General features: G+C 38.9%; 1 protein-coding gene across 2 annotated transcripts; it reads left to right on the plus strand.

Annotated features, from left to right (window-relative positions):
* Nucleotides 1-16,021: 16,021 nt before the first annotated feature.
* On the plus strand, nucleotides 16,022-59,264 carry LOC105036998 (uncharacterized). Of its 2 annotated transcripts, XM_073260708.1 has the most exons (22): nucleotides 16,022-16,260; nucleotides 17,309-17,440; nucleotides 17,544-17,626; nucleotides 21,129-21,206; nucleotides 27,877-28,008; nucleotides 29,351-29,401; nucleotides 29,502-29,645; nucleotides 29,747-29,869; nucleotides 30,009-30,086; nucleotides 30,893-30,985; nucleotides 31,057-31,179; nucleotides 35,201-35,284; nucleotides 38,608-38,706; nucleotides 38,810-38,995; nucleotides 39,585-39,660; nucleotides 41,983-42,086; nucleotides 42,189-42,448; nucleotides 55,650-55,736; nucleotides 55,860-56,087; nucleotides 58,441-58,519; nucleotides 58,613-58,676; nucleotides 58,777-59,264. In XM_073260708.1, the coding sequence occupies exons 2-22, from the start codon at nucleotides 17,350-17,352 to the stop codon at nucleotides 58,884-58,886; spliced, it is 2,373 nt and encodes a 790-aa protein (XP_073116809.1). In that variant the 5' UTR covers nucleotides 16,022-16,260; nucleotides 17,309-17,349; the 3' UTR covers nucleotides 58,887-59,264. The 2 variants fall into 2 exon arrangements, with proteins under 2 accessions (XP_073116809.1, XP_073116808.1); XM_073260707.1 differs by lacking the exon at nucleotides 55,860-56,087 and having other exon boundaries at nucleotides 16,046-16,260; nucleotides 58,777-59,131.
* Nucleotides 59,265-72,089: the final 12,825 nt, after the last annotated feature.

Here is a 72,089-nt window from a genome sequence, read left to right on the forward strand (position 1 = left end):
TATCCCATCGAATGGGTAAATAGGGCTACAAAATCTTGATTTCTCCTATGATCGAACGGCTATGAGGATCTATCCAATTAGATTACTGCACTACTCAAATTTTAAATTAATTATTTAGATCTAATCTAAATAATTAATATCAAATTAATATCAAATTTATACAAAAAATTCATATCATAAGAAACCTAGCTCTGATACCGTTATTGGAAAACAGACAGTTCAAAGCATGTATTTTAAAATTTTTTTATAATGGAAGCAATAGATTAAACTATTTAATCTTCTACATATACTTTAGATTAGATCTAAACTACTTTTCTAAGGATCTATGATATGAAAATATTACACAAAAAAACTGACCTAAAAAAAATACTACATCGATCGTATTGATGCCTTGAATCAGATCTAATGCTTAGATCTAATCCAATGAGTTCAAAACCCATTATCCGATTATGGGTCGATGATCACCACTGTTGATGAATATGATAGAAATTTTTTTTGATATCGAGCAGCCGCACAGTGTGTCCGGCCTGTACAGGTGGTCCACTCGAAGCACCGAATAGATCGTCCTTCTCAGGAGTGGTAGCTTGCGGTGAAGACTCTGGATGGCTGATGGAGACTTCATCTTTAGATCAAATAGATACATCCAGATCAAAAAAAGAAGCTTTTCAAGGAAGAGATGGTGCAGAAGAAGAAGAACAAAACTCCTTTTTTTTCTCTCTCATAAAATAGAAATTAGGAAACCCTAGAACCCCCACCTTAGATCTCATGCCCCAAAGAGGATCTTCTTCCTCTTTTTCTCATGCACGGATGCCCACCCCTCTCTCTCAAATTTCTCACACCCTCTTTAAGATTCTCTCACACCAAATCTGATCTGATATCGTGCATAAAAAATTAGCCCTTCTAAGGTGGCATCCCATGAAAAGTTTGGATAATTTGGTTCGGCTTCAAATAGGCTTTGATCTTATCATGGATTCAAAACAGATTTGAACTCCTCTTTGAACCAAATTTAATCCACACATAAGGAACTCAGAAAGGGTGGGACAACACTAAGATTAGCATAAAAAACATCACACAAAAAATCAATTTGTGCATGAGAAGAGAAATGATTGGCAGCTTGGAAGAGTCTCACAAAACTTAGACTCTTGGTTCCAATTTGATTTCAAACCAATTTGAAGTCAAACTTGAACCAATCAAACTCTAATCCAAAGAGAATCAGAAGAAGGCATCATACACCTTCGAGGCATCAAAAATTCTATGTGAAAACCATTTTTATGCATGAAGAAAGGATGGGCGCAGGTAGAGGTGGTGCAAGGGGTGTTTTGATTCCATTTGAATTTGAACTTGTGTTCTTTTCTAATTAGGTTCCTGATCCAACCAAATTAGGTTAGATCTAAATAAATTATCTAATCTAATCAGATAATAAATGATCTCAATTAAATTTTAATCAGATTAGAAATTAATCGAGTTCGAATCAAGAATCGATCGCCCTTAGTGATTAGATCATCTTATAACCCAATCGGATCAAATCAAATTGAATTTAATTCAATTAGATGTAATCCAAACTTTAATGCTCCATCAAATTGAGTTAATCAATAATCTAATTACTAATTAATTATCTTATAATTTATTAATAATTAATAAATTAATTTATTGTAGCTTTTGCATAAGGTTAATCATCAATCGAATTGATGATTAAATCTTAGAATGATTCTCAATCGTTGATCAGCCACATGATCAGTCAGAAATTTTTTTTGAGTGTGACCCAATAAGTTCGAACCTAAATTGATAGTATAGGAATAAACTTTTTATACCAGTCAAAGTGACCATCTAGCAATGGTACTCAACGTTCGGATAGGTCGAAAGATTGCAAAGCATCATTCATAAACCTATTAGCATATGGTTATCGTATAATTCATCCCTTTGATCTTAATACTCAAACTGATCAGGAGTTTCACTATCAATTCTGGATTATTTAACCATATTGTGTCTCAACCTTTCAAATCTATCATATGAATTATCCTAGCTAAGATTTTACTAAATTGAAAAACACTGATTTATTGACTCTTACTTATTTGGAGGGGTCAATTTCATTTTGATTCACACACCGACTATGCAAGTACTTGACTGTATCCAAAAATCTTCTGTCACTGAATTAAAAATTCAGGTAGTCTGGCATCATAACATAGTGAGTTGCTTGCAAGTCACCTGGTGATCTCAGATCGGAGGGACACTTATACCCATATCCTTTACGAGCTACTCTCGATAGCAAAGTGCCCAGCAGTTGGTCACGTTCAATGAGATATACGCCTACATCTCACTTGTATATTATACCAGTATCTCCACACCACTTGATTATGAAGACAACCAACATATATGGCATATAATGACTTACACTCAATAAATGCTATCATCCTAATAATAGCATATCATTTGGTCATGAATTAAATTTAAGGACTAAATAATATATCCTCCTATATCGACTAGGATAGTCTTAAGGATTTCATCACAACAATTGGAGTTCATTAAGAAGATATACACTACTTTGTGATGAAAAGACTAAATAATAATTTTATTAATTTATCAATTCATATATATTTATATTTTTTAACACAACCATTAACAGGTCGACGATTGACTTTGGGACATAATTCTCAACAATCTCCGCACCAAATAGGGAGATCGCCTCCTTTGTTTTTGCACCACCAAAGGGTCATGCCAAAGCCCTTCCATGCCTCCCTATTCCTCTTCTTTTTGATAAGGATCAAATCTGATTTGATCTGGTTTTGATTGAATCAAAGTTGGAGTCCTAATTTGATTAGGTTTGATCTTGTCAAACCTAGTCTTACCCTAACTACTTGGACACCTATTTAAAGAGGGGCTTTAAGACATGGAGACCTGATACTAGATCAGTTTTGGGTGTGGGTTTTGGGCATGAGACTCCTTTTTGGGCATGGGATCATAGGAAGAAGAGAGAAGGGAAAAAGAGAAAAGATTCTCATATCTTCTTCTTCCTCATCTTCTTCCTTTTGGTCTTTTTCTTCTTTGAGAGAGTCTTAGAGATTGAAGAAGATTCTAATCAACAATCAAGAAAGTGATCTTTGCAAGGGAGCTAGCATTTCAAGGAGATCAAAGAGCCTTCGATCAGATCAGATCTCGTGTGGATATCCGTAGAGGTCGGACGCGTGTGCGACTATGTTAAAATCTAAAGACATCCTTAGATCCAGATCTAAAGAAGGAGTTCAGTGTTTTAGGTATGTGATTCAATCACAAGATTATTTAATCCTCTAAAATCAGATGTTTTTAATCTTTTTTAGTATTATATGAACTAGATCTTTAGATATTTGATTTAGATCTATGTATGCGTACGATTAAATTTGATTTAATCTAGTCTTCCGTCGTCTATTTTTCAAAATTATTTTGAAATCTGCATGCAAAATGCATAACATCCAACAATTTCTCTCTCTATGATGATTTCGTTCTCTATGATTGATCCAATGAATGACTTTCTTTCGATGATTGTGATCAAGTTTAGTGAATGATCTTGATTTATGATCATCGGACAACATGTCGAATCCACTTTGGCTGAACTCAAATTTCATCATATTTGATCATTTGATCTTTTTGGAGCCAACTGTATCTTATTCTTATCTTTATTAGATAAAAGTTTATTTGATCCAACTGATCCCTCATCATCGAACATCGTGTTGGCCTTCATTTTTGACTTTGTCGAATACTACTGATTTGATCTCTCCTGATCTTTGTTGAACTACTTATATCATAGTTTGATTATGATCGAATAAATTATCATGACCAAATAGATTTGGACCATAGGATGTGACCACTGTTCATCGTGTCTTTCTTGAGTATGCATATCCTTTCTGATTGTTAGACTAAATTTTGTATAGGGGTACAGTTATCTCGATAAAAAGATGTCCAGCAGTGGGATATTGTGATGTGATCTATGAATTGAAGATTTAAAAAAAAATTATAGAATAATATAGATTTATTAGAATACGTGTGAACTAAGTAACACTTCACTTTTTTTCTAATTTATTAGCAAATTATAAATATTTTTTTATATTAAATTATGCATGATTTATGAATATGATAGTCGTATTTTGAATTATCAAATATGCTCTTTTCTGAAATACTAAGTGATTTATGATTGAATATAATAAAATTGATATAAATCATGTCGCTTGATTTCAATATCATATGACTTTATGAATTATTTGATTTAGAATATGAAATATGTCTTTTGAGAAAAGAGTATTGATTTTAGATGAGTTTTGACTCACAACCTGACTATACATTGAACCTTGTCAGTGAGGGTTAAACATTGGTACTTTGATACTATATTAGTAGGACAGTTAAATACTGGTACTCTGATCCTTGTCAATGAGATTGTGCATTGGTATTTTGATATCTTGCTAATCAGACGGTTAAATACTGATATTTGATACTTTACCAGTGGAGATTATGTACTGATACTTTGATTTAATTCATGACTATCGAAATGAACAGGATGTTTTGAAAGAAATTGATTTATAAATAAAAATAAATTTTGAAAAGGTTGAATCCGCATAAATCTTATTTTGATTAGTATTCTGCATTTTGAATTGATGCATCTTACATGCTTATTTTCATTATATTATTATTACTAAATTTATCTAGCTAAAGTGGACATTGTTTACTGGACTGTCTAGCTCATTACTCTATATTTTAATATTTTTACACATTCAAAGGAGCAACTTGACTCAGGTTTCAATATGGGAGAGCGAACTAGAAGTAGATTTGATATTTTTATTTTAGACTAGGACTCATTGAAGTTGATGGAAAACAATGAAATCTTATTTTATAAGATATTTAATTTAGTCATTCTAATTAAAGTTAAATATTAATTAGTTGAATTTTGTTCCGCTATTGCTTTATGATGTTGTAATGAAATATCTTGCATGTTTATGGAGAGAGTTGTCATCAGTGTATGGTGGTTGCTATGTCCTACGGCTTGTGATTTTGGATCAAAGGTATGACACAATTTTTCACAAATAGACTCCGTATGAACTGGATTCATCTCTCCCATTAAGCTCTGAGTTCTCTCTCTCAACCCCACAAAAATGCCTCACAAACCAACTGACAGTCATCGAACTTCAGTATTCTACCACTCAATCCAATCTCCATCCCACATCATACCCAACTCCATCTCTTTTCAAGTTTCCTTTTGAAAGCTCAAACCTCTTCTCTTTGCTTTCATGAGAGACTGATTTAAGTATCGAAAGATTTGTCGTCAAAAATTTCCTCTCAATATGAGAATTTTTCTTATTTTTGATGGTTTTGCAAGGCCCAAATCGAAGGATTGATCGAAGACCAAGCTTCGACTCATGCGCTCCTCAAGGGCCTCAACGAACCTTCCGAAGACCACCTTATCCTTCTCTTGACTCCAACTCATTGATCTATGCCAGATCATCTTCCCAACTGCAACAGTTACGTATATTATTAATATATAAAAATAAATTTATTCTTATATAGTTAATATATAAAATTATCTATTTTTAACTAAATATTATATAATTATAAATTTATAAAGATTATATATTTATATATTTTTTTTTTTTATATTTATAAATATTATAAATTGATAATAATAATATTTTCTTATTGAATGATAATTTAGTAAAAATATCATACAAATATTATCTATCCTCTATTTTATTCCTCCTATACCAAATAAGAAAAAAGTTATTTTCATCTATTCTTTCGTGCTTCACTATCTATCCTTTCTTCAATCCACTGGCATATAACCCACACTTCATGGCGGTGATGAGGTTTAGTTAAAATCAAAGATAAAATTCAAAATATTTTATTAATATATAAATTTTTCATATAATATAATATATAGTATTTTTATTAACTAACAAACTAATATTCATATTAATGTTCATCTTCTATAATCTCTTTATTTAAATTGAAAATATGAATACCAAAAATTTTGTTGGAGTATTACTGAATTGAAAAAGTTCTATAACAAAATATGAATCAAAATGATTGAAGAAATAAGCCATAATATTGAAAGTAAATTATCTTCATTGAAATAAAAAAGAAAAGAGAAAAGACTAATAAGTAACATACATTATCGATTGTGCTTAATGATTTTATAGGAGATATTTTTTTGAAAAAAATCGGTATGAATCTATTTTTCAATAGTTAAACTAATAGATTTTTGCTAAATATAAGATGAAAAAGATTTGAAGCTAGAATTTTTTGGCAAATGATCAAGTCCAAATTCATTTATTGAAAATATGTTGGTGACCTTACAATCATACGTGCAATCATTGAAACTTTGTAAACTAAATATAATCCGAAATATATAAGTGTCATAGAGAATATTTTTGATAATAACTTATAGATTAAATCTGTCATATTTTACATCCATTATAAAATTAATTATTTAGACACTAATTAGTGATTGAGATACTTTTCTAAATATTATAATGATCATTGTATAGTTTTATTTTCAATGGAATTTAATATATATCTTGAGATAATAGATATATTAAAGTTTTCTATTAAAAAATTAATTTTTTGTAAATAAAATATCATATTAAAAAATATTATAACTTTACCATTGCATAAGGAGCTAATTATTTTTATTGTACCGATAGTATCAAAAAATATCATCATAAATCTTTATTGTAGTCTTGCAATTGCAATATATTTCATGTCACCATCATAAGAGGTGTCAATTGATTTTAAACTTATCTTATAAGTAAATTTTATCTTTTTAAAAATAATTAAATAATTTAAATTTTTTGCATAGGTAATGTTGGTGCAGAATTTCATCGAAGCTGGAGTTGCTGGAGCTGAGATGACCGCGGTCGCCGTCGGGACCTGCAAGGAAAGTCTAAACCGGAGTTGGGGGTGCTCCGGCAAGACCCTCCAATGCTCAAGTTAGTACTCTGCTTCAACAGAAATGGAGTGCTCGAGTGAAAATTTTAGCAGAGTTTTGGGATAGAGTTTTTGAACTTAAAGAAGAACGTATCTGGGGGTCCCTTTTTATAGACGGAGAGCGTACTGATTGACAGCGACATCTGTAACCGCCTGGTAGTGGGCTGTTCAGAGCCGCCTGGAGTTTGTTACGGAGAGTAGTGGCGTCAGAGGTCGTTCAGGGCCACGTGGAGTTGGTTACAGAGAGTAGAGTGGTGGCCGTTGTCGCGACTTGCCAGAGAGTAGTGAAGCCACGCAGAATCCATTGCAGAGAGTGGAGCAGAGTGGTGGCCATTATCGTGACTTGCCAGAGAGTTCGGATCTGTCGGCTGGAGCTCGATTAGGATGTATGATGGAGAGGAATGGCTCTCTATACTGCCGATCTAGGAGAAGCTCGGATGTTTCTGAGACTGCTGACGAGTCTACCATTGTCGGATGCCTTAGGTGCTGATGCTACAGGCAGAAATCATCTGCTGTAGAAGCTCAGATAGAGACTTTCTGTTGGTGAAGTCCGGTAGGGGTTCGGTTGCTAGAAAAGTCCATCTGAGATTTGCCCAATGTTGAAGCTCGTCAGAAGATTATCCATCAGAGAAGTCCGATTTCATGAGAAATCTGACGGAGGGTCGATCGGTGGTGGACCTCGGTTGGCGTTGGGGAGGTTCGGCAGACACCGGAGGTGATTGGCCGTTGTAGAAATTCAGCTACTGGAGTCCGTCCGTTGTAGAAGTTCATCCGATATCCATCCGTTGTGGAAGTTCAGACGAAGTCTGGTTCTTGTAGAAGGCTGAAAGAAGACCGCTTATTGTAGAAACTCGGTCGAAGATCGATTGTCATGGGAGCTCGGAGTAGCGATCTGGCCAGTGGGTCCTGTCCTGTTGTAGAAGCTCGTCTGGGATCCGACTACGAAGAAGCTCGGCTGAAGTCTACCTGTAATGGAAGTTCGAAAGAAATGTGTTTACAGTAGGGGCTAGAATGGAATTTGCTTACAGTAAAGATCCGGAGTAGACCGCCCGCTGTAGGAGTTCGGAGTAGACCGCTCGCTGTAGGAGTTCGGAGTAGACCGCTTGTAGTAGAAGTTCAGAGCAGACTGCTCGCTGTAGGAGTTTGGAGTAGACCGTTCGTAGTAGAAGTTCGTAGCAGCTCATTCGCTGTAGGAGTTCGGCTCTCACAAGAGCTTGATTGGAATCCTGAAGGCGGCCGACCGTCGTAAAAACTCGGATGGAGTCCGATTACCGTAGAAACCTCATTGTCGAAGAAGCTCAGATATTGACGAAGTTCGAAAGGAGTTCGGAGAATAGTTGATCACTGTAGAAGGTCGGCTGACAGTAAGACCTAGAGAGCCTTTGGAGCGGCACAGTAGATGGATGGAGAAGTTCATTGTCGGAGAAGTCCGGACGGTCGAGGGGGTTCAAAAAGATGCCACACACAAGGTCGGAAGTCGGAAGAGCCCGAAAAGGGTTGGTCATTTACAAACTTCGATCGGGGGGTATTTTATACCCAACACCAGTCTCCCTACTTCCGAGTTCGGATTTCGAATGAAGAAAGTACAGAGAATTTCTCACGATCGAAGTTGCTCCCCTCGATTTTCGCACTCGATGGTTGTCAGATATTTTGACGTTCGGCACACTGGTACTAGAGTCTTTTCGAAAAAGATTTCTTCTTTTTGGGATTTTCGCCAGAGCACTGTCCCAAGTACGACGCAATAATGGTCTTACTAATTGTCGGCCACCTTCAGCCGCTTGCCATGGTGAGTGGGCCACGCGGCGGTCATGGACTGGCCAGAAGAGTCCTGCAGTCATTATTGCTCCGGACCCTGTCTCCTATTTAAACCCATCTCCTCCCTTCGGGGATTTCACTTTGCAAAGGAGTTTCTTCGGTCCTTCCCTCTTGGCCTTAGGCGTCCTTCGAATTGTCCTCATCTCTGCATCCCTCATATCAGCCTAGGTTAGCCCCAGAACTTTCTTCGCTTCTGCGGCTCCGTTCATAGACTGTGCCGATCGTCCTTCGTTGTAGATATGGGCGCGGAAGCGGCTCGGATGTTGGTCCAGAATCTCAAAGCCCACGAGCGGGAAGGCGCTACAACTTTCGAGTCGGCGAAGAAGGCGAGGGTAGAAGAGACAGATCTGACCGTATTTCGCCTTGATCGTCCAGAGCCCGTGCTTAGGCACATCTTCGACCACGAGTGCTTCCCGGTGTGCATCATTGTGCGGAGAAACCTGACCTCTGAAAGAAGATCATGCCCACCGTCACTATGAGGGGGAACCTGACCTCAGAAAGAAGGTCATGCCCGCCGTCATTGTGAGGCAGCGGGAACCATGGCGCGGAAAAGATGGCGTCTATATGTACTTTGAAGATAATGCTGGAGTAATTGTCGAAAAGGGGATTAGAAGAAGAAGTCAGGTACTTAAAGTAATCCTCGACGATGGCCGGAACCGAGAGTTCGAAGTCTGATGAAGCTGAGCTTCCTTAGAACTTTTCTCCTCTCTTTTTTTTTCATGTATTCTTTTTCTTCTCTGGTCGTTTCTCTTTTTGTTTTTAGCCTTCAAAGCTTTGTAATGTGTACTTCACCAATGAAATGAAAATGAAATTGTCTATTACTTTGTCCATTCTGGTATTAAATAGTTGTTTACCGAACTTCCTTTGTCTTCCATCTCGTTTGGCGTCGGCGTAATTTGTAATTCCTCATCTGCTCTTGCTTCGAGTCATCATTTATCGAACTTCTTTTATCTTTCATCCTGTTCGACGTCGATATTGTTTGAAGATTCCTGGTCGTCGCTGTACTGATTCACCTTTAGGGACTGGAGATTTTCGACAAGGGTTTTCTTCCTCGTTGAGACGAGGTCCCTTGAGTCTCGGCCTTCAAAGGCTTCATAACGCACACTTTACTAATGAAATGAAAAAAAAAATTTCTCATTACCTCGCCTATTCTTGCTTCGAGTCGTTGTTTACCGAGCTTCTTTTGTCTTTCGTCTTGTCCGACGTCGACGTTGTTTGAAGATTTCTGATCGTCGCTGTATTGATTCGCCCTTAAAGACTGGAGAGTTTCGATAAGGATTTTCTTCCTTGTTGAGATGAGGTCCCTTATACCTTTGATGTAGTTCATTTTTCACTTATCGCTGGCGTAGTTCGTCGCTTTCTCTTTTTATCTCCCTTTTTCTTCTGTGTTCGAGTGAGGGTCTTCCCTCTGCTCTTGACGGGGTCGTGAGAGTGCAAAGGGGCCATTGAGGAGGCTTTCCTCCTTGTCCGATCTTGATCAATCGAGCCTTTGTTTGTGTCAGAATGAGGTTCTCTTCTTGTTCCCGACAGTCAGTTTCAGCTCATGTTAGGACGAGGTTCTCCTTCTGTTCCTAACAAGGTTGTGGGGGCATGCAAGGGCCGCTGCAAGGGCCTCTCCTCCCATCCGATCTTTAAGTAATCGGGCCTTCGACTTTGCTCATGTTAGGACGAGATTCTCCTCCTGTTCCTAACAAGACTGTGGGGGCACATAAGGGTCGTTGCAAGGGCCTCTCCCTCCATCTGGTCTTTAAGAAATCAGGCCTTCGTCTTTGCTCATGTTAGGATGAGGTTCTCCTCCTGTTTCTAACAAGGCTGTGGGGGCACATAAGGGCCGTTGTAAGGGCCTCTCCCCCCATCCGATCTTTAAGAAATCAGGCCATCGTCTTTGCTCATGTTAGAACGAGATTCTCCTCCTGTTCCTAACAAGGCTGTGGGGGTACATAAGGGCCATTGCAAGGGCCTCTCCCCCCATCCGGTCTTTAAGAAATCGGGCTTTCATCTTTGCTCATGTTAGGACAAGGTTCTCCTCCTGTTCCTAGCAAGGCTGTGGGGGCACATAAGGGCCATTGCAAGGGCCTCTCCCCCCATCCGGTCTTTAAGAAATCGAACCTTCATCTTTGCTCATGTTAGGACGAGGTTCTCCTCCTGTTCCTAACACGCTTAATTTCGTTTGTATGGGGGAGTTACTTCCTGTCGTTATAAGCTTATGCCAAAAGAAAAAATACGCAAATATGAAAGAAATTTTTATTTAGGACAAAGTTGTTGGTAATACATTCGTAGATTTTTTGAATCCTATAGCCGCGGAAGGTCTGCTCTCCGTCGGGGTCCTCCTGAGATGGAGTTGATAATCCCAATCGAAGGCCGATCTTCAGGTTGCTCCTCCCTCCTTGACGGCTCCGGCTGCGGCAGGGCCCTAGGCCGGTCTTTCCTACCTTCAGGTCGGCGTCGAATGAATCTGTCGAGCCGACCTCGCCTGATGAGCTCCTCGATTTCATCTCGAAGCTGAATACATTCTTCCGTGTCATGGCCGTGGTCACGGTGATAGAGGCAGAATTTGTTCGGATTGCGCTTTTCGGGGTTCGAGCGCATCCTTTTTGGTCTTGGCAGCTGCTCCCTAACCTCCATCAGCACTTGAGTTTTCGATGCATTGAGAGGGGCGTAACTATGAAATCTTCTGGGGGGAGAGCTCCGCCGAACTCTATGGTCCGGGCTTCTCTACTTATGAGCTCGGAGAGGAGTCCGAACACGCCTGTGTCCGAGAAGAGTTCGAGAATGCGGTCGAGCTTCATTCGGCCCTTTTTCAACTGCGGGCTTACTGGAGTCCCCCGCCTACCGCTGCTTGGCGGCCTCCTCGTCCTTCATCTTGAAGGATTCTTCTGCTCGGGTATATCCTTCGGCCCGAGCCAGCAAATCAGCAAAGTCCCTGGGATATTTCTTTTCTAGGAAAAATAGAAGGTCGTTCTTTTGAAGACCATCCTTCAGGGCGGCCATCGCGACCGACTGGTCCAAGTTTCGGACCTCCAGCACGGCGATGTTAAAGCGGTTGACGTAGGCTCGGATGGATTCTCCCTCCTTCTGCTTGATGTTGATAAGAGACTTCGAACCTCTCCGGGGACGCCGGCTGCTAACAAAATGAGCCGCAAACTGGTGGCTCATCTGATCAAAGGAGAAGATAGTATCCGACTTTAGCGCCGAGAACCAGTTCCTTACTGCTCCCTTCAAGGTAGATGGGAAAGCTCGGCACAAGATGGCGTCTGGCGTGCCATGGAGCAGCATCATTGTCCGAAAGGCCTTCAGGTGGTCAACCAGATCCGAGGTCCCATCGTAGCTTTCGAATTGGGAGAGCTTGAAGTTTGGCGGGATCGGTTCCTGCATAATCATTTGAGAAAAAAGAGGGTCAGTACAGATATCCTCACCATAAGCAAGGGGAGCATGGTAGAGCTCTTCAATCCGCTAATTCATCTCCTGAAGCTTTCGATCCAGGAGGTCCTCTCGACTGCGAGTCTCGAATGTCTTCTGGTAGAGTGGAGGTAGGGATCCTCCGGGAGTGGAATCGTGATCAGACCAGGGGCTCTCCACCCTCGAATTCTCCTTTCTGGGGAAGACAGGACGACAGGCCCAAGTGGTCCGCCCTACTACTGGATCTTGAAACTCCGACGATGCTCTTTTCAACCGCACTAACACCTGCGACTGTTGCTGCTGCTGCTGCATGGCCTGCACTGCTTCGATGAGGCCTCTGACCTGCTGAACCAGCAGGTCGAACTGCTCCATACCGACCGCCATTGCCGGAAGAGAAGGAGGAGCCTGGGAAACTGAAGGCGAGGCCGGAGCCTGAGATCTGATCGTGGAGGTCGTGGATCGCCTGGTGGATGCCCTTCGGGGAGGCATCAGGTGAAGATCTAGTAGGGGAAGGAGAGGAGGACGCCGGAGAAGATGACTGTAGGCAATCCTGTTGAGCACTCCTTCAAGAACAAGGGTATTGCGAAGACACGCGCAGCCCTCCTTCTAGCGTCAATTCTGTTGGTGCAGAATTCCGCCGAAGCCGAAGTTGCTGGAGCCGAGATGACCGCGGTCGCCACCGGGACCTACAAGGAAAGTCTAAACTGGAGTTGGGGATGCTCCGGCAAGACCCTCTGACGCTCAAGTCAGTATTCTGCTTCAACAAAAATGAAGTGCTTGAGTGAAAATTTTAGCAGAGTTTTGGGATAGAGTTTTTGAGCTTAGAGAAGAATGTATCTGGGGGTCCCTTTTTATAGATGGAGAGCGTACTAATTGACAGCGATGTCTGTAACCGCCTGGTAATGGGCTGTTCAGAGCCGCCTGGAGTTTGTTACGGAGAGTAGTGGCGTCAGGGGTCGTTCAGGGCCACGTGGAGTTGGTTACAGAGAGTGGAGTGGTGGCCGTTGTCGCGACTTGCCAGAGAGTAGTGGAGCCATGCGGAATCCGTTGCAGAGAGTGGAGCAGGGTGGTGGCCATTATCGTGACTTGCCGGAGAGCTCGGATCTGTCGGCTGGAGCTCGGTCGGGATGTCTGATGGAGAGGAATGGCTCTCTATACGGTCGATTTAGGAGAAGCTCGGATATTTTCGAGGCTGCTGACGAGTCTACTATTGTCGGATGCCTTAGGTGCTGATGCTACAGGCGAAAATCATCTGCTGTAGAAGCTTGGATGGAGACTTTCTGTTGGTAAAGTCCAGTAGGGGTCCGGTTGCTAGGGAAGTCTGTCTAAGATTTGTCCGATGTTGAAGCTCGTCCGAAGATTATCCATCGGAGAAGTCTAGTTTCATGAGGAATCTGAAGGAGGGTCGGCCGGTGGTGGACCTCGATTGGCGTTGGGGAGGTTCGGCAGACACCGGAGGTGATTGGCCGTTGTAGAAATCCAGCTGTTGGAGTCCATCCGTTGTAGAAGTTTGTCCGATATCCATTTGTTGTGGAAGTTCGGACAGAGTCTGGTTCTTGTAGAAGGTTGAAAGGAGACCGCTTATTGTAGAAGCTCGGTCGAAGATCGGTTATCATGGGAGCTTGGACTAGCGATCTGGCCGGTGGGTCCTGTCCCGTTGTAGAAGCTCATCTAGGATCCGGCTACGAACAAGCTCGGCTGAAGTCTACCTGTAATGGAAATTCGGAAGAAATGTGTTTACAGTAGGGGCTCGAATGGAATTTTCTTACAGTAGAGATCCGGAGTAGACCGCCCGCTGTAGGAGTTCGGAGTAGACAGCTCGCTATAGGAGTTCGAAGTAGACCGCTCGTAGTAGAAGTTTGGAGCAGACCGCTCGCTGTAGGAGTTCGGAGTAGATCGCTCGTAGTAGAAGTTCGGAGCAGCTCGCTTGCTATAGGAGTTCGGCTCTCACAGGAGCCTGGTTGGAATCCTGAAGGCGGCCGACCGTCATAGAAACTCGGATGGAGTCTGATTACCGTAGAAACCTCGTTGTCGAAGAAGCTCGGATATTGACGAAGTCCGGAAGGAGTTCGAAGAATAGTTGATCACTGTAGAAGGTCGGCTGACAGTGAGGCCTAGAGAGCCTTTGGAGTGGCACGGTAGATGGATGGAGAAGCTCATTGTCGGAGAAGTTCGGACGGTCGAGGGGGTTCGGAGAAACGCCACACACAAGGTCGGAAGCCGGAAGAGCTCGGGAAGGGTCGGTCATTTACAAACTTCGGTCGGGAGGTATTTTATACCCAACAGGTAAGTTATTGGATACAATGAAATATCATTTCGCACTTAAAATATTACTAATACAACCCTAAACTAACTATATTTAAACCAATAATATGTTCAAATATAATTCAAAAAAATAGATGAACTCCACATTTTAATCTAACCTTGGCTACTGATTTTTTAAGCCCAATCTCTAGTATAACATTAAATCGATTTAACTGAATATGTCTCGAGAAAACTCAAACCCATAAATAGATTATTTATTATTAAATATTGAATCTTAAGATCAATAAGCAAATATAATCTATAACCTTAAATTTATTTTTCTAGATATCAATTTTCTAAACTAAATATGCGTATATATATTATAAATTCATACAATTGAAACTATCAACTTTATTTATATTAATCTTTGGATATTTTTTGGACCATATATAATAAATTTAAATATTTCTAAAGATTTTGATACAGTCTCATAATTTTATTTATACTGATTTTTAGATATTTTTCGGACCACATATAATAAATTTAAATATTTCTATATGCTTCAGTATAGGATCCTAAAATTAATCTTAAAAATCTAAAAAATATTTTTTGATGAAGTATTATCATTCAAGTAATACAATCAACTTTTTTTAAGTCTTCAATATTTTTCACCAATGTGTAATAAATCCAAATATTTCACACATTTGGACATAAATTATTAAAATCCATCTAAAAGCTTCAAAAAAATATATTAAAATATGACACATAAGTTTAAAAGTACAATGGGCCAATCTCGCATCTAATATTACAATGAACTTAGATGGCAGTCAGGCAAATTTTTTTAGATATTCAATCCATCTCGAATCCAGATAGGATACGTTTAGCAATACATTATAGAGTTTGAAATAAATTTAAAATTTAAAATTTACTCTCATTCAAATTTGAGACTTGCATCGCAGGTGACCCGATTATATATATATATTATAATTTTTTATAAAAATATATAAATAATTAAAAAATGAGGGATTTGAGCTCCAAAACTTCGGATGAACTAACAACTATCTTAACCTATAAAATTATATCTATTTTAAAATTATATAATAATATATTTATCTCTTTTATAATCTTATATATAAAATTCATGCCATTGTCCGATTGGAGACGGTAAAAAAAAACAGAGAAGAAGACAAATAACAACCGTTTTACTTTATTATTAAATTAATTAATAATTAATAATATTTATATTCTTTAAATTTATATATATATATATACACACATCTAACATAAAATTTAATTCATCATTTAAGCTTCCAACATAAAATTTAATTTATTATTTAAGCTTCCATATTTGGCTGCTCCAGGCCTTCCATCGATTGAAACTGGAAAAAGACAGACGGAACACTGGGAGAAATCATAGAAAAAATCAATCAGATATTTTTCTACATAGATTAATATTTTTTTTTCATAGGAGTCGTGCTACAAAATTTTTAATTCACAGTTTTCCCTATTTTGCTAAAAGGGCAAAAAAAAAAAAAAATTCCATCAATTTTTTTTTTAAAAATTGTGGATAGGGTACGCTTGAGGTGCGGTCCAAGGGGCTAGTGCGTTCAAAAGCTCTCCTAGCGCGCCGACCTGTGGAGTACCACGAGGGTTTTTTTTTCACGCACCGGCAGCGGTCTTTTTTTTCGCCGAACCGTTCCTGGGACGCCCACCTCATCCCAGCTCTCCTCGCCGCCACCGCTCGCCGGTCTCCGCCGTCGCGTTCCTCTTCATCGTCACCGGCGTCGGCCTTCCCCCTTCACCTCCCTGCTCTCCTCACTGCTACCGGCGTCGGCCTTCCCCTCCGATCTCCTTCAGGTATTTTTAATTTTTTCATCTTTACAAATAGTGGATGAAGCAGTGTCACGGAGAGTATAAAATTCATCTAAAATTAGATCAAATTATATTAGATCTTCAAAATAATTACCTCTTTATTTATTTTTTATTTTGATGAAACGGGAGGTAATCCATCTTTTTTTATTTTAAACTTGGTCGTGCGTACGTTATCTCCTTTTTTTTTTTTTTTTTTGGGTAAATGTAAGTTGTCTCTTTTGTTTTGTACATCTCATAGTAAAATAAGAACTTGCTCAAGGGAAGTGGCTCTTGAATATGTTTTGACCTTTTTTGCATTATGTAGCTAACATTTGGCTTTTGTTGGTGTGATATTTCGATTTGAGGGTAAGAATAGTTACGGTTATATATATATATTTTTTTTGTGAGTATAGTATTTATTCACCATCACTCAAATTTGACCATAAAACCTTCGGCTGGAAAGGAAAGATACCGACCAACTAAACTAACAACTACGGATATATGTATCACCAGATTAGTTGATTTTTCCTATGTTTTGCCTTGGTTTATCTGGTGGTGGAGGCTTGGAGCGGTCGAATAGGGAAGTTCTTGAGTTTTTTTCCTTAAATATGCTCATGCACTAAGCATTTGTGAGCATACACTTTGTGTGTGAAGCATGATTAAGTATAAATAAGTCATTTATAAACTATGAATTTAATTTATGCAGGACTTTTAATTTTTTTCACATTTTCTTTGTTCTCGTTGATTTTTTCTATGTTTTGTATTAGTTTTCATCTGTTGTGTGGTAGGATAAGAGGATATGAAGGTTTTTATCTGTGTGGTAGGATAGGAGGCTCGGACTTCATATCCTCATGCAAAAACTATGAATTTAAGGAGAAACATATATGGCAATGAGATATTGGAGAAAAATTGAAAAAATTAATATGTTAGTAGCCCAATTTAAAACGCCAAATATGGGTGGGATTCAATTTGTGCTGAAATTAATCGCTGTCTTATAGCATGCTCCGATGTTTTTTATTTTTCCTCTCATTGGCTTGTCTTACTGCCATTCTAGGAGTTTTGTTCCCTCCAAAGTTGACGGAGAGTCCTTCCTCCATGGGGGCCTCTTCTACTCAGGTCAACAAGGCTCACAAGAGCCGCTTCGCCTCCAAAGCTTCTCGCCAAGTCCATAAGACCTCACGCACCGGTGAGTCCTCTGGCCACCAAGATGTTTTATTTATTTATTTATTTATTTATTTGTGCGCTAAAGGCTAGATTCCTTTGAACTTTACTATATGATGATGTCTCAGATAAGAAGCGGATCGCAAAGCCAGATCACCACCGGAATGCCGTGAAGGGCACTCGCGCTGCTCGAATTCAGCGGAGCAAAATGGTACGGCAAAGATGTCATTGCAAGCAACTTAGATTTTAGATTTTAGCCAGAGATTGTAATTCGTCAACGATATGTTAGAAAGATATTGGATGATAATGAACAAAAGATCATTAAAAAAAGTTTGGTTTTTATTAGAAATCTGGTTTGCAAAAGGAACAGAGCTAAGAAAAAGGATTATTTATTCAGTTGAACTGGCTACCGAAAGACATATAGAGTCAACACACAAAAAATATAATAGAAATTTAATATTAATGTACAAGGGATCTTGTTTTTTTTTTAAAAAGGTTCAAATCAATTGGTTTGTTTGCTGTTATATAGTTTATTTGGCCATGAAAATTAGATTGGCTGACACATATGGGTATAGACCAGCATTGGTATGATTTAGGAGGGAGTTAGTATCTGTTATGTTATTATTTTGTTTAATTAATTTGTGGTAATGGTAATTCTTAAAGTCTTGCATTGGATATTATGCTATGAATGTTTCATCAATGTAATCGTAAAACTTGTGATCTATGTTTTATATGTTTATTCACTAAGCTTTAAAAGTAAGTTAGAAATGCCTTTATGTTGGTTGTTTGTTATGTTCATCTCAAGTAATCAGGATGATAACTTTTAGTAAATTTTGAGTGTTACTCTAATATAGCTTTAATGAATTAGGAGTCCCGGTTTACCTCTAACTTGCTTACATTACTATTTTGATATAAATGGATCCTATTGTTTATCTTCTCCTTTTGCAATATGGGATAGTTTGTTGCTAGGTCTTAGTTGAGATTTGACATGGTTCTAACAATTGATGACTTTTAAAACTCATGGATCATGAGAGCACTTACGGCCTCACATAGGGACATGATGTCTTTCAACAAATTTAATGAAAAGAGTTTTCAATAAACTATGATCACCCATTTGACACTACATTCTTTAAGTTTTGATTTTCCTAGTAACTTGGCTTTTTGAAAATTAATTGTCACAATCTGGTCAATATGGATAACATAAAGTTAGCCATTTGAAAGAAGCATAGTGTAACCCGTTAATCTGAATCATGTGATTGCATTAACTAAAGTATATGACTACTCTGTTTGGATGTTAAATTATACTTTTAATTAACTTGCTTCTTTCAACATTATCTTTAACATAGAGAAAGATAGAGAGAGAAAATCTAATAAACATTGGCTATTTATGGCTTAATAAAATTAGGAATAAAGTACTAGGTGATGCATCTATGTAGTCATGGGCTGTTGTGGTGTGGTGCAGCATCATGCCATGCCGTGCCTATCGTGTGCTAGGATTCATAACAATAGATCTAAGCCTATGCCCATTCATGCTAGTGCTCACAATACTAGGGGTATGCACCACAACACAGCATTTGTATTCTATTGGCAGGTATTGGCATGGCATGGTACTTTGATTCATTATGTAAAGATCTTGGGGACATTGAATTTTAAAAGTCATGCTGTGATCATATGGTATGCACTTTGACAATGATGGTATGGAAACACTTTTTTTAATTAATCACATGGGACATAAATTTTCTCTGATGTGCTAACTCCATATGTAAGTGCCAACATTTCCCAACTTCATCATTCCAAAATTTTACCCTGTTATTTCACTATATATTTTTGTGAGAATTTTTTTTAATATGAATCACAAGCTTTTTGCCTAACAAAAGCATTTATGACTTCTCTTGGTTCATCATTGGCCATCCTTAATGGTGATTTTTGATTTTATGCTTGATTTGAATTCATATAAAATATTCTGCAATATAATAGCACTTATTTTAGAATGGTAACTTTCTCGGAAAAAGAAAATCTAAACCTATCTTAGGCGAATGGAATATCGAACTAGATTTGAGTTACAGCAACTCTAGATGGGGAATGGTCTTACTTCCTGGTGGAGTAGAATAAACCCACTAGATTCAAGATCTTCTTTAGACTGCATATTATGAATAGACTAGATTCAAGATTAGCATATGATACTGGTCCGGGCCTCAGGCCTTCGCGTCGGGCCTTGGGCTTTTTCTTTTTCCTCTAGTTTGTTGGAATAACAGAATACTGGGTGAGAGAAGGTGGGGAGGTGGGGAAGACGTTAGGACCCAAGAGGCGGAGGGGAGGTGGGAAAAGGAGGCATGGAGGCGCGGCGATGGAGGAGAGGAAAAGCCCAAGCCCTAGCCCTAGACTGGTTGGGAAGAGTTGAGCACGCTGAGGAAGATGGGATGATTGAGGAGGAGATGGGCAGGCCGAGGAAGGAGGAGAGTTGCGGAGCACACTAAAGAGAGCACGTTTGGCGAGAAGGCGGTAGAACGGAAGAGAAGCCCTAGGTGTTTCACAATGAAATCAGGGATTGAAGCAGGGAGGCGGTGCTCGAGTGCGAGGCGGTAGTGGGGAGCGACGATGATGATGTGAAGCTTGGTGGCGAGGCGGAGGCAGTAATTGTGGAAGTTGGACTAGGTGCAGGAGCCAGCCTTCATGGAAGTAGTAGAAGATGGAGAACTTGGGGCCGTCGGTGGGGAGGTGGTGGTGGGGTTTGTAAAGGCGGAGGTAGAGAGGCATGGGCAGTATCGAACTGGGTATTCTTCTGGTCTTCCATTCAATGGTGCTGTTGTCACGGATGGGGACGAGGTGGTTGGAGTTGGGGGATTGGAGATTAGGGTTGGGAGAGTCGGGAAGGAGAAGAATAGGGATTGGGTTATGGACTTATGGCCGATGAGTATTTGGAATTTGGATTGGACTGAAAGGAATATGGGTCCGGGATGGATCAACATAAATCCCAGGCCGGCCCATTTGAAAATCTGAGATCAATTTTTAAGCCTGGCTTGACCAGTCGGGCTAAAAATCATAGCTCAAGCCCGTTTTAAGGAGGCCGGGCTTGGGCGGGTGGATCGGGTTTTGAGCAGGTCTAATGTCGACCCATGTTTATGCTTATTTTTTGGGTACTTTAGAATGTTTAAATGTTTGCCTTTATGCAACAAAACTAAAATGCTGTAAGCTTTTTCCAAAATATTTCTCCAATTATTAAAACTGATTAGTTGAAAGAAGTTCGGTTAAGCAGATAAGGGTTGCAGTTCCACATTTCCCATGTTCGGGTTCGCTAAAAGATATACACCACATCTATTGGAGTATTGGTAGACTTTAGGAGGTTGGCCGTGTTTTCGTTATTAGTTTGTGAATGGCTTACATTCTATGCTTCGGTGGTGCATCATATCATGTAATTGTTGACAAATGTGCATTGCAATTTAATTGTGATTTATTGCGACTCTCTTTGTATCTAGAATTATCTTATGTTTCTAAAGTATGGCATATCAGTTACCGGAAGAAAACCAAGAATTTAGTTTGAAGCTTTAATTTTCTTACACATGGGGGTTTTGCTTTTAAGTTTCAAGGTGATTATTAAAGCATCTAATTTCCAGCATGTTTGACATACCTGGTACATTAGAACTGTCAACATTTTCATAGGTTACCTCATAAAATTGCTTTCTTTCTAATTAGACAAATTTTTTTTTCTGTAGGTTCGTGATAAAAAACGGGCTTCTCAATTAAAGGAGAAACGAATCTCAGGTGGACAAGCAAGTCCTCCTCATGTTATTGTGAGTAATCATAGTATGGCTATTCTTTGTTCATTTTCATTGACATCATTGCAAATGTAATTTTTAATAGATATTATCATGCTGAAACATCAAAAATAGTTGCTTATCATGACACAGAAAGCATCATTGGGCAGGATTATCTGTATTTCTCTACGTATAGAGATCAATGGGTGTCATTCTTTAACATTTGTTTATCACAAGGACACTGTATGTGAGAGAAACTTAGCAACCTTTTCGATAGCATCCCTAGCTAAGCATCATATATATTTTTCATACATGTTCATATATTAACATCAGTGGGTCTCATTGTTTGAACATTTAAGTAGAAAGACATAATAAGTGGGAGAAACTTCGGAAACTTTGCAGACTGGATTGAAATGTTGTTTAATTTCCATGGTTAAATGCTGATCTGTTGTTCTCAAAATTTTCATTTTTAAAGTCTAATGTGTGAGTCAATAATCAAGATATTTCTTTCCACCTCAACTCTGTCAATGCCGTTATTGATAATGCTATGATCTTCCCTTCCCATCCCTCTTTGAATCCCATGCACTTTGTAGCTATCATTAGTTTCTATGTTTTATTTCCTTTTTGCTGCTACCTTTGCAAGTCCTGGGGCTTTACAATAGCAAAATTAGATTTTGCTGCACCGCAAAATCACTCCTAAGCGCCAATATTGACTACCATTCTTTATAATTCTTAAAGAAAAGGAAATTGAAAAAGAAAATATAATAGAAAACAATAATGAAAGAAAGCAGGAATATAGGACATTTTTTTAAAAAATAGTTTTACTTTTTTTTTAATAATCCAAAAAAGGTTTGTTTCCTTTGGTCATGAATTAATCATTCTAGTTCTCAAGCCACTTACTGCTGCATTTTCTGCTGTTGAGATTTTCACTGAATAGGTTTTGACCTACACGTGGGAACACTGCTCAACTCATATAAATGCCATTGACATAGCCGCGATTAGCTGTAATTATTTTTGAAGTCCCTTTCTTGAGAGAATTCTAGTTAAAGATGGAAATACTCTCTTTTGTGCATCATAATATCTGAAGAATAATATGGATGTTGAAGGACGTAAAATGGAAAGCTTGGATAACAAGTTCTGGTGGTGCATTCAAAATACCATAGGAGATTATTTCTCTCTGTGTAGCTTTAGATTTTGCTCCTATGGAGGAGTATGGAGGCTTTAAAGAACCGAGGCTAGCTCATCTTTTATGTTGTTTTATATTGAGATTCGATGTGGCCAGTAGAGACTTTTTTGCTCGCTGGTTTCTTCTTGAGAAGGGATTTGAGTCAAGGAAATGAGGTTGCTGCTTCAGGTTTATCACATAGAAGATGCCAATTTTTGGCAAAAACCAATATAATGTTTCATTATCTAAAAAATTATTTAATGCTAAGTCGAGGGTCGAATAGTTGGGTGGCATGCTGCATGTGTGACAATGTGAACTGATTTGCTTCAATGAACTGCTTTTATGTTCAATACTTTGGTTGGAGAGGAAAAGATGATGTTTCATAGAGAAATGAAGGTAGCTTGTGATGTAGGAGCTGTTATATGCCCTGCTGTTGTCCCTTTACCTCTTTTATTCTTTAGAGTGCCATTTTCCTTAAAGAAAGATTCAGGGCATGTAAATGTTTTTGCACCATCATGCTACCCTACCAACATGAATATTTTCTCCTTGCCTGGTTCAAAACCACATGTTTGGTCTCATAAATAGAAGAATATATAATTTAAAGAGAGATTGCAAACTTTCAAGTGTAGGTAAAGAAGTTTTACACCAAGGTAGACAAAACGTGGGACCGCTTACTTTAGGGTAACCTTCTCTGGGATCCAACAAACACCAAAAGGTGAGGCTACCTTCCCAGAGGGTATTTTACTAGGGAGCCAAGTGAAGCAAGGAAGATCCCTAAGGAGTAGGTGTAGTTGTTCGGTGGGCTGCCTGTGATCCACGTGCCTGCCATTCTTCTACGAAAACAATGATAATTCCAATATGGTTTGTAAGCAATTAAGGTTGATGGTGGATCAAGGAAATCAGAAGAAAATAGAAAAAGCTGTTGCATTGGTGCTTTTGTGAATGGATCTCTTGCTGACTAGCACACCTATGGCTACTGATGTAGGATCATTGGCATATGACCGACTGTCGCACCCTCCTCCATAGAAGGGGACATAAGGATTTGAATGATGCGGTTGAAGGCAGGAGATATCATATCTTACAACTTAATTATAACTTATTATCTATACTTATTATATATGCCTTATATCAACATAATTTAACCAAGCTATTGGCTTAGATAATACTCAAGTATTAATCTGTATACCTTAGCCCTTGTCGGACAAAGTGGTTTCCTTGGATTAAATCTGTCTCGGAGCCAGGAAGTAGTTGCATAAGTAACATCCAATATATTGTTCTACTCATAACTTTGAAGAATCTTGCAGTGCTATAGGGAGCCTTAAAAAGGAATTCTATTGATGTTGAAAGAGGCTCGCTAGCTGTTCTCCTGTTACCCTTCCTAGTCAGCCTATGTAGAGGGAAGGTTGAGATATGCAATTTTGTTGGACTTTTTGGTTACGAAGCCCATCGTAAGGTCATGTATAAGATGAGACAACTTGATTGAGTTATTAGTCATAGAACATTTGGGAAGTGTTGCAGTTGCTTTGGACACAGAAACAGTTATTATCAATAAATTTGTTGGATTTTTTTGTAAAATCATTCAATTGGCAAATAAAGGGGTATTTGAGGAATATGGGATATTATTTTGATATTGAGAAATGTAGCAAAGTAATTGGCAAGCCTTATAGAGGGTGATTTGAACAAAATATCCTGATTTAGAAAAAGAAACAAGATGCGATAGATAGAAATTTCAAATAGCATAACAGGATGATATAACAAGATAAGCATGTAGTTGAATAATAAAAACTATAGTTATTCAGGAATGAAGCTAAATTGAATGCTTAACTTTGAAGTCATTCTGAAAGATTGATGGTGTATCAATCAATCAAATTGAAGACCCTTGTTTTATGTAAGCACAGTTGGGGAATCATTGGGAGAAGAATATGTTGCTACTTGAGCTAAACTATCATCATAATACTTCTAGATGGCAAGGTTTTAGATGGTGCCCATATGTATCTGAAGCACTTCGTCAAACATTGCTAATTATAAGGAGAATGTTTTTTGTTGGTTGCTAATTATAGTTTAGAAGCCAATATAATGTGCAAAGACAAGCAACATCTTTCTAGAACTCGAAGATTTATGCACTCTCCTTTTTTATACTAAGAAAATGGATATATTTACATGTTACTTTTAATGGTGAATCACTTCGTAAATTACAATCTTGTTGTGAGGTCGAGTGATCATGCAGCTATAATATATGTCATTATGATGCTTTCCCTTTTTGATTTTCTCATATGTAGTGGGTTTTGTTTACTGTTATTTGCGTATAGGGACTTAGAAAGTGTATTGCAATAAAGAAAGTGACCTAGCAACTTTGTAGCTTATAATTCATATGTGATGGTTTTATTGGCTCAATCCACCTTAATGAAATATTGGCACATTTGCCTTCAAAAAAATATGACAAATGAACTGTTTAGAAAACCTCCATGTATACCAAGGCTTTAAGGGCCATGTGCAGGTGCTGTGTTAGCCTGATACTGGCATGGCAGGTTTTCTGCTGTTCTGGTGCTTGGCATGAACTGTTATGCATGGGTACTGGTTCCACCTATGTTGTGTGAGGGCTAGGCACGCAATCGTGCCATGTGTGGATTTGCCTCTATTGTGCTATGGAACCATCTTCTTGGAAAATTGAAATGACCTGTGTTGTTGAACTATTCATAGTTATACATAGCTTATGGGTTTAGATTCTCTCATTAGTAGGAGCCTTTTAGAATCCTTCTCAAAATTCAGAACATTGAGTGATAAAGTGATTTGCAGTAGTAGAATGGACCTCAAGTTTCAGGATCAAACCTTTGCTTGCTTTTCGTGCATATATTCTAGGTTTAATGACCACTCTAACTTTCATGAACAAATATCAACATCATTTCCTCCGTCCACAAAATTAACAGCATCCTTTGGTATTGTAAGTAAACTCATTTTGTAAATCAAATTTAATGAACTATCAGTTAGCTATTAACTATATTTTCAGTGTTTTAAAATGCTGTCTATGGAGGCTGCATAAGCACCTGCACATGTGGATGTGGTCTGGTGACAGCAGCATATCGGGGCTAGGCCATATAATGATCCACCAGGAGCCTACATTGGCGTTGGTGACTTGTCATCACAATTTATATAATGAACCACTTCTTGAAGAAGAAGATTGATTTTTTGAGTGTGATTTGATGGTGTGGATACTATATATAAATTGTTTATTATTATGCACTTCAAACTTAGTTATATAAGTCACGCATCCTTGTTGGTTATTTCTTGAAAGCTCATTTGGTAATTCATAGATTTGTTCATTGCATTAGCTTGCCTAAAACTCGCACATTGTTCATAGGGAAATATAGCTTTTTTAAAGGTTGACATGTCATGCTACGCCGACATAGGCTTTTCAATCTGTGCAAAAGTGTGTACTTCAATTTTTCTTTTTCGAATCTATACTTATTTTTCTGTCTTTATTTATTTTTAATCTAGTTTATGAGCTTTATTAAATTTTAAATATTTTAAAATGCCAACCAAGTAGGATCCTACATATGCACTTGCAGACCACTATGTGTCATGCAGTTCCTTGATTGTTTGCATGCCCCAACCATTTTATATAGCCTTGAATTTTTCCCCTCTTTTTGCGAGAGTTCTAGCTGGTCCCCTCTGCATCTTATGCTTATCATAAAATAGTAACACCTGAAATAGAAGACTTTTTAGTCAAAGTTAACAATTATACAGACTGTTCTACCCATGAAGGCAAACTTACTTTGCACAAGGTACAGTCTGAGGAAAATATATTGCTACAAGTCCTTCATGAGAGCAGGGCATTGAACAGCAATTTTGTCTTGGGGGAAGAAGATGCAAACATTTGCTATTCATCCCTTTACAGAATATGTAGCGAAGGGCATGGTGGCTTGTACCCTAGGAGAAGATGGTTTCCTGTGACCCCAAATATACAGTATAACACCCAAGTTGAAGAGGTCTAGATGGATGAAGTCTAACCCTAGATGCCTCAACTGATTGGTCTACAGATACATCCTGAACCTTCTGAAAGCCTCAGTTAAATCTCTATTGGTGTGACAGGAACCAAACTTTGAAGTAGTGCATAAGTGAATAATCTTATAGACCAAATAACTGGATGCATGCAAGCAGATTGCCTAAACATTTTCACCAATCATTTAGATGAATTCTTTTTGTTGATTTAGTTAATTTTCACATTTTTGATCTTCTGGTGAGTGCAACTGATATGGGATAAGATAATGCTTTTAGCAATGATTTCATTGTGGTCATCATGATTGCATCATGATCCGATAAATATTAGAAACAAAGTCAATTTTACTTTATATTGATTGGTTCACAATTGGCAGTTGTCTAGCCCCAAATCTAATATTTTATTTTTTTTGGCAATTAACAGTGACTGTCTGAATTGTGTGAAAATGAGAGCTCTATTACACACTCTAGGGTGTTATTACTTTATTAAATTTAACGCACATGTAACAAAACTAATTTCTCATGTCTTTTTAAAATCTCTGTGCTTTCTAGAATATGACTACATGTAAGCCCGGAAAAGCATTAAATGACTATGTGGTTAGTTCATTTTAATATTTGTAGGGCATTGGAATTAAGAGGACAAAATTTAAACTTTTCTGTGAAACCTAATGTCATTATCTTGTGTTTTAGTCTTTTCATATTGTTTCAACCATTATTTTCTTCATTTGATTATGTTTATGCTTTATACAAATATATGCATGCCTAAATGTGTGTCTGTATATGTGCATGTGCAAATTTTTCATTTCCTTTCCATCATGCATATGAAACATCACATGATGCAAATATCATAATCAAATGGCCTTTAAAGAGATTGTGTAACTGCACAATGATACTTGAAAGCTCACAATTTTCCTATGCTCATCTTTTTGACAAGTTCAAACCTTTCTTCTTAAAGAACCTGATTTTATGTTAGTCTGAATTGCCTATATCCTATGTGTAAATGTTTCTGAGTTGTCTGTTAAAAAGGAACTATTAATTTGTGCTGCTTACACTATAATTAGTTGATATATAATTTGTCGTCTGTTAAAAAATCTGACATTCTTGCATAGTGAGTTACCATTATATAATTAATCAGCATTATGTTGTATGAATATAGCATGGCACACCATAATTAGTTGATGTATTTAAAGAAATGCATGAATTTTTCCTGATATGCTTTTATATAAAATTGCTTGATGGGGCAAACTTTCCAATTGAGAAAATTAATCTAGGGTTAGTCTGTGTTGGTTATATGTGCTCATTTCTAATTATGTAGCCTGTTGTTGTTACGTTGATCATGTATTCTCCTGCAACTTTAAGTTATATGGACTGTGGTCCTGTTTAGAATGTTTCTTAGAGCTATTGACCACTGATTTACAAATCTTTATTTAGTAGGTAGTCCATATGCATTTTTTATATGATTCAGGGAAACCCTGATTGGATTTTCTATATTTTTGGATATCTCTTTTCTGTATTGGAAGTAATTTTACTTAATGCTGCTCGCAGGTTCTTTTTGGACTGACTTCATCTGCGAACTTAAATTTACTTGCCAGAGATCTTTTGACATTATCATCAGGAGAGGATACAAAACCTATTTCAACCACTGTTGCTTCTCCAGTTTACAAACTTAGAACAACAGTGAGTTCCGCATGCAAATTATGTATTTCACACATTTTATTATTTTCGTTTTTCATTTTATTAACAACTTATGGAGTCTTGGAGTTCTGTTGTGGTATCTTGTTATTTGTTGTAGGCTCTATTTGGTTTTCTTAGTAAGTGAAAGAAAAATTAAAAAAAAGTGAAAAGGAGATATAAATGAAAGAAAAATAGAAGTGGTATTGTTTTGTTGTTTGATTGCACTAAGAATATAAATAAAAAGTTGTAGAGAAAATTTTATTGTTTGGTTGTGCTGGAGATGGCTAAAACTTTTGTAATTATCTGAATGTCCAAAGAAGAATGAACTTTTAGTTTTCTTTCCCAAAATCACTACCCTTTGGCACTAAATAATTTTAGGATGGCTAGAGAAACATTATAGTCTTTGTATTCAAATTTTCATCATGAAATATATTGGCTTTGGTGGCAGTTAAGCTGGTACTATCATCTGCGAGCAATTAAAGATAACCTTGAATTTAGTTATGTATCTTAGCTGAGTTCGTCAACTGTAGAACCTTGTCTTTCTGGTTGCTCATTAATTTGGACACTAGCAGTCTATGAATCTCCTCTTTTCTTGTCCATGAGCCCGTCCCTTTTGTTCAAGACCCATATTTTCTCAATCGAAGGGATGTAAATGGAGACAGGTGTGTAACAAGTAACAACACATTTATATAATTTTCTGCCCCGTTCACAAAATTCAGAGTTATATGGTTCTAAAACTGTTTCTAATTTGATCAAACAAGAGTGCAGTTGTTGGGGTCACTAATTCGAGTAAAAGTGCATTTCTTACAAAGAATAGGAATAATACTTTCCAGCATATACTTTCTTTGCAAGGGCACCAGTAAGTCAATTAGTATAAAAGGAGTTATTCTTTGTCTTTTTATCCATGATATCATTTCTTTCTCCAATTTTTTCATTTAAGTAGATGCTCTACTAACTTTTCAACTCTGGTGTGAGCTGGAACTTGTCATGATGCTTTACTTATGTTCTACTAGTTGTTGTAATTTGCTAAATCTTTTCTTTGTTTGGTGACTATAATTATTTCAAGAATCGTCCTAGTAATTTGACCGTTAAAATCATTTACTTGTTAGATATAAGAATTTTAATTTAGTGAACAATCTAAAAGAGAAACGATGGACATTATGAGACTTATGGGAGTCTATTCTTCTATGGTGATGTATATTCCTACTCCCCCCCTTCACTAAAATTCCATGTTTCTTTGCATGTGTTTATAATTAGTTACTATTATGGACTGCCATATCATTAGTATCCATCATGTGCTAAAATATTGACACACACACACACTAAATTTTTAAAATTTGTGAAGGTATTGGAAGCACCACATGGAGATCTATTATCGTGCATGGAAATGGCAAAGGTATCTGACATCTCTATGATTGTAAATAAGGGAAGCTTTCTTGGTTCATTTCAAAGGTCTAGATATAATGATAATTTTTTTGAACATTTTCTCTGCATAGGTTGCTGATCTGATAGCTTTTGTAGTATCGGCAAACTCCCTTATTGATGGATGCGAATCCAGTGGCTTAATTGATGCATTTGGAATGCAGTGCCTTTCTGTCTTCAGAGCCATTGGTTTACCTCGTACTGCTGTCCTAATTCGGGTTAGGATTTAGTTATATGGGCTGTTCATCTGCAGGAAGTTTTTTCCTTGTTTTTATTTGACACTCAAATGATAAACCTCATGCATTTTTGATATCCATAGGATCTTCCTTCGGACATGAAAAGGAAGCAAGAATTGAAGAAGATGAGCGTTTCTTGTCTTTCTTCTGAGTTGCCTGAGGATTGTAAGTTTTACCCTGCAGATACTAAGGAGGATTTGCATAAGGTAATGGCTACTGATTTATTAACTGCTACTTTGGTGTGATGGAGATGGAAAACTTTACACGTGTTTCTGCTGTTCTCTTTATTTCTCACTTGGTCTGGACTCGAACATGTAAGTTTTTTTGTACTTTTTCCTTATGCAGTTCATGTGGCTTTTCAAGGAGCAACACCTTTCATCTCCTCATTGGAGAAACCAGCGATCCTACCTTATGTCTCAAGAGGTAGGTGCTACTGCATTTAAATGGCCAGCAGAGATTTTTTTTTTATTGTCAGATTGAACTTGTGATTAATTTATATTACTTAAACTGAATAGTACCTCATCCTGTTCGAAGATATAACCCATTATCAGAAAGACAGAGGGAAGGGTAAATTATTTGGAATGAGGCTAGATATTTATGATTGTGGACTTGACTGAATCATAAGATGAGATGTGAAAGGTGGAAGCAGTGCGGTAGGAATATCCTATAAAATGCATGTTTTACTCTGCGACCTTTTTGTCAAGGGTGAGAGCATCAAATTGCATGAAATAGATCATATGTCTAATCTATTAATAGCTAGCTATTTTGATGTTATTACATCTGCATAAATTATTTTACTAGTAGAAAAAGGCAATAGTACAAAATGTCTAAATTTCATCAAAATTCAAAGCACTCAAAACATATTCATGATCAGTATGCAACTTCTTATACACTACAATATAACTTCCGGTCAAGTTTCACAATCTCGGTACCAGATCCTGTTCTGGTACCATGTTGGTACATTGTTAGTATGCTTGGTACGGGGGTTGTTTCGACATATCAAGACTTGGTACACCCCTATATGGTACTGGCATTGTATGGTAATGTCTTGTATGGGGCAGTATGTGCCAGTACGGCAAATATTGCTTCTGTTAACGTAGAGTTTGAATAGAGCACAAGTGATGTTGCTAGCTTGTTGATACAATTTTAAGAGAATGAATCAAAGGATATAATTTCTAAGTCACTTTATGCTTTATGTGTCTATTGGTAATGTGACCCTTGCTTATCAGGTTCATTTGGAGCCTGATGATGGCAACCCTGGAAAATGCACTTTGCTTCTTTCTGGCTATGTACGTGCACACAGCCTCTCTGTGAATCAGCTGGTAAGTTTGTTATTCTTCAACATTTGCTTTACTCTCTTAGCACCTGTGTTTATATCTTTTCTCGAAATCAGATTCATGTTGCAGGTGCAGGGGATTTTCAGTTAAGAAAGATAGATGTCCTTAGAGATCCATATCCTATTAATGAACGGAAAGGTTGTAATTCAATGCATTCAGAAGAGACACATGGTATCCAGGTACTGCATATTGACTTAGTGGTGAAGAAAGTAAATTCTGCAAGGCTTTGTTGTTATGGTGCTAGAATTTCACAAACATAGATGTTACTTTGTCTTTATATCTGGGTTAGCTTATCTTCTAATCCTGGTTTTGTTGGTTCTTTGTTGATCTTATTCTTCTTGTACGAAATAAATATCTTTTCAGCCATGCCAGTCACAATTATAATCACATGTTTCATCAGAATATAAGTATCTGGACCCTGTCAGATTGATTTCTCTAGTTAAGAATTTTAAATTTGGTAGGCTCTTCACCAACTAAGCTGGGCTTGATTAGCAGTTGTTTTTGTTTTTGAATATTTGAAGTAACAACTGAAGTTTTCTAATTTGTTTTTACTGTTCTTATTGAACATATGGTTTCACTCTGTCAACGAGTTCGAGGTTAGACATTTATTAGGGCCATTCTTCCCTACACTGAAACAAAGCTGATCTATGCTGATATGATTACATTATCTCGCGGACATTGCACATTTATTAGGACCAATCTCCTGTTTACTCTTTGTAACGGATAAACTCCTGGATCGTTTTCTTTGCAAAATGCTTGAATGGTAGTTGTCAACTATTTTGTAAAGTATGTCCTCTTTTTTTTCAATAAGCTTCAAGTTTCAAAATGTCAACTTGATTGCCTTCTGTAATGGCTTATTTGTGCATTATTGTAATCATATACTAGTTCAATGAATGGATCAGTTTCAAAGGTGCTTTCTTGTGGTGGTATAGTTTGAGAGTGGTTGTGGACAACTGTCATGGACTGATTCTCAATAGAAGTGACGTTCTGTTTTGAGTTTTCTATTCTATTTTTCCCCTTTGCACACATGCGGGCGCGCGGGGGGGAGGGGGGGACGCCGCGGTGGGGGAGGTGGGGGGGAGATCATTGGGGATGGCTTTATTGACTTTTTGATGGGCGTCATATTAATTGTCTCCCTAAAGTGTCTTTTTGTTCCATTATAAAGAGCACTAAGATTCAAGAGTAGGTTTGTGTCTTTTTCACATCATATATAAGGGAGGTTTGAACTTCATAAACCCTTTAATTCATTGAGGTGCATGTGTCTACATCTCAAGTGTTGTTCTTTTAACTTGTTGCAATAATTACCATACCGAGACATACGTTTTTGCCTTCTGCACGTAAATGTAATATATATATATATATATATATATATATATATATATATATATATATATATTTATATTTATATTTAAAATGAAAGAGCTTCGAGAGCAACATGCTGGAAGCTGTCACCATCAAGAACATGCTATTTTCAAACTTGTCATGATTACTTTCTTCAGTTTCTTTTAGCTGGAAAAATAAAATGCTCAGTGCTGAATGTATCAGATGAGTTAAAAAGCAATATATGGGCAAGTTATTTTTGTGCATTTGAAATCATGAGGGCTAAAATAATACTTTGATCACACACCTTGGTAGCCTTTATTATCTTGCTTTCAGGATGGATTTGATGTGACTACTAATTAGGAGCTGTCATGAAGGATTAAGAAGATCGTATTACAATTTAAAGGCTGGAACACCCTTGTTAAAAATGGTTAAATTATAATATTATAGTCAAGATAAGTGAAACATGAAGGACATGCCTTAAGGTGTTGAAAGAGGGTGGGGAGGAGGGGGGGGGGGAACAACCACTGGTGTTGATGAGATCTATAGCTGAAAGTGATGTTGTATCAGCTGTCGTTGCTTGACAGATAGAATGGATCAATCAAGGAAGGCATGAAGCTGCTAGTAGAGACAGTTCTGTCTCTTTTAAACATTATCGTTTAGGACTGTGATAATTAAATCTGGAAGTGAATTACAAGCCTTAGACAGTTGGCTATCATGTGAGGCAGCCATGCATGTTTAGAAAGCTTTCACTTATGAAATCCTAGGAAACAAGTAAAAAGTTAATTCAAAAATTGACGCTCAGAATTCCATCATGGAAGAGTGAGATTCTCTTAACATATTTGGCATTTCGCTCATGAAACTTCTAATTCTATTTCAGCTTTTAGGTGAAGTTTTCTTCAATAGTAGATTGCTTGCAACTGCACCAACATAAATATCTTCTGTCTGGATGCATGCTGATAAATTCTTGTATAGATGATCATCTCCACTAATCCCATCATTGAGCAAAAAGAGTGTTGTGGAGGTGTGCGCTCTCCTTTTATATATTTTATCTCAAAATAATGTTGCATATCAATGATATTAAGTGGTAGCATAACTTGTCATTACAAGAGACAGAAAGAAATAGGTAGTACCATTGCAAAAGAGCAATGTAATCAAATTTGCCATTCTTATGTAGACAAAATACAGTTTCCTATCTTTGAAGTTCAATCTAAATTATCTACCTTTGTTCTTTTATAGGATAAGAAGCAATCGATGAGTCAACATTGAAACAATTAATAGGTAAATATGACTCTTTACTAAGGCTGCAAAATTGGGTCGGGTCGGATCGGGTTTATGATCAAATTTCTTGACCCAATAGGTCATTTGGATCGGACTGGGTCCGTGTATAACCCGGCTCGAATCGATGAATGTGGATTAGGTTCGGGTTCGTATCGGATCCGAATCAACATAGAGTTGTCTGAATAACAGCAATGATTTTTTAGCTCAGTATGAGTCTTAATCATTTCTTTTTCATGAGGATTTTAGCTCGATATTTAGAGTGGGATTTTGGCATAAGAAAAAATTGGAGAATAGAAGATATGGTTTTCTTTACTGATTAGCACTATAGAATTATCAAATTGGATGATTGCTAGCTTCGTTGAGATCTGTCCTTTTTAAGAAAAGGAAGTGTGAGGCCAATCTTGTGGCAACAATTTGTGGATCAAGGGCAATGAATCCTGTATATTACAAAAAATAAGTGGAAGCTCAAGAGTCAGTTGAAAGTGGTGATGACTCATGGTGGCCTAAATAGAGAAGGTTGAAATGGATTGAACAAGTTTTCTTGAAATTTGTGTGGCATGACTGTGAAATGCGACATGCCAGAAACCAGTTGCTTTATTGAGTTAGGTGGGGATGGCTGAGTACAAGTATCTGAAGGATATAATTGTTTCGAGCAATCATGAGACTACCTTGGAGTGGCAGTTGTGGGCATATATATCAATAAATGTTGGTGCAAATAAACAAGAGATATTACAAACCTATTGTGTAGCTAGTCATTATTTTGGTAATTGTACCTTTCTATTACTTTTTTTTTATCTAAAATTTTAGAAAAATTATCTGCTCTGATTGTTCAAGGTCAAATATTATGCATTGAAGTTACACTTGCAATGTTTAGGATAATACTTGATATGCTGCTATACATAATTGCTAGTGATGTTATTAGTTTATATATATTGTTCATAATTCAATAGTAAAACACAAAATTGTGAGAGCTTCAAAGAGACTTAGGCTAAGTTAGGAAATGTGATAGTTCGGATGGGTGTTCGGGTCCTGTATCGGGTTCAAGTCGGGTCGGGTCGCATCGGATCATTGATCTTAAGACCTAAATCAACCCAAAAGTCTCCAGGGATTGGGTCGGGTCCAGGGATTGGGTCGGGTCCAAATTCAGTAAGCCTAGACCCGACCTGAAAAATGGAATGGGTTTTATTTTAGAATTCAACCCAGCTCTATAGGTCCTTTAAAATGGTTCGGGTCGGGTCTACGCCGGTCGGGTTAGGTCACAGGCCAACTCTAACCTACCCATTTGCACCTCTACTCTTTACATGAAATTAAAAATTTGGAATATTATTAATTATGCAAAATGATAACAGTTTTTGTGGAAAGTAGCCTTATTAACTTATTTCTCTATTGAATATAATTAGCCTTATTAACCTATTTCTGTTGAATATAATTTATTTTTCAAAAATCTAATTTCATCTTGTATGCTTCTTGTTCAAATTTGTGGTCACTGGCATCTCTTCTGATTTATAAATTTCATAAAAGATTGACTAAGCATTTGCAAATTGGAACTTTCTATAAATACGTCTACTCAGTTTATGTGTTTCTTGGTAAAATATGCAGGTTATCAACACCTTGCTTCCAGACCACTGGAATCAGGAACCTTTGCTTGCTGAAAATGTAGCAGATCCTTTGTCTGGGGAACAGGTTGGTTCAAGTATTCTTAATTTTTTTGTTCCCTTGGTTTGCGTAGGCATATATGCTTCCTGAGCTTGACTGAATTATGTAAATCATAAATTTTTTATGCTACCAAACCAGTTCTGCCCAAAATATTTTTATTCATAGTACGGTGTATGAAAATTTTGGTATATTTTAATTTTCAATGTTCTTACTAGCACATTGTCATACTGCTATGTGAGAATATGCTTAGGATGTGGCCAGGCAGTTCCCATAATTTCAAATAGTTATGTGACAGTTGTGACCCCAAGCCCTCTTATGTCCTAGGCAGTGGTCCTAGCCTCCTAGGTTATATTTATAATTGACAATAACATTGCATTTACATCCTTGTGGCCTTGAATTTGAGTTTACTGAACTTCATCAGCTATATCGTACTAGAGTCATGCATTATACAATTTACAGAATCAATATCAAAGTATACAGAAGAATATGATCCTATGAACAAACGCATAGGATTTTGCCCAACTGCCCAGGTGACAGATTGTGTACAAAATTCATAGTGCGTTTCAATGATTAATTAAACCTTGCATAGCTTTCAAGAAACTATGCATATGAGATGACTCTAGGTCACTCCACGATTTTCATTTGCTATTTCTGGATTCACCGTCATACAATTCTTTGCATTATCATAACCTCCAGTGGATTGTTGCTTGATCCTTCATTATAATATTTGATGCAATTCTTGTTCCTCATGACTCGCCAAAGTACATACTTTCATGCTGGGACCCTTGACTTAGCTGTGGCCCTTTTCACATTTCTCAAGGAGACTGTCTAGTTCCAGAAAGACCGGCAATGGATAAAAGCGAAAAGATTGTTGGCAGCATTTAGAGTCATATCAATTATACAAGCAGAAGACATCATTCTTAATAAGTATAGTGATGTATTGTTGCTGAATTAGTAATTTGTATGTTATTATTATTGAAGTATGATATTACTGCTTATGAGTATGGAGAAGAAAATGGAAACAACAAAAGAAAGAGGGACAGTAGAAAAATAAAAGGAATCAGTTTTAGATTTTTCAAATTAGAGTACGAATAGAAAATGAAAAAAAATTAGTTCTTCTTTTACCTCAGGGGAAAAAAAACATTTTAAGGGTGAAACAACACAGAACTATAATTTGGTCATTGGAACAAAAAGGCAGAGCACAAGAAAAGCAGTGCAGAATTTTTAAGCTCTTTCCGAACTGCAATCAGTTAAAGAATAAGACAGCCTGTAGTATGGTTGATTCGCTCGGGATTCTAAGTCGTCTTGAGTTAATGATGTGAAGGAGAAAGAGAATCGAGGGAGATCCTTTTTTGGTTGGGGGAGATCGATAGGCCTACGAAATGATTTTGGCTCTATAATGGCAAGCAAAGGGAAGCACCGATCAACAACATAAGTGCAAGGTTGACGGCTAGGTTGATCATCAAGGAAACCTACTATAGGAGGAAGAGGAACCCCTGGCCCGCGAATAAAGCATTGAACGGACCAAAATGGAAAATTTTTGGGGAAAGGCATTTTCTCATTTACCAGCTCTATATTAATTCCCATTTAGGAGCGGAGTTGGGACATAGTTTTCTTTGGCAAAAGGACGGAGAAAAGTAGTTCCAAAAGTTGGATCACTTTAGTTCAAGAATTCAGAAAAGAAAGTACAGCCCCAAGTACCTTATTATTAGGTTGGTCAATGGCTATTAATGTGCATTTATTATCGAACATGAAAGAAAGAAGATAGAAAAATAATGCTCTTTCAGCAAGGAGCAATAAACCCATTTCCAGAGGAAGAACCTTAATACCCTAAACCCGGGTTGGAATACAATTGAAAGAAGGGACTACCTGTTGTTTAAGACCGCCTGGAGCTTGATAGCCTCACTTGAAGTGTGCGACAAAAATCCACTGAAAATACATACATGTTAGTTTGTACCTCAAGGGCCAGATAGAAAAGGAAGTCGTAGACACTTTCTTTCAATTAATATCTATTGCCCACCGTCCACTTCTATGAATCGAAAGAAAGGTGTTAGAAAACGAGGCTCTCCGGGCATTCACAGAGCATGGTTGACAGAAGGAGAAAAAGAAAAATAGACCTCTAACACTTCTTCTTACGGTTTAACAATAAGTTAACAACAGAAAAAAGAAAATGGAAAAGAAGAGAGAAGCCAGAGAGAAGATCTAGATAGAGATAGTAAGGAACATATCTTGTCCTTGTTTTCTGTTAATAACTCCTAAGCTTCTCACAGCCGAGCTCCATTCATGTTGTGGTGGCTGCAGGTGAAATCTTCTGTCTCAGCTTTGTTACCATCCTCAACTGATGGTGGAGGGTGGGGTATGGCAAAACATTGCTGCCCCCTGTTAGCCTGGTGAGAAGGTTGGACATCTTGCCTAGACCATTGCTCGCCCTATGATGCCCTCTTTTGTTTGGCTTTTTATTTGACCAAGTGGGGTTGGAAAGTTTGACCAGACGGGCATGAGAATTTGGGCCAGAACTCAGTCTTACCTTGAGTCTGGCCTGTTGATACATTCTGGGCTGGGCTAGTGCCTTGGGAAGAAAGGCTGCTCAAGCATAGCCCACTTGCCCGGGTGATTATCTAGAAACTTGGCTCTCACTCGCACAATGGGCCCATAGGTGACCAGGCAGCCACTAGTGAATTGTTAAAACTACGGCAGTTCTTGCACTAAATGAATTGCTGGGGGACATGCTCTGGCCTTTTATTATTCTCCATATATTGAACTCTGGTCAATTCTATACTTTGCCCTGTACTCATGCAAAGCCTGAGATAAATGCATGGAGGATGGTAGTATTTGGATCTTCTCCAAGCATCGTAGAATTGACAATTTACTGGAGCATTGGTTTTCAACCATGTGGAATACGTACTCTTCACATTTAATCTAAGGCATAGACATGCTTCAGTGGGCCCATTCGTAATCTACACAGTCATGTAGCTGGAACAACCTACACACTACTTGTTACCACAAGAAATCCCTCTTGGTTTGTGTAACTTAAAGGTAGTCGATCCTGAGTTTTGACAGATTTCGTGGTTCATGACACATTGTGGTTTGTCAAAATGTGGATATATTATGTAACGATGTCACTCTACGAGTCTCTGATGATCTAGAGCAAATCACTTTAAACAGTCTTTGATCTATATGTGAGTCATGGAAATGGAACATGTAGCTAAGCTTTATGGTTTTTGTTATTTATGCTTAAAATGTATCAAGCAAAATTTTTTTATTAATTGTAATGCTTTCTTATCTGTTTTTTTTTTTTTTTTTTTTAATTTAATAACTTAGGTTAACAATGTAGTTTATATTTGATTCAGACATGGCCAACAGAAGCAGAAATGGCTGAAGCCGATGCAAACAATAAAGAGAGAAAAATAATCAGAAAGAAAATCCCTTGGGGCACCTCAGAGTACCAGGTCTTTCTCCCCTCATATTATTTTTGAATGTTTCCCCTGGTATTCCTTGGAGAAAGGGGCCTGTAATAAACTACAAGCAAGTTCTTTTTCATTATATCTACAGGCTGCTTGGATTGTGGAAGACACAGACAATAAGGATTCAGGAAGCGGTGAAGAAGGTGATGGGATGGTGCTGGATGAGCAGAAAGATAACTTAGTAGAGGAAAAGTATGATTATTTGGATGTAGATGAGAATTTGAATATCATGGAAAATTTTGATGAAGCAACCGAGGCTGATACTGAGATGGCAGTGAGTTTTAAAATTTTTACTCTTTGCTGGTGTAATATGTTAATTTTTACCTAGTGTTGCTATTTGTTGTATATTTATTCTTGTTTCTTTTAAATACTTTTTAAATGCTGAGATTTGCTGGTTGTATGTTCTGTATCTCTTTTCTCTTATTTTTAAAGTATCTTAAGTGGGAACAGCTCCAGGTTTAAGTTGATATTTTGATACCAGTTGTTGTGGGATGTGCATAAGCAAGTCTGCTTCATATGTCATTTCTAATATTGTGGGGGCTTGCATGTCTTCAGAATCTTGTTATCTTCCCTTAAGTTATCATGTCTATTTTTTTCTTTTTTTTGCGTGGTTTGTTAGTTGTGCATGCATTGCGGCTTCCCTTTACTTTGTCCTGAACAATGCAATAGTACAATGCTTTTGCAGAGTATGCAGGTTATATTCTCTTCTGTGGTATATATATTCACTTTATAGTGTATAAGTTCACAATAACATGCTTCTTTTAGGTATTGTGTTCTGTTCGTAATAGCATGTTTCTTTTAGATGTTCACCTTATTCTTTTACAAACTAAAATCTCAAAATAAAATACAAAATGCAATTACAGGATGATGAAAGCCTGACAAAGGAGCAGATAGAGGCAGAGATCAGGAAGATTAAAGATGCAAATGCTGAAGATGAAGGTACACATTTTGCTTATCATTTAGATTTGGTTTTTATGATTTTTATTTGAAGCACAAAATGAAGCAAAAATAGTGATAGTTTTTGATTAAAGAATTGCATTCTTAAACAAAGAATAGGGTATTGTCTGATGTCTTGTTTGTAGAAACAAGAAATGTAACTACTAAAATTTCATTGAGGAGATGCAAAATAAGGCTTGCAGTCTCGATACCAGACCATGTGCTGGTGGCTGAACAATATAATACTGTACCAATACCATAAAGTACCTGGTTCTTAGTGGTTCAGCTCGGTAAAGACTAGAACTGAGCAGTTCTGGCCCCATTTCATGCCAAGACCATAAATTGTCTTGGTTCATGGTCAGTATGGTGCGATACTGACTGAACCGAGCGGTTTGGTCTGGTATTAGATACCATAATATAAATCCCTTTCTTTTGGCGAGAAGACCAACGACCTCCAATAATTTTATTGAAAATATTGATGCACATCTTAATAGCTGACATTGCTTCAGAGGCTTACAGTTATTTAGTGCTCTAAGTTTATGGGAAAATAGAAGGTAGGAGGTGTCCGTGTAAAGGTAATCGGTGCTTGAATAATTCAGATGGCAATGGAAGATACATCTGATGAAAGTGTTAATAATTGTTTAGAAAACTTCCTACAAAGTTGTCATGATTGCTGGGAGCTTTTAAACTGATAATGCCCAAGTATGGAAGGCACAATGATCGTTGCCAAATTTATGTTCAAGATGACATGACTGACATAAAATATAATGACATTAGTTATTCCAAGAAATGAGTTATCATGATGCACGTTGGGTTTTCGTTGATTAATATTAACATCTTCTGGAGCCAACTGTCCTCTTTAGACATTAGATGTTGGATGTCCTAGAATCATTCTGAGATTTTAATTGCTTCTTTTGGTTTAGACTGTTTAGTAAGATAGTGACTTTTACTTATGGTGCAGAAGGTGATAACATCCTCTTAAGTTATCACATGCTAGTCACATGAGAACTCAAGTCACATGGCACATTACTTATGAAATGGTGTTTATAACTTAATAAAAGAGAGGAGCTCCTGCAAAAGAAAAAGGGTCGATATTAGACAGCCGAATTGCAATCTAACAGCTTTGGCATCATTAATTTTGTGGCTTATGTGACACTTTAGAAGTCTGGTCCTTCATTTTTCTTTCTCCCAAACTGTCTGTGCTTGCTTTTTCATCCTCTGACATCCCTCTTCATTGCATTTTGTTTTTCCCCCGTCTTGTCTCAAGACTGGTATTCATCCTTCTGTTTCCTTCTTCAGGTCACCTCCTATTGCAATACTTTTTTTTGATTTCTATTACAATGAGAAAACCCTTTAGAATTGCTTATGTTGCCCCAGGGTGAAGTGAGGGCAGCTTGAAGGTTGTGCCTGAAAGGATTACTTTTTTTTTTTCTTCAGTTGCTTGCTGAAAACAGTTGTTATAGTGTATCGTATATTCAAAATGCAGGGGAAGTGGAGAGGGTAACAGATGTAAATATAAGAAGCTTTTAGTGAGGAGAAGGGGAATGAAGAGAGTTTAAGAGAGAGAGGGAAAGGAAGAAGTGGTTAGGATAAATAATTAAGTATACTTGCAGTCAGTCTTCTTCTTTTTTCCTTCTTAATCCCCATTGAACCTGAGACATTAATTATTTACATTTATAGTTTGGCTTTAATTTTTGTTATTCGAGTTTAATTATTTACAAGGCCTATTCTAGTTTTACACTTACCTTACAGGTCTTTTTGCTAGGTGTTTAATAGTTGGGCAATTAAGATTAGAATTAACTAATGATCAAACTATAATCTGCTTGATGTTTAACTGATTTCTTTTAATTTTTTGATGTAATTTGAGAAGTTTGCTATTACATAATTCATCAATCAGCATGTAAAATCATAGTCGAGATCTTGATTTTATGGCTACTTTTTCTGTGTAATAATGATATCTATTGTTGGCTAGGTTGAACTTTATATTACTGGTAAAAGCAAAGTTAAGCATATGTATACTTAGTCATAAGTCGCAGACTTTTCCATGGTTAATAAATTCCCTATTGTTGACAACTTCTGATCATCAATCTGAGAATAATATCTATTTCATTTCTAGCATGTTTTAGTTATTTTCTCTTTGTGGATATATTTTACTAAAACTTTTATGCAGTTAGCACAAACCTTGTATGGCTGATGTAGGTTTATTTTTATTAAGCTGGTAATGCATTTCTTTAATGGATGCCAAAATTTGATAGCCTTCCTCAGTTTTGAAAATTCTGAACTTTTGCCTTGAACTGCTATATAACTACTTTCTGTGATTTCCAGAATTTCCGGATGAAGTGGATACACCGATGGATGTTCCAGCTAAAAAGCGATTTGCTAAATACAGAGGACTTAAGTCTTTTAGGACCTCTGCATGGGATCCTAAAGTGAGTATCATAATTAACCAAGATCTTAAGTAGAATACTTTTGTGCCTTTTACATGCAATGACTTCATTTTTTTTTTTTTTAAAATAACTTATCCATGGCAGGAATCTTTGCCACCGGAATATGCTAGAATTTTTGCTTTTGATAATTTTGCAAGAACACAGAAGCATGTCCTTGCAAAAGTTCTTGATATTGATCAAGGGAGCATGAATGACTGTGCACCAGTCGGAACGTATGTGAGACTCCATGTAAAGGATGTGCCTATTGATGTTGCCACTAAGCTATGCCTCCTTTCAGAAAAGTTGCCTGTGGTTGCAAGTGGGCTTCTACAACATGAGATGAAGATGTCTATCCTTCATTTCAGGTATTCATGCCCAATATTCTTTCTATAATTCATATCCACGGAACCATTCATATTACACAGGACCGTTTGATAGTGTATAGTGACAATGGCACATGTTTGTCTTGATGCATTAGTAATAATTATTTTTTTCTATCCTTTTGCTCTATTATTTTGTTCTCATTCTTAGTTGATATTAAAGAAGATATGCTATACCGTACCGAACTGGAGGATACGGGATGTACCGTACGGTACCCGTAATATGGTACGGGGGGCATGTTGACACTTGATATGCCGAACTAACCCTTGTGTCAGGTCTCCTGATAGTGACAGGATGGCACTGGTATGGGGCTCGATATTGAGACAGTGTACCTTACTATAGATGCTGCCTAAAAAGTGATTTCATACTTGGAGCAAGGGTGGAAGGAAGAATTCTTCAATCATGTCAATTCCTTTCACTTGCTGATGGGATCTAAGTCATAAAGTATATGTTGATTGGAAGGGGTTAAGAGTTTGCGTTGGAGTGTAAATGTTGGTTCTTTGTAATGCTTGAATGGTAGCATAAAAGTGCGTCAACTCTTCTAAGGTTTTAGTTACATGTAACTTGTTTGACAACTTATCATGCAATAATTTTTTATATAGTCAAAATCTAATCAAGCAGCCAAGTGGCTGCCTTGCATTCTGTTGCCTTGCCATGCCAAGTGGATATCCGTTTAGTTGATCAATCTTAGAGGTAGTGGCATTTTATAATAATTTTTTGTTGCCTCTTCTGAATGCTTAGGGGGGTGACAATTGGTGAGGCCGGGTTGAGATATGGGTGGGGTGGGATACCTATCAACCCAAGTCCTACCTTTTTATTAGGGTGGTCAAAAATCCAAAATTGAATTCAATGTTTTTATTCAATAGGTAACTTGGCATGAGCCAACGCATAACTTGTTTAATAAACAAGTTGGATCATGTTAAACAAGTCTTAAACAGCTCAAATGGGTCAAATAGGTCTTACGAAGGTTGTCATAACTGTATCAACTCAACCCAATTATTAAACAGGTTGAGTTAGGTTAGTTGGGTCAAGACTTTAAACCTAATAAGGGTTAAGTTGGGTCGACCCATTTCCAACTTGGGCCAATTTATGCCAAACCTAAACCTGCTTATCTCGGGTCGATTTCATGTTGATTGGCAGGTGAGTCATAGCCAATCTTGTCAATGTTGTAGCATTATCACAATAAATGGTCTATCCTAACAACTCAACTTCGGTACGGTATATTAAAGGTGCCTTAGTGGCCCAAATGCTTGAGCAGACCATTTGAGTACATCACTGAAGGTCCAACTACCTTGGTAGCCCTTGTATCCGTGTTAGCCATCTTGAGGGTGCCTGAATGACCTACCAGGTATGGATGAATCAGTTTGTAATATCTTGTGGGGCAAGTTTGGTTTAGGGTATACCTTGGGATATATTTGGTATTAGGTGGATTAAGTGGCTGGTTGTGATCATGACTAAGATTCGCTATCTCATTACCGGATCCTATACTTGTACCATCTTATTGTAGTGTCGATATACGGTTCAGTACGATACATCAATGTTGGTATGGTATGGTAAGCCATAACGGTATGGTACCTCTATGGTATGATACGCCCTATATTGGGCAGTATGGCAAATCATGATCATGACCATCTTTTTGATTGGTGTTCAATCATGTAAGTTATACCTATTAACTTCATCACTTTGACTCGTTTATTTCACACTTCAGTGATACTTCATTTCTTAGAGTTCTTTATTGCGTCAACTACTTGAATTATTGGGATTTTTTTGATAGTCAAACTTATATCATTGTATGATTTGTGTGAAAAATCTGTAATTTATCAACAGACCACATTGCATTAAAATAAATTCTCAAACACATGTAAAGGCATTTTTTTTGGTTTACCTTTTATTCTCTTCATGTAATTATGTACCTATTTTCTTCATGGTATTATTCTCTGCCTGTGTGTGTTCGTGAACCATAATTTCACCATGTTTCTTGATTGCTTACGTGACAGGACTACTTATTGAGTTATCATGTACTTTACCGCTAAATCTAATCCAAGTCATTTCTTCTTACGTGAAAAACTCTGTTTCATTCATGGTTTCATGCTACATTGTCTACATGTGAGTGTTCTTTTGTCCTTTCCTAATTTTCAATCTGTAAACCCATAACTAAGATGTCTGTCTATTTTGTGTCCAGACTTTTAGTTTCCATCCATTTACCACTGGTGCTTCTTCCTATTTGCATTATTTGTTTACCACTGTCCACCTAGGAATGATAACATGTAGGTGGAGGCTACCGGTTGGATGATGTAAATGCTTTTTCATTCTTGACTTGCCAACATACAACTTTGCCCAACTGTGAACTTACAAACTAGTTAACCCCTTTGACCCACTCCAACTTGCATGACTTGAAATTAGTAAGGTAGTGGCATTTGATAAAGATAGACAGGAGGGTGGTTGATGGAGATGAGGCACCGGGTTTATGCCTTGTGGGAAACAGTATAGAGGGATGGGATCTGTTTTCTTGTTGGAGATGGTCCTTGTTGAACTCAAACAACCAGGGCCAATACTTCAGGAGAATGGGGACTCGAGGGAAGATGGAAAAGTCTTTTGGCTATGTTATTGCCAGTGGGTTTGAGGGTGAGTCTTGATGCAAGGGTAAGCTTGCTCCATTGGGACTTAGGTGTCATGGGTTCGAAACATGGAAACAGCCCTTGGCATGTGGTGGTAAGATTGTGTTTGTCTAACATTCCCCAAACCCTGCAGTGGCAAGAGCCACTTGCGCTTGGTAGCCATTTTGTTTTAATTGCCAATATGTTTCTATCTTGTCCCTTATAAGCAACATATACATTTGGCATAACTCCAAGAATAAAGATCAGTATATTATAATTTTCAAATTTATAAGTAAGGTTGGTTTCAAATTAGTACTCATCTTTCAAAACATTAGCTGGCTTGGACCATGCCCATTCTGTTAGAAACTATGGTTGATATGCGCAGCGAAAGAAAACAAAAATTTGTGTTAATATGCCGCAGATGAATTAAAAAAAATAAATAGATGAATCATGTGAGATCTCATTTCGAATTAACCTTGGATCCCTCATAGTTATTAAGATTAAGATTAGAAAAAGGAAGATCAAATCTTTATCTTTGCGTGGGTAGTTTTTTTATTGTAATCTGATGATTGTGGATTTCTTCACGATTTTTTTGAAGCTGCACAAGCATTTGGCCTTTATAGATATCAACATAGGAAAGATTAAGGACTCTCCCCAAATCCCTTCTGGCTTGATCCTCTTGAGCTCCAACCACCTTGGGTGTGAGATCACAAGAAAGAGAGAGAGAGAGAGACTTGGATTTTTTGCTCGCACACCTCCTTTGGACGTTAGCCCCCCTTTTATAGGATAGAATCCTTGTGGCGCTCAGCCACTTGGGTGCTACATTTTGGACCAAAGTCAAATCCCCTTATGATGCCCAACTCTTGGGCATGAATTCCCTAGAGGGGTGAAAGACCTCTTATGTGGAATATGGGGCATGAAGGAAGTTTCACGTGAGGAGATGGGGCACACAAAGACTCTATATGAAATTCTTTTATATGGACTAACGGGCGTCAAATCTCAAGAGGCGTCAAAAGTCCTCCCAAGTTAAAACTCCTTTTAATGTGGGGAAATTAGTGCACATAGAAGGCGTGAAAGATAGCGTTAGGCTTTTATTAGATCTGATCTGTAGTGAACAAATTCACATAGGAGTCCTAGTTCCATAAGACTTTGATATGTCAGATCCTTTGACCAATCAACGACTTGTTTAAGGACTCTTGGGTGCTAGCCTTGGGCGTCCAACTCTTGGATGTATGCCCTCTATCTCCTTGGCGTGAAGATTTCTTGGTGCACAATTCTTTGGCGTGCAATCTCTCTTGGTGTCAACCATTGACCAATCAAATCCTTATTGCATAAGGAGTCCAAGTGGGTTGGAGATTCTAGGGTTTAACCATATACTAGCATGAAAATCCAAAAATCCAAAACCTTTTAGGATTTCGCATAAGTCCTAATTCAATTAGGTCCTCCAAGGCCTAATCTTAAGTCCTTGATCAATTTCTTTTTGTGTGTGACTCCATAGGTTTTATTCTGCTTGGTAGTGAGATATATTGTGATCTCCATCATCAATATCATTGAAACTCCCTTCAGTGGATTGGAACAATTTTAACTCAATAAGATTATTGATCTTGAGATAATTCTTATGAGTCCCACAATCCACCTAGTAGCTTGTAGTGGTATTCTAGCAGAATTGAATGGATAAACCTCTAGGTGTAGTTATCGTGTGATTCAGTTCTTCTATCGAGAGTCCTGACTTAACGGAGGTTATGGAATTACTCGTCAAATCTCATCATTTATCATATATTAAATTTATTCGACTCGAGTTTCTGATGTGAAAATGATGGAAAGTTTTTTTCGTTATTCATATTATCCTGATCAAGATCTTCTGAACTCAGTCTCATAAATCACATAGGACCGTCTTCCTTATCTACTAATGACGATAGATTTCATATAGGTGCACATCCTATTCTTACAATGAACCTACTACAGTTAACATGTACTACAAAGATCTATATGGCTAGGGATCAAGTGTATATACAGTCAAACTACAACAATCTCATTGTGAATAGCTGAGACATTGTAGGTTCAAAAATTAGTTACACTACTACAACATCGAATAAATCACTGATGAATGAGTAGATATCTAGATGACTTTTCATACTGGTCACGCTCGATATCATTGTTCTCTAACAACTAACACTCGCTCCAGTGTCCTTCCACTGTAGATTCAAGACTCGTCTATCCTAAAAAGGAAGCGATTCATGCATCAATCTTATCGGATCCATCACCATCTCCGTGATGATCTATTGATCGAGAGCATTTAGAAATTAATAACTAATGACACGAACCTTAAATTCTCAACTCTTGAAAATGTGTCATCTTATTGAATTCATAGACACATACACAACATGAATGAAATTAATAATCCAATTTCATTAATAATGAAAATGTCAAATACAAAATAATGTTCTAAAATAAGCACGTATGTCGGTCTGATTGATTTCTAGGGCATACATCTAACAATCTCCTACTTGCATTAAAGCTAATCAGCTATATATCTAAGCTCCATTTTCTTAAGATGTGCTTCAGTCTTCTGCTGGTTAAGTAATTTTGTCAGTGGATCTCCACGTTATTTATGGAGCCTATTCTCTGCACCTCGATGTGCTTCTTCTCGAGGTAGTTGCGTATAATATGAAATTGTTTCTCTTTATGCTTGGACTTTTGATGAGATATGATCTCTTTAGCTAGAGCTATGGCGTAATTGTTGTCGCAGGACAATTATGGCATCTGATGACATTACATCGAGTTTCGCAACGAACTTTTTGAACTAAAAGGCTTCTTTTGCAGCTTTAAAAGCGATGATGTACTCAGCTTTCATGATTGAATTTGTAATAATCGGTCGTTTGAAATTTTTTCAATTTACTGAATCTCTATTGCACAAGAAAACACATCTTGATGTAGATTTTTTATCGTCAACGTCAGACATAAAGTCTGAATCTATGAACCTTGTACCTTCAGCTCTCTCTAAAGATCAAGAATATATCTTTAGTTCTTCTCATGTACTTAAAAATATTCTTCACAGTTGTCTAGTGCGCTTTATCTGGATTTGACTAATATCTGCTTGTGACATTTACAGCAAGAGCTATATTAGGTCGTGTACACAGTATTGCATACATAAGGTTTCCTATAGCTGTGTACATGGCATACGTGAGGCTCTTTATAGTCGAAGCATGAGGGATCTTGTTCATGCATTGAATCCCTTCAGATGTACTGGGGCACATCTTTTTGGAGAGATGAATCCTATGCCTAAGGGATAGAAGTTTTCTTTTGGAATTTTTCATGTTGAATCTCTCCAACACCTCCTCTATGAGTATCTTCTGTGAGAGACCTAGCATTCTCTTAGATCTATTTTTATAGACATTTATTCTCAAAATGTAGGATGCTTCTCCAAGATCTTTCATGGAGAATTCTTTAGACTACTATATCTTAATCAAAGTCAGCATGAGAACATCATTCCCAATAAGGGGGATGTCATCTATGTATAATATGAGAAATATGACAGCACTCCCACTGATCTTCTTATAAACATATGGCTCCTCGTTCTTAATGAAATCAAATAGTTTGATCACATTATTAAAATGAGTATTTCAACTCCGAGATGCTTGCTTCAGTCTATATATAGATCTTTACAGCTTGCATACCTTGTGACTTTCGTCACTGAAAGTGATATCTAGAGACTGCTCCATAGAGATATCTTTTTCAAGGTATTCATTCAAGAAGATAGTTTTTATATCCATCTGCTAGATTTCATAATCATGGTATACTGTAATAGCAAGTAGTGTTCGGATGGATTTTAGCATAGCCACAGGTGAAAAAATCTCCTGATAGTCAATGCCTTCGCGTTGACTATAATCTTTCGCTATGAGCTTTGCGTTGTCTCTACCTTTCCATCTGAACATATCTTTTTTTTGTAGATCCATTTGTATCCAATAAATACTATACCTTCTAACGGATCCTCTAAGGTCCAGACTTAGTTGGAATGCATCGAGTCAATTTTTGACTTAATTTGCTTCCAATCATTTCTCAGAGTCGATGTTTGACATCGTCTCGTTGTAGGTTTTGAGGTCATCTCCATATTTCGTATCTCTAATAAGGAATATTTTTTTTACTTTTTCTGTTAGAATATCTAAGTATCTTTTAGAAGGATGAAAAATTCTATTTGATCTACGAGATGGAAGAGGAAGTGCATGCACTGGCTCAACTTGAATAGGTTCAGTAGGTTTCATGACTCGTTGCTCTTCGGAGATTCTCTTCGAGCTCAATTTTTTTTCATCTTCATTTTGGATAAACTGTTTTTTTTAAGAAGATAGCTTGTTGGCTCACAACTACATTGTGATCTTCTGAAAAGTAAAAGTAGCATCCCATAGACTCTAGGATACCCAATGAAACGAGCTTTGTTGGATCTAGCCTCTAACTTATCCGTCTGTAGTCACTTGACATGGGTCGAACATCTCCAAATCCTGAGATGATCAAGATTTGATTTCTTATCATGCCACATCTCATATGGCGTGATAGGAACGGATTTAGAGAGAATCCTACTCAATAGGTAAATAGAAGCAAAGCATGTTCCCAAAGAAATAGGTGAAGATTAGTGAAGCTCATCATGGACCGAATCATATCCAATAGAATTTGATTTCTCTGCTCTGACATCCCGTTGAGTTGAGATGTTCTTGGAGAAGTCCATTACGAGACTATGCTGTTTTTCTTGAGATAATTTTGAAAATTTTCACTAAGGTATTCATCTCTTCGATCTGATCGAAGAACCTTAAGGAGTTTTTCAGTTTGCTTCTTTACCTCATATCTGAGTTTTTTAAACTTTTCAAAAGTTTTAGATTTGTATCTCATCAGATACACATACCCATATTGTGAATAGTCATTGATAAAGGTAATGAAGTAAAGATAATCACTACTGGCCTGCACATCGAATGGACTATACACATCAATGTGTATCAGGGCAAGTATCTTAGTCGTTTTCTCTCCTTATCCTATAAAAGATTTGGTCATTTTTTCTTGAAGACTGGATTCACAAATTGGATATGATTCATTGTTTAATGAACCAAGAAGCCCATCTTTCTCCAATATGTTTATCCTATCTTCTCCAATATGATCAAGCCTAAGGTGCTACATATACTTTAGGCTTATCTCATCTCTAGATCTCTTAGATCCTAGGCACTCGCTATCTGCTCTGAAACACTCATAGATGTATCTATATGCAAGTGATAGAGACTGTCAATTATAAAACCACGTGCAGTTAATTTATTTTTAAAATAAATGGAGCAGTAGTCTTTATCAAAATTAAAAATATAACCATCCCATGTCAATGTAGAAACAGAAATCAAATTTTTGCTTGCAACAGGCACATAATAACAGTCTCTAAGAACTAAACTATGACCAGACGGTAGTTGCAGATAAGTGCCCACAGTCATGGCAGCAACTCTTGCCCCGTTGCCAATCCGTAGGGTCACTTCATCTTTTCTCAGCTCTTTATTTTCCTTTAAATCCTGCATTGAAGTATATAAATGAGAACTCGAGCCAGAGTTCGAAACCCAATTGGAAGTAAAAGAAATCGTAAGGTTAGTTTTAATTACAAAGCAGGTTAGATATACCTTCAGAAGGCATATCCTTTTTCTTCAGAGATTTCAATTAGACAGGAGAGTGTCTTTTCCAATGGCCGTCAATATTGTAGTAGAAATTTTTTTTTTTTTAGCGGTTTTTCTTTTAGAAGCTTTCTTCTTACTCTTGGTCTTTTACTTCTTCATGTGCTTCTTCTTTCAATTAAACTTTCTTTTGGAAGATGAAGTCCGCTTCACAGTGAGAACGGTGCCTCTTGAACTTTTCAAGGCCCCTTCAACAGTCACCAACATGTTCAACAATTTGGCTAAGGTGCAATCAATCTTACTCATATAGTAGTTTACTATAAATTTTTCATACAAATCAGAAAAGGATTGCAAGATCAAATCCGTTTGCGATTCCTTATGCATGGTCATGCCGAGCTTCTCAAGCTCCTCTAAATCTTTGATCATTATCAAATAATGATCATGGACAGATTGTCCTTTGCGCATTTTAGCATTGAAGAGCTTTTTGGATACTTCATAGCACGCTGATCGATTTTGCTCACCATACAACTTGAGGTGAGTCAGCATGGTCCTGGCAATCTTCATATCCTCATGCTGGCATTGAAGTTCATTTAACATCGATGCCAAAATGTAGCACCTAATCTTATTATCATCATCCGTCCATTTTTTCAGTGCTGTCCTTTGTCAACTATAGGATGAATTGGTAATGTAGGAGGATCCTGGTCGAGAACATAGCTTAATTTCTCGAGACTTAAAATTATTTTTAAGTTTCTGAGTCAGTCTTTATAATTAGATCCAGTTAAATGATTGGTTTCAAGAATACGAGATAGAGGGTGGAAGCTGATAGTTTATTCTGTGGAGAGTAAAGATTCAAGTTAAATTTTTATATTTGCTTTAAAGAGTTTGTTTTAGGGTTTCTTTTAAAAACAAATGTGCCTCTCACTATTTTCTCAAATCTCTTATACTCAAGTAGAGGAACGAAAATCCTTCGCAGCTAGGATTTTAAGTGGGTACTGCGGTCCCATCAATTTGAGTACCACCTCACCTAATAGTTATTGACGATATGCAAATCAATAAGTAGACAACTCTTGTCCAATAATACTTCTCAAGTATATTGCAGTCATCTTCGGTTTTTAAGTCATATAGGTCTCATCTAATAGTTATTGATCTCATTTCTTAGTTAAGTCAGATTCACCATTCAACTGCGTAGACAAAACCATCATTGGGTCCCTCACCTAACAGTTATTGGGTCCAACCTCATTTTTACCCCATAGCATCTCATGCTAATAGAGTGGTTGCACCTTTCCGACGCAACTGATCACTGTGACTAGCCAAAAACATCAATATCAGTAAAATATCTGCACATCTACAATGGTGGAAGATCGCTCGACTTAATATATTTTGAGGAGTTTAAATTTAGATATCAAAATTTAGTTATTTACATTTAATGCAAATAAAAATCTGCAAAATGCAAATAAGAAAATTGGTGATGATCATAGATCTAAGAAAAGAATTTGGGCCCGAGCCACTGAGCCGAATCAGGATCTATGGGTCAAATGTACAAGCACACACGCTAATTAGTTTGATTGTCTTCAACTCTTTGATTTGATCTTGAGCAAGTCCTTTATCTGATCAATACCTTGAGCCAGCCTCAACCAATTGCTCAACTCGATCCATGCTTGTTGTGTGCTGTAGGCTTGCAACTGATCAACCGTTGACGTGTAACCATACACATAATACAACCCATACAATTCATAACATAGCAATTAATTACAACCCACTAAATCAAATGAGACTCACAGGTCTCCAAATTATATAAATCTGCTCATGCTCACAGGCACCCAAAAATTAAACAATTTTAATATACGGGATTCGCAAACACGATATATCACAGAGATGAGAAAAAGGGTCGCAATCCTATGATCATCACCATATGTGTCTCATACATAAGTCACATGTATCTCATATATAAAAATAATAAATAATAGATCTGGATATTAGACTAATCATTTAACATAGGTTCAAAACTTATCATGCGATCAAATCACCATAACTTTCTGATCTTATCGATCGTCGATATTGACTAATCAAATCAGCCAACAATATCAGAATTTATGTTCTTCAAATCTCGTTGAACGATCCATAAAATCCAAATCAGCAATCTAATATGAAATTATGTGAGGGTGACTTTGATACCACTATTAGAAATTAGGGGTTGGTATGCGCGGCGAAAGGAAATAAAAATTTGTGATTAACATACAGTGGATGAATAAAAAATTTCTGATTAATCATGCGGGATCTCATCTTGAATCAACCTCGGATCCCTCATCATTATTAAGATTAAGGTTAGGAGAAGAAAGATCAAATCTTCACCTTTGCGCGAGTAGTTCTTCACTGCAATCTGATGATTGTGGATGTCTTCACGGTTTTTTTGAAGCCGCACAAGCATCCGGTCTCTATATGTATCCACACAAGAAAAATCAAGGACTCTTTCCAAATCCCTTCTTGGCTTCATCCTCTTGAGCTCCAATCACCTTGGGCGCGAGAGCACAAGAAAGAGAGAGACTTGGATTTTTTTTCTTGCACACCTCCTTTGGACGTTAGCCCTCCTTTTATAGGATAGAATTCTTGTGGCGCTCAACCACTTGGGCGCCACACTTTGGACCAAAGTCAAATCCCCTTGTGATGCCCAACACTTGGGCATGAATTCCCAAGAGGCGTGAAAGACATCTTATGTGGAATATGGGGCGTGAAGGAAGTTTCACGTGAGGAGGTGGGGCGCACAAGGACTCCATATGAAACTCTTTCACGTGGACTAAGGGGCATCAAATCTCAAGAGGCGTCAAAAGTCCTCCCAAGTTAAAACTCCTTTTAATGTGGGGAAATCAATGCACATAGAAGGCGTGAAAGTAAGAGGCGTTAGGCTTTTATTAGATTTGATCTCAAGCGAACAAATTCATATAGGAGTCTTAGTTCCATAAGTCTTTGATATGTCAAACCCTTTGACTAGTCAAAGACTTGTTTGAGAAGGACTCTTCGATGCTAGCCTTGGGCGTCCAACTCTTGGACACATGCCCTCTATCTCCTTGGCTTTTTTGGCGCATAATTCTTTGCGTGCAATCTCTTTTGGCGTCAATCATTGACCAATCAAATCTTTATCGCATAAGGAGTCCAAGTGAGGTGGGGATTCTAGGGTTTAATCATGTGCTAGCATAGAAATCCAAAACCCTTTAGGATTTTTCATAAATCGTAATTCAATTAGGATCTCTAAGGCCTAATCTTAAGTCCTTGATCAATTTTCTTTTGTATGTGATCCCATAGATTCTATTATATTTGATAGTGAGATATATTATGATCTCCATCATCAATATCATTAAAATTTTTTTTAATGGATTGGAACAATTCCAACTCAATAAGAATTGTTGACCTTGAGATAATTCTCATGAGTCCCACAATCTACTGATGTCTAGTAGCATATAGCGGCATTCCAGCAGAATTGAATGGATAAACCTCTAGGTGCAGTTACCGTATGATTCAGTCCTATTGAGTCCTGATTGACAGAGGTTTTGGAATTACTCGTCATATCCCATCATCTGTCATATGTCAAATTTATTCGATTTGAGTTTCTAATGCGAAAATGATGGAAATCTTTTTTTACTATTCACACTGTCGTGGTCAAAGTCTTCTGAACTATCTCGTAAATTACATAGGACCATCTTCCTTATTTATCAAGGACGATAGATTCTATATAGGTGTATACCTTAGTCTTACAATAAACCTACTATAACCAACATGCATCAAAAAGATCCATATGGTTATGGACCAAGTATATGTACAGTCAAACTACAGCAACCCCATTGTGAATAGTCGAGGCACCACAGGTCCAAGGACTAGTCACACTACGGCAACATCGAGCAAGTTTCTGATGAGTGAGTAGACATCCAAGTGACTTCTCGTAGTGATCACGTTCGGTACTATTGTTCTCTAATAACAATCTACACTCTTATTCCAGTGTCCTTGTACTGTAGACTCGAAACTCGTCTATCCTAAAAGGAAGGCAATTCGTGCCCCAATTTTATTGGATCCATCACCGTCCCTGTGATGATCCATTGATAAGGAGCATTTAGGAATTAATTACTAATGACACATGCCTCAAATTTTTAACTCTTGAGAATGTGTTATCATCTTATTAATTCCTTGGACGATTCATGGACACGTACACAATATGAATGAAATTAATAAATCAATTTCATTAATAATGAAAATATCAAATACAGAATTTTGTCTTAGAATAAATGCATGTGTCGGCCTGATGGACTTTTAGGACATACATCTAACACATTCACTATGTGCATTGAGAAGTATGACCTGAATCCAAATCAAAAAAATATGTTGTGACCCAGGGCCTGTCCAAATCACGTTACTTTTCTAGGTTGAGTCACAATTTGCAACCCCTGGCATTCTTGTCATTTCTTATTGTTGCTTGTTGGCTCTCCTGGTGATGGACATTTTTGTCCATAAAATATTCTTGTAACTGTCTTGCAAAATTTTTGTTTCAAGCCATGATTGTATTCAATGAAACCTCCAGATACATGTTTTTGTGTAACCTGTTTGAAGTTTATGGACATTCCTATCATCTATAGACAAACCATCTTTCATGGACAAATTTATTATGTAGTATATATTAAAACAAGCTTTAGGGCATTTGACTTTTGGAACCTGCCCATATGGAGAACTATTCTTCTAATTTAGAAACCAGACCTTATTATTAGTCTCTGCCTTCAATTTTTGTGCTTATGTCTGGTTTCTGACATTATAACTTTTGTGGAACCATTTTCTAGTATATCTTTTTCCTCAATCTGCGGACTACTTGTATTCCTCCCTGGCCTTCCATAGACTTTTGCATGGATAAACTGCAGCCAAAATTTTCATGTTTGCACATCATTTTATAACAATTTTTTTTGTATATAATGCAGCATAAAGAAGCATGACTCATATGAAGCTCCTATAAAATCCAAAGAGATGTTCATTTTCCATGTTGGGTTCCGCCAGTTCTTTGCAAGGTATTCTACTGATATCACTTTTTTATAATCGAGGTTTATCGTTTGTGTCGTTACATCCTTTTCACATTTAAAGGTAACTTTTCCAGTTGAGAAAAAAAATCTTCCAAATGTTCTTTTTGGCAGGCCATTATTTTCTTCTGATAATATAAACTCTGATAAGCATAAGATGGAAAGGTTTCTACACCCAGGACGCTTTTCTATAGCTTCGGTTTATGCTCCTATATGTTTTCCTCCACTGCCTCTAATTGTCCTGAAGAATATGCATGGAGAGGCACCATCTATTGCTGCCACTGGTTCATTAAGAAGTGTGGACCCAGACAGGATAATTCTTAAAAAAATTATATTAACCGGGTAATTCTTACTCTCACTTTAGTAATTCTGTGCTTATTAACTATGATATATATTTTTTATTCATGCAGGATAAACTGCTGTTCTGATACATTTGAGGAATAAGGGTTTCTTATATATTGAGAGCACTGTATATGTGGTTATGATATGAATGTTATGTTACTGTCAAGGTAAACAGATATCATGACTGTGCTATAGTAGTCATCAATTCCATCTTAGAAAACTGGTATCATCCTATAGATATCCTAGAGATTAATCCTGGATTCAAACAACCAAGTTTTGAAAATTATTATTCTTTGAAACAAGTTTAGTCAAAAATAAATTGATATTTAATGAATGGGTTTAAAGCAAGATCCGCGGAACCAAAATCGGGATCTGTGTTGGCCGGCCAGCGGTACGAGTCGGTATAGGTCCATATCGGATCGGACTGGTGCGAACTAACATAGAAGAGAAGAAACTAATTGGGGAGGAAAAGAGAGAGAGGGGAGGGGGAGGGATAAGGGGGGAGGGAGGGAGAGGGTGGTTGGAGAAGATGTCGGTGGTGGCCACAGGTAGGTCACGGGCGCACTAGGAAGGCGCCAAGGCCTTTGCTTCGCCAAATCTTGGCCCAGAGAGATAGAGAGGGGAGAGGAGGGAAGGGAAGCCGGTGGAGAGGCTGCCGAAGGGCCTCCAACTGGCTGTCGGATGACAAAATCGCCGATTGCGGCTCTGCGGGCGTGAAACAGGGGCAAGCATCCCTATTTTATAGGATTTTTTAAAAAATTCCGACCATAATGAAGCCGGCACACCCATTGTTGGCTTTACTGTTTCTTCGATTTTTTAAAAAAATTTCTAAAACAATAAAGTCAGCAATGGATTTGTCGGCTTCACTTATTCATCATCGTTTTTAAAAAAACGTGATGAATGGAGGCAATTGTCCCTGTTCCACAGTCTCAGCTCCATCCACACCTTTTCCACCACCCGATGGCCATGGCAGCCATCTGGTGACCTCTCCGCCTGCGTCACCTTCGTTCGGTACTATTGCTCCATCCTTTTTCTCTCTCGATTAAACATCTTATCGGGCGACACTGAGCCGTAGAGGCTTCCATGGCCCTTCGGCGGCGTTGGAACAGGGATGGCGCCTCTTCTTTTCCTCTTTTTTCCTCTCCCTTGTTTGGTGTTCCGATTTGGTCGACCGAACTGTTTCGGTTCGCAGCTGGTAGGGCTCACAACATTTTGAATAGTTCGGTTTGGGACGGTTTGGCGAACACTGGTTCAAAGGGTTGTCCTCTCTTTTCCTTTTCTTGTTCGCACATCACCCTTAAAGTTTGTCAATCTGTTTGTGGTTCACGGTACCCTGTTATTGGTTCACTTGACAAATTCTTTTTATCAGTGAATGATCAGCTTTTAATCATGCTTCTATAACCACTTGGACAAAGTCCAACTGATGGAGTGAGGTTTTCTTATTACCATGTATTCACAAGTATTTAGCCAAACCAAAGTGATGAAATGATTAATCATTTAAAAGGTGGCTGTGATATGTGGGCAGTCTAGTGACCAAATAGTGCATATGCAGTAAGCAGGTCACAGTATGCAGGTGCATATGCAGATAGTATTTTTTTTCTTTTTAACTGTTAAAAAATAAATATAATACAAAGAAGGCAACAGCAGTTATAATACAAATATAATTATCAATCAGTGCTTGTTAGTTCTTAATATCTAATATCAATACTTATAATGTAGTTAATAACAACAACATTATTTATACGTGTCTCTAGCCACCTGAAATACATGTCTAACCTAGCCATTAGGTTAAATCTGCAATGCTTTTGGACAGCACTTAGTGGACTGCCTTTTTAGCCTAAATGCAGTATGACAATACTAAGTACATATAGATGCTGTGCAATCAGGGGACCACATTTGCTTGTGTAGCTGCATGCGCCACATTTAGAACATTGGAAATGGTGCTTGATCCTTTATTGGAATATAATAGTGACAATAATGACAGGAGTACTGCCTGTTAGAATTATCCATGTTAAATACTTGAGAAATTATATTGCCAAGATTTGAACCTTAAAACCTCCTTCATATGGAGGGTTTCGTTCATTTTTCAAAAGCATAATTTGCATAAGTGTTTTAGGATTCAGATTGTACTTTGAACAGCAGAGATTTTCACTTTTTCGTAAACTGAAAGCGAGATTATTGCTTTGCATTTTCAATTTTTTTTTCCTCTCTTGCATGTGCAATATGAACAAATGGTCACAAAATAGTAAAGTATAATTAGCAACTCCTAAAATCTTCATTTTGTCCGTTGGTCTCATTTTCGTTATGGCTTTGTTGCAAGTTAAAGTGCTTTTTTTGCTTTTTGCTGATGCAGTTACCCCCAAAGAGTGTCAAAGTTGAAGGCCACTGTGCGTTTTATGTTTCACAATCCTGATGATGTCAGATGGTTCAAGGCAAAGTCAAATATTGCTCTCAGTTTAATAGCATGCCGTTTTGACTGTTGTTTCGAAACAGACCATTCTAATATATTTTTGTAATTTCTGCAGCCTGTAGATGTCTGGACCAAATGTGGTCGCCGTGGTAGCATAAAGGAACCTGTTGGTACCCACGGTGGGGTGTCTTTGAGTAGTTGCAATAATAAACCCTAAACCAAAAGTTTTATGTGCCCGTTGTTACTGACTCGCTCCCCTCCGCCTTGTTTTTTTTGCAGGAGCTATGAAATGCGTCTTTAATAGCGTGATTCAGCAGCATGACACTGTATGCATGAGCTTGTACAAACGTGCATACCCTAAATGGCCAGAACAACTTTTCCTGTTATGAGGCAGTACAGTGGCTTGAGTCATTCTCATGCCTCTCACTGGGAGTGAAGCGTTGGTTCAGATGATATCGGCTTTCGTCCGATGGTAGCAACTGCAACCTGGACCTGTGTACAGAAAATTTTGATGATTTTTTTTTTTTTTTGAAATTTGATCTTATGCTTGAAGATTGTTGACCTCCTTTCAGCCATGTGACTTTCTCATCCAGTTTTGTGCATTAATATCAGTCAATGATTTGTGGGGGGTACAGCGATCATGAACTTGGTTGGTTGGTGATGGCATTGGTACTGATGTTGAAAATATCAAATGATTTTTGTGTCGAACACTTGTTACATTCATTATATTTACCAAATATTTATTTATTGGCTGTTTTTTTGGCTTATCGCTAAAATAGTTAAGATTTTTGAGTACCTTTTCTTTATTCTGCTTTAGGGGTCAGATGCTGATTCAGGTGAATTACTTCATAGATGATGGTAAGGGGAAAAATCAGCATCGCTGTGCCCATTCTTGTATGGAGTCGTCATCAATGTGGTATCTCACCATTGATATATGTTGGCTAATGATAACTTCATTCAACAGGAAGCCACGAAACTAAGAGTTGTCATTTAATTCATTTGCGGTCTGGCTTACCAAGGGCAGGACCTTATAGGCTTAATTACGGTTGGCTTGGATGAATGGCCTAAAATTATCAAATTATTGGAGAATGCAATGTGGAAAATATTGACCATGAAAAATTACTGGACATGGTGCACTTTGGCGTTTGTTGTTTAGCTAATTAGAGAAAAAAGGGACAATTAATAACAAATTGATTACAATCCAAACTAGTTGATTACACGATTACATGCTAGTTTGACTTCGGGCTCTCCATAACCAGTCTTTGATCATGAGATATCAAGCCAGCCCACTTTCAATTCTGGTTGAAATTGGCCTTTCAGGCGTAAGTTTTTATTTCATGAACTTGCAATTCTGGTTGAAAATTAGATCATTCAGATGTAAGTTTTCATTTCATGAAGAAATTGCAGCCGAAGTTGCCAAGAAAAATATTAACCATGAAAAATATTAAAAAAGATGTATTTTGGCATTTGTTTAGCTAATTTCAGGAAAAAGAACTAACTACGTGCTAACTCCAAATTAAGGGTCTAATTGGCATAACTTTTATTTCTTATTTTTTATATTTTTAAAAATAAAATATAGAAATTGAGAAATAAAAAAATACTATTATTTTTAATTTCTAATGTTTAAAAGTCACCATTATTTCTAAAAGAATTGAAAATAAAAATTTATTCCTTTCAATATTTTTAGAAATAATTTTTTTTTACCACCATTTCCAACACCATCTTCGTCATCGCTACCTTCTTTGCCACCATTCTCTGCTGCTATTGTTGCCGTCTCCATCGTCGTCAATCTTAACACAAAATTATTGTTGCCTCCCCTAGTCCATCATTGTCATTATTGTCACCTCCACCAACACTACTATCGCCTCTGTTGCTTTTGCTGCAATTATCACTATTTCCATCATGTCATATTTTTTAAAAAAATAATTAACTATACTAAAAATATTTATATTTTAAAAAAAATAAAAAATAGGTATAGAATTTTTATTTTTATCTTGTCTTTTTAATTATTACATCAAGTTATGAGCAAAATTGGTTGACCGTCTTCTTGAGTCAAGTCTCTATAGGGATTGGCATCCTCTATTTCACCAGCCTCAACATCAATGGCAATTAGCAAAGAGGGTGGTGTTGGAGTCATCACAAATTCCAAAGCTTGTTTTTCTTATATGCTAGTCCAATTTAGCTTAATATGAGCTTTAAGCATAACAAACCTAAGCCTACTCCTAGTAGAATTTTGTCTTGCAAGAGGATCATTTTGTCTTTAGGTGGGTGTTAGATTTTGAAATTGGGCAAGAGCCAAATACCCCATTTTGTCTTGCAAGAGGATCATTTTGTCTTTAGGTGGGTGTTAGATTTTGAAATTGGGCAAGAGCCAAATACCCCATCCAAATGATACTCTTTTTTAAGAGCCAAATACCCTATCCAGATCAAAAAAAGAAGCTTTTCAAGAAAGAGATGGTGTGGAAGAAGAAGAACAAAATTCTTTTTGTTTTTCTCTTTCACAAAACAAAAATTAGGAAATTCTAGAACCCCCACCTTAGATCTCATGCCCCAAAGAGGATCTTCTTCCTCTTTTTCTCATGCACGGACGCCCACCCCTCTCTCTCAAATTTCTCACATCCTCTTTAAGATTCTCTCACACCAAATCTGATCTGATATGGTGCATAAAAAATTAGCCCTTCTTAAGGTGGCATCCCATGAAAAGTTTGGATAATTTGGTTCAGCTTCAAATAGGCTTTGATCTTATCATGGATTCAAATCAGATTTGAACTCCTCTTTGAACCAAATTTAATCCACACATAAGGAACTCAGAAAGGGTGGGACAACACTCAGATTAGCATAAAAAACATCACACAAAAAATCAATTTGTGCATGAGAAGAGAAATGATTGGCAGCTTGGAAGAGTCTCACAAAACTTGGACTCTTGGTTCCAATCTGATTTCAAACCAATTTGAAGTCAAACTTGAACCAATCAAACTCTAATCCAAAGAGAATCAGAAGAAGGCATCATACACCTTCTAGGCATCAAAAATTCTATGTGAAAACCATTTTTATGCATGAAGAAAGGATGGGCGCAGGTAGAGGTGGTGCAAGGGGTGTTTTGATTCCATTTGAATTTGAACTTGTGTTCTTGTCTAATTAGGTTTCTGATCCAACCAAATTAGGTTAGACCTAATTAGATTATCTAATCTAATCAGATAATAAATGATCTCAATTAAATTTTAATCAAATTAGAAATTAATCGAGTTCGAATCAGGAATTGATTACCCTTAGTGATTAGATCATCTTATAACCTAATCAGATCAAACCAAATTGAATTGAATTCAATTAGATGTAATCCAAACTTCAACGCTCCATCAAATTGAGTTAATCAGCAATCTAATAGCTAATTAATTATCTTATAATTTATTAATAATTAATAAATTAATTTATTATAGCTTTTGCATAAGATTAATCATCAATTGAATTGATGATTAAATCCTAGAATGATTCTTAATCGTTGATCAGCCACATGATCAGTTAAAAAAATTTTTTGAGTGTAACTCAATAAGTTCGAACCTAAATTGATAGTATAGGAATGAACTTTCTATACCAATCAAAGTGACCATCTAGCAATGATACCCAACGTCCGGATAGGTCGAAAGATTGCAAAGCATCATTCATAAATCTATTGGCATATGGTTATCGTATAATTCATCCCTTTGATCTTAATACTCAAACTGACCTGGAGTTTCACTGTCAATTCTGGATTATTCAACCATATTGTGTCTCAACCTTTCAAATCCATCATATGGATTACCCTAGCTAAGATTTTACTAAATTGAAATACACTGATTTATTGACTCTTACTTATTTGGAGGGGTCGATTCCATTTTGATTCACACACCGACTATGCAAGTACTTGACCATATCCAGAAATCTTCTGTCACTGAATTAAAAATTCAGATAGTCCGGCATCATAGCATAGTGAGTTGCTTGCAAGTCACCTGGTGATCTCAGGTCGGAGGGACACTTATACCCATATCCTTCACGAGCTATTCTCGACAGCAAAGTACCCAGCAGTTGGTCACGTTCAATGAGATATACTCCTACATCTCACTTGTATATTATACCAGTATCTCCACACCACTTGATTACGAAGACAACCAACGCATATGGCATATAATGACTTACACTCGATAAATGCTATCGTCCTAATAATAACATATCATTTGGTCATGAACTAAATTTAAGGACTAAACGATATATCCTTCTATATCGATTAGGATAGTCCTAAGGACTTCATCACAACAATTGGAGTTCATTAAGAAGATATACACTACTTTATGATGAAAAAACTAAATAATAATTTTATTAATTTATCAATTCATATATATTTATATTTTTTAACACAACCGTTAACAGGTTGACGATTGACTTTGGGACACAATTCTCAACAATTTTCACACCAAATAGGGAGATCGCCTCCTTTGTTTTTGCACCACCAAAGGGTCATGCCAAAGTCCTTCCATGCCTCCCTATTTTTCTTCTTTTTGATAAGGATCAAATCTGATTTGATCTGATTTTGATTGAATCAAAGTTGGAGTCCTAATTTAATTAGGTTTGATCTTGTCAAACCTAGTCTTACCCTAACTACTTGGACACCTATTTAAAGAGGGGCTTTAGGACATGGAGACCTGATACTAGATCAGTTTTGGGTGTGGGTTTTGGGTGTGAGACTCCTTTTTGGGCATGGGATCATAGGAAGAAGAGAGAAGGGAAAAAGGGAAAAGATTCTCATATATTCTTCTTCCTCATCTTCTTCCTTTTGGTCTCCTTTTTCTTTGAGAGAGTCTTAGAGATTGAAGAAGATTCTAATCAACAATCAAGGAAGTGATCTCTGCAAGGGAGCTAGCATTTTAAGGAGATCAAAGAGCCTCCGAACAGATCAGATCTCGTGTGGATATCCGTAGAGGTCGGACGCGTGTACGACTATATTAAAATCTAAAGACATCATTAGATCCAGATCTAAAGAAGGAGTTTAATGTTTTAGGTATGTGATTCAATCACAAGATTATTTAATCCTCTGAAATCAGATGTTTTTAATCTTTTTTAGTATTATATGAACTAGATCCTTAGATATTTGATTTAGATATATGTATGCGTAGGATTAAATTTGATTTAATCTAGTCTTCCGTCGTCTGTTTTTCAAAATTATTTTGAAATCTGCATGCAAAATGCATAACATCCAACAATTTCTCTCTCTATGATGATTTCGTTCTCTATGATTGATCCAATGAATGACTTTCTTTCGATGATTGTGATCAAGTTTAGTGAATGATCTTGATCTATGATCATCGGATAACATGTCGGATCCACTTTGGCTGAACTCAAATTTCATCATATTTGATCATTTGATCTTTTTGGAGCCAACTGTATCTTATTCTTATCTTTATTAGATAAAAGTTTATTTGATCCAACTGACCCCTCATCGTCGAACATCGTGTTGGCCTTCATTTTTGACTTTGTCGAATACTACTGATTTGATCTCTTCTGATCTTTGTTGAACTACTTATATCATAGTTTGATTATGATCGAATAAATTATCATGACAAAATAGATTTGGACCATAGGATGTGACCACTGTTCATCATGTTGTTCTTGAGTATTCATATTCTTTCTGATTGTTAGACTAAATTTTGTATAGGGGTACAGTTATCTCGACAAAAAGATGTCCAGTAGTGGGATATTGTGATATGATCTATGAATTGAAGATTTAAAAAAAAAATTATAGAATAATATAGATTTATTGGAATACGTGTGAACTAAGTAACGCTTCACTTTTTTCTAATTTATTAGCAAATTATAAATATTTTTTTATATTAAATTATGCATGATTTATGAGTATGATGGTCGTATTTTGAATTATCGAATATGCTCTTTTCTGAAATACTAAGTGATTTATGATTGAATATAATAAAATTGATATAAATCATGTCGATTGATTTCAATATTATATGACTTTATGAATTATTTGATTTAGAATATGAAATATGTCTTTTGAGAAAAGAGTATTGATTTTAGATGAGTTTTGACTCACAACCTGACTATACATTGAACCTTGTCAGTGAGGGTTAAACATTGGTACTTTGATACTCTATTAGTGGGATAGTTAAATGCTGGTACTCTGATCCTTGTCAGTGGGATTGTGCGTTGGTACTTTGATATCTTGCTAGTCAGACGGTTAAATGCTAATATTTGATACTTTACCAGTGGAGATTGTGTACTGATACTTTGATTTAATTCATGGCTATCGAAATGAACTGAATGTTTTGAAAGAAATTGATTTATAAATAAAAATAAATTTTGAAAAGGCTGAATCCTCATGGATCTTATTTTGATTAGTATTTTGTATTTTGAATTGATGCATCTTACATGCTTATTGTAGGGTATAAAATACCCACAGCCGAAACCCTCGGCGGAATCGGCATCAGAACGGCTCCGCCCGGACTCCTACGGGAGCCGGGCTCCGCCGCCGACAGCAGAACAGCTCCGCCCGGACTCCTACGGGAGCCGGGCTCCGCCTCCGACATCAACTGCTGAACAGCTCCGCCCGGAGCCGGGCTCCTCCGCAACATCAGAACGGCTCCGCCCGGACTCCTACGGGAGCCGGGCTCCGCCTCCGACATCAACTACTGCACAGCTCCGCCCGGACTCCTACGAGAGTCGGGCTCCGCTCTCAGTATGAACTGCTGGTAAGCTCCGTCCGGACTCCTACGGGAGCCGGACTTCACCTCTAACTTTGATTGTAGCACAGCTCCGCCCGGACTCCTACGGGAGCCGGGCTCCGCCATCGACGGCAGAACAGCTCCGCCCGGACTCCTACGGGAGCCGGGCTCCGCCTCCGACATCAACTACTGCACAGCTCCGCCCGGACTCCTACGAGAGCCGGGCTCCGCTCTCAGTATGAACTGCTGGTAAGCTCCGTCCGGACTCCTACGGGAGCCGGACTTTACCTCTAACTTTGATTGCAGCACAGCTCCGCCCGGACTCTTACGGGAGCCGGGCTCCGCCATCGACGGCAGAACAGCTCCGCCCGGACTCCTACGGGAGCCGGGCTCCGCCTCCGACATCAACTGCTGCACAGCTCTGCCCGGACTCCTACGAGAGCCGGGCTCCGCTCTCAGTATGAACTGCTGGTAAGCTCCGTCCGGACTCCTACGGGAGCCGGACTTCGCCTCTAACTTGGACTGCTGGTAAGCTCCGTCCGGACTCCTACGGGAGCCGGACTTCACCTCTAACTTTGATTGCAGAGTGCTCCGCCCGGACTCCTACGGGAGCCGGGTTCCGCTTTCAGTATCCACTGCGGGTAAGCTCCGTCCGGACTCCTACGGGAGCCGGACTCCACCTACAACCCCAACCGAAAGGAGGACCCTTCCCGGACTTCTACAGAGGCCGGACTCCTACCGCTGTCGAGCCTCGATCAACAGATCCGCGCCCCTTGGCAGATCACAATAACAACCATGATCCTATTCCACTTCCTGTAGCGGATTCCGCGTGGCTCCATCATCCCCTGCGGCGGACCCATTACTCTCTGACAGGCTGTGCCAAACGGCCACAATTCTGCTCCGCTCCCTGCGGCAGGTGCTGCACGATCCCATTACTCGCTGACAACTAGCGGCAACGGACGCCGCTCCACTACCTGCAACAGGCCCTACGTGGCAGGCTATGACAATAGCCACGAGTCTACCCCACTACCCTTCGCAATAAATTCCCCTGACCATGGGCGGCCCACTACCAGACGGTTACAAACGTCGCCATCAATCCGTTGCCCCCTCCACCTATAAAAAGGGAACCCAGATACATTATTCTCTAAGCTCATTTTTCTATCTCAAAACTCTGCTAAATTCTCCGTTCGAGCACTCCATTCTTGTTGAGGCAGAGAACTGACTTGAGCGTCGGAGGGTCTTGCCGGAGCAACCCCACCTCCGGTTTAGACTTCCCTTGCAGGTCCCGACGGCGACCGCGGCTTCTCCGACTCCAGCTTCTCCGGCGCAAGCAGATTTTTGCACCAACAGGATTGGCGCTAGAGGAAGGGGGCGTGTCTTCGCAGCACCCTTGTTCTTGAAGGAGCGCTCAACGGATCCGCTTCCGGCCATCTTTTCCGGCGCCCAATCCTCCTTCCCTCATCTGATGCCCTCTCACGAGGTCTCTGCACAACTACCTCCGGCTATGGTCACCGACAAAGGGTGGCCGGATGATCGGTCTCCTCCAGATTCCGTTAACGTCATCTCGGGGGAATCCCGGCGGGAGGCAATCAGCACATCAGCTGCATCCCTCAAGCGGCAAAAAGTTGAAGAACCCATAGCCTTCACTGAAGAAGACGCCCAGGGAGTCCAATTCCCTCATGACGACACGGTCGTAGTTTCCTTGAACATAGCAAATTATGACGTCCGTCGCATTCTCGTCGACAACGGGAGTTCGGCCGACATCTTGTTCTACAATGCCTTTTCAAGAATGGCCACTCTTGGCGGTCATCTAAGGCCGATTTGCTCCCCCTTAATAGGGTTTACCGGTGACGCCGTTCCGACGGAGGGAATGATAGCCCTAACTGTGACCGCGGGTCAGCATCCAAAGCAGTCCAGAGCCCTGGTGAATTTTCTGGTGGTAAAGGCGCCGTCTGCCTACAATGCGATTCTTGGCCGACCCGACCTCAATGCCCTCAGAGCTGTTGTTTCAACCTACCATTTGAAATTGAAGTTCCCCACCAACCAGGGGATCGGAGAGGTCCGGGGAGACCAAGCATTGGCCAGGCATTGCTACAACATTGCCTTGCAAAGAAGCGATCAGGCGGACCCCTGCCCGGTCGATGGATTGGATACCCACGATGACCTCGCTGAAGAGAGGGGCGGACCAATTGAAGATCTAATACCAATCCCTCTGAATGATGGGAACACAGAGCATGTGGTATTAATTGGCTCCAACCTGGGGGAGGAGGTGCAGACGCGTCTTGTGGATTTCCTCCGAAGAAATGCGGACGTTTTCGCATGGATCCCGGCGGATATGCCGGGGATCGACACAGAAGTCATGGAACATCATCTGGCGGTCGACCCTAAACATCGGCCGACAAAAGAAAAAATCCGGAGTCATGCCCCGGAGAGGCAGAAGGCAATAGCCGAGGAAGTGGATAAGCTTCTCAAGGCCGGATTTATCAAGGAAGTCAATTATCCTGAGTGGATCTCCAATGTCGTCTTGGTCAAGAAAGCAAACGGCAAGTGGAGGATGTGTATCGACTTCAAAAAGCTGAATAAGGCTTGCCCAAAGGACAGCTACCCCCTTCCCAGGATCGACCAACTGGTGGACGCTACCTCGGGCCATGAGCTTCTCACTTTTATGGACGCGTTCTCCGACTATAACCAGATTAGAATGGCATCGGAAGATGAAGAAAAGATAGCTTTTATCACTAATCGCGGCCTCTACTGCTACAGGGTTATGCCGTTCGGCCTCAAGAACGCGGGCGCAATCTATCAGCGACTGGTGAACAAAATCTTCAAGGAGCAGATCGGCCGAAACATGGAGGTTTACGTGGACGATATGCTCGTGAAAAGCAGATCTTCCGAAAATCATGTCGCCGACCTCGAGGAAACCTTTGGCGCTCTTCGAAAGTACAGAATGAAGCTGAACCCGACCAAATACGCCTTTTGGGTAACCTCAGGAAAGTTCCTGGGCTTCATGGTATCAGGGTGCGGGATTGAGGCCAATCCGGAGAAAATTTGCGCCATCCAAAATATGACTACCCCAAGGTCGATCAAGGAGGTTCAGTGCCTCACGGGGAGGATTGTGGCCCTTAATCGCTTTGTCGCGAGGTCGGCCGAACGATGTTTGCCCTTCTTTCAAACCCTCAAGCAGCCGAAGAACTTCTGTTGGACCTCTGAATGCCAACGGGCATTCGAAGAATTAAAAGGCTACCTTAGCTCACCCCCACTGCTGGCGAAGCCCAAACCTGGGGAGGAATTATTTTTGTACCTGGCAGTCTCTCCCACAGCCCTCGCAGCCGTCCTTGTCAAAGAAGAAATGAAAGTCCAGCGGCCGGTCTACTACATTAGCCGTGCGCTGAGGGACGCCGAGACCAGGTATACTAAATTAGAAAAATTGACCTACGCCTTGTTGATTGCAGCTCGGAGACTCCGACCTTACTTTCAAGGGCACACGGTGACACTACTCACCGATCAACCGATCAAGGCGGTTTTGCACCGAGCTGATACCTCTGGAAGAATGGCAAAATGGGCAATCGAGCTCACAGAATTCGACATCAACTACAAACCTAGACCGGCAATAAAGGCTCAAATATTGGCAGATTTCATAGTAGAATGCACCATCCCCGAGGAGGCCGAACCTGAGCAAAGCAAAGTCGACAACTTGAAGACTCGATCGAACTCCCCCAACAAAGAAGCCAGTCCCTCCGATTGCTTTTGGACCCTCTATGTGGATGGATCTTCCAACATGACGGGCGCGGGTGCAGGACTGATCTTGGTCAGCCCGGAGGGAGTCGTCGCGGAGTACGCTCTGCGTTTCGAGTTCTCCGCAACAAACAACGGAGCGGAATATGAAGCTCTGATAGCGGGATTAAGGGTCGCCAAAGAGCTCGGAATAGGACAACTCCGGGTGCACAGCGACTCCCAACTTGTGATGGGACAAGTCAGCGGGAGCTATGAAGCACGGGATGACAGCATGGCCAAATATCTTGAGAAGGTGAAGGAGTTCACCCCTACCTTTAGCAGTTTCGACATCAGGCAAATTCCAAGGTCGGAGAATACCAGGGCCGATCTTCTCTCCAAACTGGCGACATCGGCTCCGGCCGAACTGCCCAAAGGCGTCCTCTTCGAAGTTTTAAAACATCCAAGTACGGAAGAGCCGCGGCCCGTAATGGAGATCGACCACGAGCCCAGCTGGGTCGACCCACTGACAACCTACCTTAAAGATGAGGTTCTCCCCCAGAACGCGAAAGAGGCCCGGAAGCTCTGAAATCAAGCCTCCCGGTACATCCTTTATGAGGGCAAATTGTACAAAAGATCATACTCCTTGCCCCTTTTAAGGTGTCTCCGGCCCTCAGAAGCTGACTACGCTTTATGGGAAGTACACGAGGGAGCTTGCGGAAGCCATTTGGGTGCCAGATCTTTATCCCACAAGCTACTCCGCCAAGGGTATTACTGGCCAACGATGCATCATGATTCGATCGAATATGTCAAGAAATGTGATCGATGCCAGAGATACGCCAACGTCCAGAGACAACCCGCCACCGAGCTCACGCCCTTGAGTGTCCCATGGCCTTTTGCACAGTGGGGGATGGATATTCTTGGCCCCTTTCCCATGGCGTCCGGTCAAAGGAAGTTTCTCCTTGTAGCGATCGACTACTTCACCAAATGGGTCAAGGCCGAGCCACTAGCAAAAATCACAGAAGCAAAAGTGCAGGATTTCGTCTGGAAATCAATCGTATGCAGGTTCGGTTTGCCTAGAACCCTAATCACTGATAATGGACGGTAATTCGCGGGAGCCAGATTTGCTGAATTCTGTGAAGATCTAAACATCTCCCACAACTTCACATCAGTGGCCCATCCTCAGGCAAACGGCGAAGCTGAGGTAACTAACAGAACCCTTTTGCAGGAAATTAAGACAAGGCTTGAAAGAGCGAAAGGAACTTGGGCGGACGAGCTTTATCATGTGCTATGGGCGCACCGAACTACCCAGAGGTTGCCTACAGGGGAGACTCCCTTTGCTTTAGCCTTTGGTACGGAAGTCGTCATCCCGATCGAGCTTAAACTCCCGTCGGCACGAGTCGTGGCATTCGACGAACCCCAAAACACACAAAGTCTCAGGGCCAACCTCGACCTGCTGGAAGAAAGGCGGGAGATTGCTCAGGTTCGGATGGCGGCCTACAGACAGAAAGTTGCTCGGTATTACAACGCTCGAGTCAAGAACAAGGCATTTAAAGCAGGAGATCTAGTGCTCCGACGAGCTGCTGTCTCGCAACCACAGGGCCAGGGGAAACTTGCCCCGAACTGGGAGGGACCTTACGAGGTCAAGGAAGTAGTTCGGCCCCGAACTTATTATCTTAAGGAGCTCGGAGGAGCCGACCTCCCATGACCATGGAACTCAGAAAACTTACGGATGTACTACCAGTAATTTCATCCTAATCAAAAAATGCGTGCCCATATGTCTTGGGACAATTCAAGCAAACTGTATCAAAAACAAGAGGGCAACCTCTTAAAGTCGAAGGCCCGGTTCTTTTAGACCGGATGGGGGAGAGGCCTTACAACGCCCATATGTGCCCCCACAGCCCTGTTAGGGACAGGAGGAGAACCTCGCCCTAACTTGAGCAAAGTCAAAGGCCCGGTTCTTTTAGACCGGATGGGGAAAGAGGCCTTACAACGCCCATATGTGCCCCCACAGCCCTGTTAGGGACAGGAGGAGAACCTCGCCTTAACTTGAGCAAAGTCAAAGGCCCAGTTCTTTTAGACCGGATGGGGGGAGAGGCCTTACAACGCCCATATGTGCCCCCACAGCCCTGTTAGGGACAGGAGGAGAACCTCGCCCTAACTTGAGCAAAGTCAAAGGCCCGGTTCTTTTAGACCGGATGGGGGGAGAGGCCTTACAACGCCCATATGTGCCCCCACAGCCCTGTTAGGGACAGGAAGAGAACCTCGCCCTAACTTGAGCAAAGTCAAAGGCCCGGTTCTTTTAGATCGGATGGGGGGAGAGGCCTCGCAACGCCCATATGTGCCCCCACAGCCCTGTTGGGGACAGGAGGAGAACCTCGCCCTAACTGGAGCAAACCCGGAAACCCGATCCTTCTAGACCGGATGGGGGAGAGACCCCACAGCGCCCTAAAGCACCCCCGCAATCCAGGCTAATAATGCGAGGAGGACCTCACGCCGGCCCGAGCAAAACGAAAGGCCCAGACTCCTACGGGAGCCGGGCCCCAGCGACAAAGAAGACTTCACCCGGACTCCTACGGGAGCCGGGTTTCGCTCTCAGTATCAGCCGCTGGTAAGCTCCGTCCGGACTCCTACGGGAGCCGGACTTTATCTTTAACTTTGATCGCAGAGGACCCCGCCCGGACTCCTACGGGAGCCGGGGAATGCCTCCAACATCAGCTGCAGAACAGCTCCGAGGGAAACGAAAGGCTCCACCCGGACTCCTACGGGAGCCAGGTTCCAACGACAAAAAAGATTTCACCTGGACTCCTACAGGAGCCGGGCTCCATCGACGACATCAGCTACGGGACAACTACGCCCGGACTTCTACGGAAGCCAGACTTTGCCTAGGACTTTGGTTGCAGGAAAATGAAAGCTTTGCCCTGGCCCCTACGAGAACCAAGCTACTTCAACTTCAGGAGGACTTCTCCGCTCGGACTCCCAAGGGAGCCGGACTCAGCTCCGACTTCAACAGAGAAGAAACCCAAGCAGAAAGGAAAGCAAACAGTGCCCGAAGGCAACGGAAGTCTGGACCCCCAAATTCAAGCCCTAGGGGGGACTTCGGGCTCGAAGGGCCCCAAGCGAGCCTGCAGCCGTCAACGGAATCACAATTGGGTATCTTCGAATGGCGTAAGAACT

This window comes from Elaeis guineensis, chromosome 7 (assembly GCF_000442705.2).
Source record: "Elaeis guineensis isolate ETL-2024a chromosome 7, EG11, whole genome shotgun sequence".
Lineage (NCBI taxonomy): Eukaryota > Viridiplantae > Streptophyta > Magnoliopsida > Arecales > Arecaceae > Elaeis > Elaeis guineensis.

Excerpts from the sequence above, each read along its gene's own strand:
- LOC105036998 (XM_073260708.1), top strand. The coding sequence starts at position 17,350 with ATGGGGGCCTCTTCTACTCAGGTCAACAAGGCTCACAAGAGCCGCTTC. Across the intron at positions 17,441-17,543 it reads CCATAAGACCTCACGCACCG|ATAAGAAGCGGATCGCAAAG; the intron begins GTGAGTCCTCTG and ends ATGATGTCTCAG. Across the intron at positions 42,087-42,188 it reads CCTCTGCATGGGATCCTAAA|GAATCTTTGCCACCGGAATA; the intron begins GTGAGTATCATA and ends TATCCATGGCAG.